This window comes from Macaca mulatta, chromosome X (assembly GCF_049350105.2).
Source record: "Macaca mulatta isolate MMU2019108-1 chromosome X, T2T-MMU8v2.0, whole genome shotgun sequence".
NCBI classification, from domain to species: domain Eukaryota; kingdom Metazoa; phylum Chordata; class Mammalia; order Primates; family Cercopithecidae; genus Macaca; species Macaca mulatta.
Genome location: NC_133426.1, coordinates 33983802 through 34055890, shown reverse-complemented (window position 1 = coordinate 34055890; position 72089 = coordinate 33983802).

Genomic DNA, 72089 nt, shown 5'->3' with positions numbered 1-72089 from the left:
GGTGCACATCTTTGGCAGCTTTTAACTGGATGTTTTTCTACCCTAGAACTGAGTTTTTCAGGTGCACATATTCCTGTACCACAATATACATCACTTTTAGGATTAGTGTAAAGAATAGAAGGGCATAGTTGATCAGACAGAAGGACTGATTCACCTGATCTACTATTGAATATAACCCATTCTTCTTCACAAGTTGAAGTAAACTTAGATTCCTTATTTCCATGCAGTGATATTAAAGACACTGCTCTTCTTCCTCAGGGACACTTTCTCCCATCGAACCCTTTCCCTTGTTAGAAGATACATTGTGTGATTATTCACATCTTTATGACTCTCCTTTTAGAGAATCCTTGAGGGTCCTTGGACTCTTGCTAATTCCACATTCTGGAGCTCTACCTAGATTTCTCCTCCTTTCCCTTCAGGAGCTTTCAAACATTTGAGAGAAAAGTTAACTTTTATTTCTCCTCTTCTTTTAATTCCTGTTTCAGTCTCCAGATTTTCTTTCACTGAGCTTGCAAGATGGTAATAGAGTCTTCAACATAATTAGTAATATTTGCCTGACAACTCAATGTCATGACATACAAAACAGCATTGCTGATTTACATTTACATTGCATAAAGAAAGTATTTATTAAAAGATTTATTTTTATGTCTTTAACAAAATTATGGAATAGTTGAGGACTGGGCGCAGTGCCTTATACCTGTAATCCCAACATGTTGGGAGGCTGATGCAGAAGGATTGCTTGAGTCCAGCAGTTTGAAACCAGCCTGGGCAACTTAGTGAGAACTTGTCTCTACAAAAACATCAACAATTAGCTGGTGGTGCTGCATGGTGGTGCATGTCTGTTGTCCCAGCTACTCAGGAGGCTAAGCCAGGAGAATTGCTTGAGCCTGGGAGGTTGAGGCTGCAATGAGCTATGAGCTATGATCATGCCACTGCACTGAGCTTGGGCAACAGAGTGAGATCCCATCTCAAAAAAAAAAAAAAAAAAAAAAGGAATAGTTGAACTTCAATCTCTAAAAACATATAAGAAATATGGTAGTTTTTAAATCAACACGTACTTTTGTCATTTCCCCCCAAATATTACCATCTGAAATACATATACAATTTATATAAACATATACATAAATATATATAAGATTAATTAAAATACACATTTCCTTTATTGAAACTAGTGCAATTCTTTATATAGACAATTATTGTTTTGTGTTTGCTTTTGCCTTTTTTTCTGTAAAATGCCCTACACCCTTATCTTCTCTGACATTTTAAATCATACTCATTTAACAAGGTCTAAGTCTAGCTCAAGCATATTTTTCATTCCCCAAATTGAAAATGCTCTTTCCCTAACCTATAGTTTACAACATTATTGGGAATTTTAAACTAGATAACCCTTATTGGCATTACTTCTCAATTATAATTTGAAATATTCAATAAATACAATAATTTCCATATTAGCAAGAGGCTTGACTCTAGCACAGACTCCAAAGACAAGAGTGTAAGAGTAATAATTTTCTTCCACAGTAATAAAGTATAAGCTAGAAAAATTATTAAATCTTTCATAATAATTCCACTGGACATGTATATCACTTTTGCTTGATCCTATCCACTCTGTATTTGTCCTAAGTTATCATTTATCTTCATGGTCTAACATCTATTTTAAATGTTCTGAAATTTGGTGGCTAATATCCATTTTGTTATTCTGGCCACAACTCTGATGATTTTCTAAATCAAATCATTCTCAGATTTTAGCATTCTAGAGTTGCTTTTTGCCTTTTCTCATTCGAAAAATCTCTCCATTCAATCTGTAAGTTTAGTCACCCTACCTGAACAATGTCAAACTGTTGTGACTTATAAGATCACCAACTATAATTATGCAAGTTGGATCCTAAAAAAGTATCTGGAAGATATCATTCTACGAACAATCAAGTGATTAGTAACACATGGAGCTGTGCAACACACAAGTTACTCAACCCTAAATGTTGTCCTTGAGGTTTTGAACTAGAACTACGTGCTGCCTTACTGTAGTGTGTGAATAAAACTATCATGAGTTAAAATGTATCTTTGTTACCAGTCTTTCACAGACTTGGTCTCTAAATTCAGTTTTTGTTTTTTTTTTGAGACGGAGTCTCACTGTGTCGCCCAGGCTGGAGTGCAGTGGACGGATCTCGGCTCACTGCAAGCTCCGCCTTCCGGGTTTACACGATTCTCCTGCCTTAGCCTCCCGAGTAGCTGTGACTTACAGGCGCCCGCCACCTCGCCCAGCTAGTTTGTTTTTTTTTTTTTTTTTTTTTGTATTTTTTAGTAGAGACGGGGTTTCACCGTGTTAGCCAGGATGGTCTCGATCTCCTGACCTCGTGATCCGCCCGTCTTGGCCTCCCAAAGTGCTGGGATTACAGGCGTGAGCCACCGTGCCCAGCCTAAATTCAATATGTTAACCAATATCGCCATTAAATGTATTTCTAATTTGTAGGACGTTTTCCTTTTCAGCTAACAGCCAGGTCCTTGTCACATGGCCATGAGAGATTAGGCTCGCAGACACTTTGAAGGGTGAAAAAAATGGAATTATTTGGGCAAAAGGGGCAAAAAGGAAAAACAGGAATGTTCCACAAAGCCAGTCCTGCTAGTGTGCTTCCTGCCTCGCAGATTGAATCCCAGGTTCCATCCAGGAAGAGGAGGGGCCAGGCTCCTCCCCACTGCAAATTTCTGTGGTTCCACCTGAGTGTACATTCCTCACAGTGTGCAAGTCAGTCAGAGGTTCTGCCAGGGAGCCATTCCCACTTGACTGTCTCATTCCCCCTCTAAAGAAGTACCTCTAACTCCTGTTAGAATAAGGATAGGAATAAGGGTGAAGACTGATCTTAACTGCTTCCTGCTGGCAGGGGGTGCTGTTTTGGAGGAAAATGGCAGTCAGATCTCCCTCAGAGGCCTATCTAAGGGTCCCTAGCAGAAAGGGCCATACTCCAAGGCTCCAGTTGCATGACTGTTTGAAGTTTGAGGGCATGAAGGCAAGAAGAGACAAATGGGGTTATTAGAAAACATTTATCAAAATGAAATAAGGGGAGGGGTAAGGAAAGCTCAAAAATCCAAGGCCTTTTATGACTTTGCAGAGAGAAAGGTAGGCCAAAAGTCCAACTGGTAATAAACTTTACCCTTTTGCTGGCATGTTGGGCTTCTGAGTTCCTTTCCCCTGAGCCCAATCCTAAGCCAACCAATTTAAAGTTTGGGAAACAAACTTTTCTCAGTTTGGAGGATGCATCTCAGGTGAGTGTCCCGTAGTATGAAGCCATAATTACCTATCAGTGAAGAGAGGACAGAGGAGGAGAAAGGAAAAAGAAGGCATTTTTTCAAAGGAGTCCCAGGGATTCAGGATGCATTTGAAAGGGGAACAGACTGAAGATGAATGGCTACCCATCTAGAAAGAGGGGAGCAGGCATCCCTGGTTCCCTTCTCTTCCTAGCAGATACCTAGAGTACGTAGGGGAGAGAAGGAAGAGCATCCTGTTTCCCTCTTTCGTCCTTATAACTCTGAGTCCTGGCGACCTTGGCAGGTGCCACCATGGATGCCAAAGTGGTTTGCACCTATGAAGCAGGGAGGGCCTGGAAAATAGAAATTATCCGCTCTCACCTATGTCTCTATCCCACCTACTGTCAGTAGCCTTGGTGTTCCCCAGACCTCATTTATGCCATGGATACTAGCATAACCTTTATCCATGAAAGAGGAGGCTTGGCTTAATAGGCAGGAATTAGCCATGTTCATTTGCACTGTGCCTTTTTTCATCTGTTATTGTTTGCCTCTGGATCCCTTAGATCGAGTTTTCCTTCCTAGGGCTTTGACCTGAAGCTTAGAATTGAGTTTGGGACAAAAATGTGTCTCGGCAGGGGTTGCCTGGACTCCTTATCATAAGACAAATGCTAAGGCGAAGTTGTGGAACTGAGTCATCCTCCAAGAAGGGAGAGAAAAGGGTGCCATGTGACACACCCAGATAACTGGTGGCTATAGTTATGCTTGCTAGGATTTGGGTGCATGGTACTTGGCTTTGGTTAACTCCCTTGGTCTTACTTTCCCAAAAAGGAAACCTCCGAGTGATGGGCACCCTATTTATTGCCATCACCTGGCAACATTTGCAGGATAATTGCTCAAAACTAGAATATTGATCCAGATTTTTACATTACCCATCTCCCTTGTTCTTTCTGAGCTGCAGCCAGAGATTGCTGGTTGCTTCACAGGAACAAGCAGGGCTAGTCTAAAAATGTAGGCAAAAACTGAAAAACAACTAATGAGTCTAGAATTTAATGAAAAATGTATGAAAACTTTTGAAACATCATTTCACTCTCCCCAGCCCTTGTTTTTGTCAAAAGAAAACAAATCATCATAAGACTGAGTGGTTTGTATAATAGACTTTAGTCTTATACTTGACCTGATTATTTGCATAAATTGCAGCAAGAATAATTATTTCTACATAGGCCTTTTGGATTGGCTTTGAAGGAACTCTGTTCCACAAGGATTCTCAGATAAGACCTTTTAAGGCTGAGCCCAGTCATGGGTATAAACTCAGATACCTGTGAGTTGGGTGACCCTCTCCTCTTAAGGTCCCAAGATAAAGTTGGAGCTCCTGGATCTGTGAGAAAGTGACATTCTTTACTAACCACAAGTCAGGAACCCTATACAGGGACTGCATAGGTAAGGGTATGAGGCCAGTCTCCCCAAGGGGCTTTTGTCAGCTGTGCAAGTCAAGACTGACCCCTTAAAGGGAAGCATACCCTTCCAGTCAAAGCCTTGGCAAAGTAACCAGTTTCTCCAATTGCATCCTGTTGCAAAAGAAAAATGAATTCTTATTGCACTGATGCAAACAACTATATTGCCATAAGTTATGAATACTCAGATAGTTTTCAAATTCTAAAGGAACCAGGCAGAGAGAAACAAACATGCACCAAATTTTGTTCACAGGAGTATACCTTACTCAATTATTAAAGGTCATAAATAGTTCAAAATAAGTTTTCTTGACTCTGAAAAAAAGACAAGGATCAGCAATATTCCAAGCAAAAGTCAAAAAGATTTGCTTTAGTTTCCTGAATTCAGTCCTCTTAGTTAACTCTTGTTTTGCTTGATATTTGTGAATATTTCAGCTCTTCATGAGTCCTGTACATTTTTCTTTATTCCAATGTCACAATCTCCAAAGTTATCAGAAGCCTATAGTTGACAGCACCTGTCAAAGTTCTCTAGCTGATTATAAACCTTCCTTTTAAAAGGATTTAAACAAGACAATTGTCTGTGTATAGCAAAATGTCCAGGGTAGTTACAGTCACAAACACAATTGACAAAGAAGTTTGATTACCTCCGTGGTTTACAATAACTTAAACTAAAGACCTTAATTATGATTGATAGCATATACTCAGACATTCAAATTTTAGAAGTCCCATAAAATTTTGGAACATATATTACAATTTTTCACAAAAATATAACCCCAAGAAGATTGAACATCATTTTGGCAATCCCATGTACCTAAACATGAGCAGATTAGTGCCTTAAGAAAACTTTGGGCCGGGCGCGGTGGCTCAAGCCTGTAATCCCAGCACTTTGGGAGGCCGAGGCGGGTGGATCACGAGGTCAGGAGATCGAGACTATCCTGGCTAACATGGTGAAACCCCGTCTCTACTAAAAATACAAAAAACTAGCAGGGCGTGGTGGCGGGCGCCTGTAGTCCCAGCTACTTGGGAGGCTGAGGCGGGAGAATGGCGTGAACCCAGGAGACGGAGCTTGCAGTGAGCCGAGATCAGGCCACTGCACTCCAGCCTGGGAGACACAGCAAGACTCCGTCTCAAAAAAAAAAAAAAAAAAAAAAAAAAGAAAAGAAAACTTTGTTGTGCTTTTACTTCGATGTTCAATTTACAGAAAAACCATATAATACTCTCTTTAATCTAGTCAATGTTCACACACAGAATTTCTTTTGCAAGATTAATTCTTACAATCTTTCCACCAGTTGTTTGAATTTTTAGCTTTATCTTATCTAATTTAAAACAGTCCTTTAATAATAGGCAAGAATTTGTATCTTTAGGCCTTTTTATAATCTTTTACTAAAAACACACATTTTACTCTTCTTACACACCTCACATGTAAATCTATTTCCAGTAGTTTCGATTACATGTTATAATGGTAATTCCTACCAATTTTTAACGTTAATGTAAAACCTGGTAAGTTGTGTTAATTGTATGCTAACTGCGACCAAGGTTTGACTCCTTTCTGCATAATTAAGGGTGTGGTTAATTCTGTATGTCCCCATATGTACCAACTGTGAAACCAGCAAGTCAAATAGTTCTCAAAACCCAAAAAGCAGTTTACAACCTTAAAACGCTTAACAAACCGTGTATCTGACCTGCACAATTTAGTTGACCTGTTTACATTTTGATGGCATCTGCATTTTACCAATAATCTTTAAGGCTGTTTTTATTTCTGAAAGATTAAAGTCATGTGAACTGAAAGGTACTACAGCTTTTATACTCCCTTTAAAAAAATATGTGATCCAAGTGCTTGTCTTCCTTTAGGCCAAATTAATTAAAGCTCTTTTTATAGATGTTACACACTCAACACATACACAACTACACAGACAGGCTGGAGAAAACCCAGTCCCCACAAGATCCTTTACCACAACCAAAACTTTACAGAGAATATAAACAGTGATCCTTATCATTCCTAGCTTAGTAACACATCTTTCAAAAGGAAAACAAACCCATTTAAAAGTTAACTGCTGATGGGGCGAAGAAGAAAAATGGATGCCTGGGGGGGAAGAACCTCTTATTCTTATGCAAATGGTCCCTACACCAGGGAGAAAAACCTAATTACTGTCCCAAAGAGTTGAACCCCTTGTCCAGGGAAGGGGAAGATGCCATGGACGCATGATGTTCACCAGTCCCTGCCAAGAGGAGAGGGGGAGCGAGGAGCTGCCACTCATCTGTCTGTCCCAAAAAAGGAACGAAAAGGCCATGGAAAGGCCACCAACCCCTGGGAGCGACAGGGGTGGGGACATGGTTTCCCCTACCCTCAGAAGTCTGAGGATGAAAAGGCTTAGAAGTGACAGTGAGAGGTTTTGATTCCCCATTTCACTCACCCCTTCTCAAGCTTTATCTTCTGGGCACCAAAGCTGTTGCAGGACTTTTTCCTTTGTTCAGCTAAGAGCGGGGTTCTTGTCACACAGCCATGAGAGATTAGGCTCACAGACACTTTGAAGGGTGAGAAAAATTGAATCTATTTGGCAAAAAGGGGGGAAAGGGGAAACAGGGAACTTCTGCAAAGCCAGAGTCCTGCTAGTGTACTTCCCACCTTGCACACTGAATCCCAGGTTCCACCCAGGAAGAGGAGGCCCTGGTTCCTTCTCGCTGCAAGCTTCTGTGGCTCCACCTGAGTGCACATTCCTTCCAGCATGCAGGATGGTTGGAGGTTCTGCCAGAGAGCACTTCCCACCTGGCTGTCTCATAATCAAATCAAACTTAACCATTGTTTGAGTTGTTAGGTGTTACCTACAAAGAAGCTAATTTTACTACTCAAAAGAGGTCTGCAAGATGGAAATATTCTTTTCTTTTATCTTCTTTTTAAATTATTTTATGTTTTTACTTTTGAAGAGTTCTTTTATCCTCATTACTGCCTTGAATATGCTCATATCTATTTTGCCAGGTGTTCTGTGAAATATGTTATGTCCTTAATTTACAACACAATATTTTGCATAACTTTCTGAGTGCCCGATATATGTAAGAAATAAAAATGAATTTTAAAAAGTAGACAAAACAATGTATTGTCTTCTGAGTAAACACAAGGATGTGTTTAATTCTCTCTACAGATCAACAGTTTAGCACAGGAATAAAGGCCTACAAATTATTTATTATGTGATAATTCAGAGCTTGTGTTTGGTAGACAATTGGCTAATTAGCATAATTCTAGCACTCAGACCTAGAGATGCAACAGGGCTGAAGGGAAATATATACTCATATTTACAACTTAAAGTTTCTAAAAGTTGTTTATTCTTGATTGTATGACTTGTGGATAATTTGATGAAAGATTCAATGAGCAATTGCTCTTACCATTCTAAAACAAAATAACACCCCAACCGAGACATCATCTTTCTTTGAAGAAAGGCCATTTCTTTTACTACCTTTGGCCTGATCTTCAGTGAGAGAAACAACTAGCTGACAGTACATTGTTATATAGTCAATGATCTGAAAAAGCCAATAGGCTTGTTATTGAAAGAGAGTCTTTGAAAGCTCTTAGAGTATATTCAAGAGTGAATTACACAGAATATGTGTAGTTTGAATGTCTGGTTGTTAAAAAAATATCTTATATATAAATCACATGGGACGAATTGTTCAAATATGCGAACATAAGGATGATGAATTACAAGACATTTATGTGAATTTAATAGTAAATGATCTTTCTAGGTTTTTTTCTTATCTGTAAAATTATGGGGTAGGTTTATATGACTTTAAGGTCCCTTGAAGCTCTAAAATTTAATGTTTCTTTAAAAATAGTTAAAAGCAAAGAAAAATGATCCAAATTAACAAGGAAATGTAATCACTTACATATGATGCTTTAAACTTAATAATGTGACCAAAGAGTCATCAAATTTATAGTTTTATTATAAATCATTTAAAATATCTTTGGTTATCCTGTCTAATGATTAATATTTATAAAGTAATAATAGTGCCCCCAATGCACATTGAATAAAACATGCATCCCTTTTTCTGCACTAATTAAACAGAACTTAATTTCCTAGACTCACAATTCTGCCATTCCAATTCTTGCCCTGACTTTTTCAATCAGATTAAAAAATTCTTTATACTTTTGTTGAGGATATTACCTAATGGACTTGTTTCAACTTGCATTTTTCTACAGCTAAAAAGAAAGCAGTTTTTATGTCATATTTGCATTTGCTGTGTTTCTTTTTACATTCTTTCAGTGGTATGTCAAATTCATTTACTAATTCATTCATGTGTTTTGCCAAAATAAACAAACCAAGAAGCAAAAATATTAAATGCCTATCAGGCTCTTAGTTTGCATTCCTCAGAAACATAGGCTGAGGCAGGGTCTCAGATGTATGTGTTTTACTGAAGGTGTGCTCTTGAGGAAAGACTTGTAAGAGAAGTTAAACAAGCAGGATAATGAAAAAGAAACAACCCATCAAGGATACAGTATTGCCTAGAAATCTTGGCTCAGCCAGATCTGCTGAAGTGGAGTGATGAGATATCTCTGGGACATAAATCATACCAAATGGGTGGCCTGCCTTGAAGCAAGGAGGCCAGCTTTATGTATCTTTATATAGTTAATCGTTGGCTATTTACAAAGGGGAGAGGGTAATGGAGAGGCATAACCTTTTCAAAGGAAAGATGAGCTCCCACCAGCCCAGAACAATTCTCAAGCAAAGCTTGCAGGTGTAAGACATTAATTGGGAGCCAATATTCACAGCAGCTGAGGTGTACTAATCTAGGAAATTGGCTCTGGTAGGGCACCAAATGGCATCTACTAGAATCTACCCTTTGACAGTGGTACTGCACAGATCCATTTGTTTTTCAACTCAAATGGACTCCTTCTAGTGGAGCTGTGTATATAGTCACTATTCCTGGATAAATTTATAAGAGGATGATTAGTGGGCTAACCTACATCCTTCACTGTTATTGTTGGTCCTGAAGCCATAACTAATATATGTCTTCCCCTTCCACTATTTGTTCTACATTTTCCTCACCCTCACAAGAAATTCCGCTGGATGAGAAGGCTTGCCTGATTTGATCACCTAGACACCTATCTACTGGTGGTGGGGACTGGGGACAGGGTTTGAACCATTCATTATTATGCCATTCTCAGACCATCTTTACTATACTTTTATAGTTAAAATTAGGCATGGAAACACAAGAGATCTCCAGTGAATCACCTAAGCACTCAACTTATTATTTCCTACGAGTATTGTTGCAGCAGCAACCTGTCTCCTCCTAATTTCAGGGTAATTACGCTTGCCAGTATGGTGGCTATCTTCTTTGCCCACTGCTCTTTTAGCAGAAGGAGCCAAAAACCTTCAAACAGGAGCCATAGCAAAAAGTTCAATGAAACTCTTATTATGTCTTATGTTGGAAACACCCTCTGGGAACTAGGACCTTCACAACAACTATGGTTTTACTTTATCTACCTGCAGGACTTAAACTATCACTACCATGAGGATTTATAAGGTATATTATTTCCAGGTATGATATATCAAATAACTTAACCTTTAACCAAGGAATCCATGGTACAGCAAATTAGGTACACCCTCGTCACATAGCCATGGAACCCAGTGTTCCTATCATGGATATCACCAACCAGAAACTACTATCATAACAAAAGGTAGTGGAATGATGTAGTCGTGATGAATCTGTGGAACCTGGGGGCAAATAATACCTAATATATTAGATTAATGCAATGATTTGCACAATGTTCAAATGTTCCAAGTTACTTCAGTTTAAGTATCATTACTTAGGGAAGCCTGTTTAACCTAACCTCTGGGGCAAGATTGTTAATATATATATTCATTCCAGCCCCAACTGAATATGAACTGTTTCTGATTTGCCTTTGTGATAGGAATGGTAAAAATGCATTTTTGAAAGCAGGAACTCCATAACACATTAGAATCCATGCTAATTTTCTCTAGCAAAAATGCCACATCCGGTCCAAGAGCTGTAACTTAATTTCCTACTTGCTTAAATTCATGAATCATTCCTTGTTGTATGTGCTGTGTTAATTAAATTGTATTTGAATGTGCCACTAATTTCTGCCATTTTTTTCTGGGATGAGGTATTATTTTTGATTGGTTGTATTGGCTGATAGGTTGATTATATCAAAGGTACCTACTTGGCACCCTCTCAATAAAACAGATGTTTACTTCACAAATCATGGAACTAATATGAGGGGTGTCCCTACTACAAAGTAAGTTCATTTCAGTTATATATTTTGAGACCAGGAAAATGACCACCAATTGAGTCTATAGACTCCATTTATTACCTAGCTCTCACCATGCCCCATACTAAAAGGGCTGTGGCAGTTTTTAAATATGTCCATATATTATTTGACATTCTTCCCTTCAAAAAGTACAGCCTAATTCCCCTCTTTTGAATAGGGGCTCGATTTAGTGAATTGCTTCTAACAGATAAAATATGGTGGAAGTGACGATGCGTGACTTCTGAGGTTGAATCACAAAAGACATTGCCACTTCCACCTTGGCAACTTGGATCCCCCTCTCTGAGTAAAGTCAGCCAGTATGTTTTAAGGTCATTCAAGCAGTCCTGGAATAGGTCCACCAGGGGAATGTGTGAGGCCTCCCACCAACACTTAGCACTGACTTACTAGTCATGTGAGTTAGTCACTCTATGGACTCAATGTTTGGGTATGCCCTTCCTAAAATTAATATGTTGAAACCATAACTCTCAATAGTGTAATATTCGGAGGTGGGGCCTTTGGGAAGCAATTAGGTCATGAGGGTTAAGACCCCATGATGAGATGAGTGCCCTTAAAAGAAGAGGCACACAAGAGAGCTTCTTCATGCTCTCTCTCTCTGTCTCTGTCTCTCTCTGTCTCTGTCTCTCTGCTATGTAAGGACACAGCAAAAAGGTGGCTCTCTACATGCCAGAAAGCCAGACCTCAACAGACTGGATCTGCTGGTGACTTGATCTTAGACTTCCTGGCTTCTAGGACTGGGAAGAAAAAAAAAAATTGGGTATTTAAGCCATCTAGTCTATGGAATTTTTGTTATAACAGACAGAATGGACTAATACAGTCACCACTAAAAAGTGAATTCTCCAAATCCAGTAATGTCTTGAATTAACAATGACCCCCAGCTAACCTGTTAACTGCAACCTCAGAGGAAACCCTGAGCCAAACCACCTACCTAAGCTATTTGTGAATACCTAACCCACAGAAACCATAAGATAAATTAATATTACTGTTTTAAGTCATTGAGTTTTTGTTGATTTTGTTGGCAGCAATAGATAACTAATACAGATTAGTCCAATCTTGGCACTTTGGGTCCCTGTCTACAATCCTATATCCAATCATCCTTAAAAGATTTTGGCATCCCCTTTCCCCAATGTATAATTATCTTACTACATGATAACAGCATTAGGGAAAGACTGGGGAAATCACTAATGGATACACTTATTAGGGTGCTTCAGGACAGACTACTTCACATATGGACACGGTATCGCCCTCAGCAGTGAGTATCAATTTTGAGAATTGGTTCAGCTCCAGAAAAGTCATGAAGGACTGTGAATTTTTGGATGGACAACTGCCCTCATACTCCTAACAATCCATTTTGGATTTCTCTCTTTTTTTGAGACGGAGTCTCACTCTGTCATCCAGGCTGAGTGCAGTGGCGCGATCTCGGCTCACTGCAAGCTCCGCCTTCAGGGTTCAGGCCATTCTCCTGCCTCAGCCTCCCGAGTAGCTGGGACTACAGGCGCCCGCCACCACGCCCGGCTAATTTTTTGTATTTTTTAGCAGAGAGGGGGTTTCACCGTGTTAGCCAGGATGGTCTCGATCTCCTGAACTGGTGATCCACCTGCCTCAGCCTCCCAAAGTCCTGGGATTACAGGTGTAAGCCACCGCGCCCGGCCCCATTTTGGATTTCTTTTGATTGCATATATTTACCAATAATCTCATGGGCTATCTATATATCTTCAGACTAGGACTATCAAATTTTATTAAACATCTCCTTAGCTCTCTTGGAAGCCACTCTGATGTTGACATTTATTGCAGTAATTGTGCCCACATGTAACAGGTGAGGACTTCAAACTGGCCTCTGATGTTTTGTATTCCTATCTTCATCATTGCTATCAGAGAACTGAGTTCTGTAACAGAATCTTCTACCATTAGCCCTGCCCAAAGAATATGGCAAATACTGAATTTCTCAGCGATATCCTTGTTTATTTTACCAGTACATTCTTTATCACTTTAGTCAGTTGAATATACTTCAGGTTTCCTTTTAAATCATGGTCATCTTATAAGTTTTCCAACATTAAAGATATTCATCTAGCATGTACACTTCTCTGAGCTTTTTAATCATCTTCCTCACTGTCTCTCACAGCATTACAGGTATCTCTACTTTGTTTAATGTGGTCCTTCACTTTTTCCAAGATTCCAAGAGCCATCTCCAAAGCAAGTTAATGCTTTCACTTGGAGTCCTTGCTAGGGTGTTAAAATCCTGTATCATGAAAAAGAACTTACATATCTATACATTGTCCATTAACCGACTCTATTTTCTGCTCCTTTAATCTAGAACCCATCCAGTTCCATACACATTCTCCTCGCTCTTTCCAGTACATACTAGCCACCTCCTTCCACATATAGTTCTTCTCTGCTCCTATTAAGCTTAGCACGTCTCCAGACAAGTTACATTGGAATTTCATCCTTGTTCTTGTATGCTTTCTGGGAAGAGAGGTGACAAGGGAGGTTGATGAGAGAGGCAGATTTCCTTTTTCATGCCCTTAAATTAAAAGTTGACAAGGTGTGCAGTAATTCCTAACATAGGGGAGTGGAACTATATTCAAGTTCATCTGGAACCCACATAATTTCTACGAGGGCCCTGACTTTGACATAAGACACTTGTTGAGGCTGGGGATTCTACCCTCTCAGAAGCTCCATGCCTCACAGAATTCAGTGGAGAGCCTGTTCCTCTGCTTTGTCTACTTTTGGGGGGCAGCAGATTAAGGTCTCATTAAATACTTCCAGGGATATCCTCTGACTTTCATGTTTTGCCTTGAAGTGCTGATTAATCTCTCTCAGACTGATATTATCTCTCTTCCAGGAATAGTTGGTGCATAGCAGCAGCCATTCTATTCTATATTTATGGAATTTTTTCTTTACACTTCTTAAACATCAGAGATATTTCATCTGCCAGAGTGTTCTTTTATACCAGTATCACATTTATGTCCATCATTGGTGAATATTTTAACAAATGTACCACTCCAGCATATGTCAGGAAGTAACCATATTCCACTTATTATCAGTGTCTGGATCTTTTCTCCTGTTGGCCAGCAAGTAATATATTCCTCAAGTTCCTATTTAACATTTGCTTCCAAGGACCACACCTGGTACAAATTGTCTTTGAGATAGTTCCTAGGAAACACACTCTTACAAGGTTAATTATGAGCAGATTTATTAAGGCATACTTGAAGGAGATGCTCTTAGGAAGATTTTCCTGTGAGGCAATTGTGGAAGGAAGGACTAGGTAGAAAGATAAAGTGACCCATAATCCCATGGCAACTGAAGCCTCAGTCAATTTTATAAGGAGCTCTAAAGCTAGATGATACTTCAGCATTGTCATAAATTGGAGGAAGAAGACCAGAACATTTTTTATCACTACATTAACCAGTCATTGGCCAAGGGGTGTTTCCTGAGCAGGGATCTAATTTTGCACAAGTCATTTCCCTAAAGTTGAGTACATTTTCCAGTGAGTTACGTAGCTGTGTGAGTTGGCAGCTGATATTCTTAGCAGATGGTGGAAGACAGCCTTGGCCCAGAAGACATTGCAGTATCTACTGCATATACTATTATTACTATAGCACAAAACAACAACATCAAAAATAATAATGGTAATTATTACTATTATTGCTAACCATTTAAGAGTAAATTGCAAATATGCAGATTCTTTATTCCTGAAATCTTCATTATGAATCTCCTAATATCTAAGAGATTATATTGCATTACAACACCACAATGATCAATGTCAGGAAATTTGAAATTGATACAATATTATTATAAAATGTAGAGTCCACGTTCAAATTTTACAAATTGCCTCAACATTATAATTTTTAGTTTTTTTTTTCCCCAATTCAGGACTGAATTCAAGATCATGCATTGCATTCAATTATCATATTTTAACCACTTTAGCTTGCTAAATATCCTCTCAACTTTTCTGAAGGTAAATGCCAAAATTGCCTGGATTTAGGTATTATGAATCTCTCTGTAACTTTGATATGGGATATAGAAGTGGAAATATGTTACATGATTTAGTACAACAATTCTGAATTTGAAACCCAAGAGATTATTCCAGATTTGTACATATCTCCTGTGTTACTTTAAATCTGATATAAGAACACACATGCTTCACAATGACCAATGAGGAATTTAGGACATGATAACAGATTCATGTATGTGTCTGTATGTGTGTGTGTATGTATGCTCCCTGTGAATTGAGAGGCTTTATTATTTGAACTACATTATGTGTCTCTCACAATAGAAAAAAAGGAACAAAACTAGAATTATGGTCCAGTAGATGTCAACATACATATATGAAATCATTAAAGATTTCAAATAAATTTAGTGTGCAACTGGGGAACTCGCTATTATAATATGTGCATTTGCAATTAGCAGGGAATGTTTATATGTCTGAGTAAGCTAATCTTAAAATTCTAGGAAGGTAATTTTCATCTCATAAGAATGTCTAAGCAATTTTCCAATTTCTATATTGCTGTTCCCGTATTTATTTTTAAACTTGACTAACTTTATTTTTTTATAGCTGAACAGCATATGAATATTTTCATAACCCCAGAAAAAGGCTGCTGTCTTTTTCCTTCTTTCCTCTCTGCTCTTTGGAAGGCTTGTGTGAGGCTGGCCTCCCCCATAAATCCCAGTTGGTAGAAATAAATTTGGTTTTGCTTAGCACTAAGAAGGACACTTTAGCCTGGATATTTAAAATTTGGGAAAATGCATTATTTTATGTAGTTTTTTACTTTATTTATACTTGATGAATAATAATTCTGTATGTTTATGGGTTAAAATGTGATGTTTTGATTTATGTATATACATTACAGAAAGAAGCTACTTAACATCATATCCATCACCCTATAAAATTCATCATTTTTTTTTTCTGGTGGGAAGGTTAAAAATGTACTCTTTTTGGCAGTTTTGAAGTATACAGTTTACTATTATTAACTGTGATCACAATGCAGTGAAAAAGGTCACTAAAATTAATGCCTCAAGTCTAACTGAAATATTGCATACTTTCATCAACACCTTCCTTTTCCCCATCCCTCTTCCTAACCCAAGCCTCTGGTAATCACCTTTCTATTATCTGTTTCTATGAGATGGACAATTTTACATTCTGTATAGAAGTGAGATCATGCAGTACTTGTCTTTTTGTGCCTGTCACATTTCACTTAGCATAATGTCTTCCAGTTCCATCCATATTGTTGCAGATGACAGAATTACTTTATTTTTAAAGGCTATACAGTATTCCATTGTTTATATTTACCATATTTTTTATTCCTCCATTCATCCACTGATGGACATTTAGGTTGCTTCCATAACTTGACTTCTCTGAATAATACTCCAATGAACATGGGAATACAGACATCTTTTTGACATTTGGACTGCAATTACATTGGATACATACACAGAAGTAGGATTGCTAGCACATATGGTAATTCTATTTTTAGTTTTTCAAGAAACCTCCATACTATTTTTCAAAATGATTGTGGTTACTTGACATTTCCACTAAAAGAGCACAAGAATTTCCTTTTATCCACATCCTCACCAACATGTGCTATCAGTAATCTTTTGATAATAGCCATTTTAACAAGTATGAGGCCATATTGTGGTTTTAATTTTCATTTCCTCGACAATTAGAGATGTTGAGCACTTTTTCATGTATCTGTAACCTATTCTTATCTCTTCTTTTGATAAATATCTGTTCAGATAGTTATCCAATTTTAAGTTTTGTTATTTGTTTTCTTGATATATTACATTGGTTGAGTTCCTTATATATTTGGATATTAGCCCCTTATCAGACATATGGTTTGCAAATATTTTCTCCTAACTTGTGGGTGGTCTCTTCATTATGTTTACTTTTCTGGACAGAAGCTTATTAGTTTGAGGTCATCGAACTATTTGTTTATTGTTAACTGTGCTTTTCAAGTCCTAGCCAAGAAATCATTGCCAGAACAATGTTGTGCAGTATTGCCCTATGTTTTCTTCTACAAGCTTTAGAATTTCACGTCTTACATTTAAGTCTTATGTCCATTTTGAGTTGGGCTTTGTATAGATAAGGATCCAATTTCATTCTTCTTCATGTGGACTTCTAGTATTCCCAACACTCTTTATTGAAGAGACTGTTCTTTCCCCCTTGTGTGTTACTAGTGCCTTTGTGGAAAATCAACTGGCTATAAATACTTGGGCTTATTTTTGGGCTTTCTCTTATTTTGGATAACTAATAACCTATTACTTGTATAAATTTAAGGCGTACAAGTGCAATTTTTTAGTTTTTAATTTTTTAATTTTTAATTTTTGTGGGTACGTAGAGTTAGATGGGTATATTGCATAGTAGTGAAGTCTGGGCTTTTAGTGTACCCATCACCTCCCTTGCAAGTCTGCAATATCTATTATTGCATCCTCTATGTCCACGTGTAAACATTATTTAGCTTCCACTTTAAGTGAGCACCTGCAGGATTTGACTTACTATTTCTGAATTGTTTCAAATGGGATAATAACCTCCAGTTCCATCCAGTTGCTGCAAAATATATGATTTCATTATTTTTTATGGCTGAGTAGTATTCTGGCACGTGTGTGTGTGTGTGCGTGCACACATACACATATGTACAACACATTCTCTTTATCTGTTCATCTGTTGATGGACACTTGGGTTGATTTCATGTCTTTTTTATTGTAAATAGTGCTGCAATAAACATATGAATACAATTTTTTTCGACATAATAATTTCTTTTCCTTTGGCGTTATATCCAGTAGTGGGATTGTTAGATGAAATGGTAGTTAAATTTTTAGTTATTTGAGAACACTCCATAGAAGTTTTCCATAGAGGTTATACTAATTTGTATTTCCACCAACAATGTCTAAGCATTTCTTTTTCTCTGCAGTCTCACCCTCATCTGTTAAATTTGGACCTTTTTAATAACAGCCATTCTGACTGAGGTAAGATGATTTCTCATTGTGGTTTTAGTTTTCATTTATCTGATGAGTAGTAATGTTTATCACTTTTTCATATGTTTGATGGCTATTTGCATATCTTCTTTTGAAAACTGTCTATTTATGTCATTTGCTTGCTTTATAATGAGGTTATTTGTTTGTTGTTGGTGGTGTTGTTATTGAGTTGAGTTCCCTGTAAATTAGGGATTATGAGTCCCCTGTGGGATATATAGTTTGCAAATATTTTCTCCCATTCTGTAGGTTGTCTGTTCACTCTGTTGATTATTTATTTTGTTGTTAGGGAGCTTTTCCATTTAAGTCCCATTTGTCTATTTTTTGTTATTGCTTGTGCTTTTGAGATCTTAGTCACGAATTATTTGCCTAAACCAATGTCCACAAGAATTTTCCCTAGATTTTCTTCTAGTATTTGTATAGTTTCAGGGCTTACATTTAAGTCTTAAATCCATCTTGAGTAATTTTTTGTATGTGGTGAGAGATTGGTATCCAGCTTCATTCTTCTGCATATAGATAGCCAATTTACCCAGCATCATTTATTGAAAAGGATGTCCTTCCCCCATGTTGGGGGGCTTTTGTTGGCTTTGTCAAAGATTATTTGGCTATACATATGTAGCTTTATTTCTGGGTTCCTTCTTCTGTCTAGTTTCATCCCAGTACCATGTTGTTTTGGTCACTGTAGCTTTGTAGTATAATTTGAGGTAAGGTGGCTGGGTGTGGTGGTTCACGCCTATAATCCCAGCACTTTGGGAGGCTGAGGCGGGTGGGTCACGAGGTCAGGAGATGGAGACCATCCTGGCTAACATGGTGAAACCCCATCTCTACTAAAAATGCAAAAAATTAGCCGGGTGTGGTGGCGGGTGCCTGTAGTCCCAGCTACTCAGGAGGCTGAGGCAGGAGAATGGTTGGCATGAACCCAGGAGGGGGAGCTTGCAGTGCACTGATATTGCACCACTGCACTCCAGCCTGGGTGACAAAGCAAGCCTCCATCTCAAAAAAAATAAAAATAAAAAAATAAGTTAAGGTAATGTGATGCCTCCAGCTTGTTGTTATGCTTAGGACTGCTTTGGCTATTCAAGTTCTATTTTAGTTCCATATGAACTGTAGAATTCTTAAATTTAAATGTAATCAGAAGAGGGTGCCAAATCTTTCTTTTAAAGTCTTTTAGCATTGTTATTGCCAATGAAAAACTTAGAATATTGGCATTATTTTCAAATCCTCTCATAGGCACTTGGTTAGAAATTTAAATAATTTCTCCTGCTCAACATTTTCTAAATATTTATGTCTTTATTTCTATCTCGTGCTAAGCCTTATTTTCTTTTTTAACATGGCTTAGTATAATTTCCTATTTATTAACTTCCTTATAGCCCTAGCATAATTTATAAACATTTTGTGATTTCTTATCTCTCACTGTACATTAAAAAATAAATTAAGTCCATAGAAATAACTAGAAACTTTACAACTCTATAACATATTTTATCTTGTCTTTTTATTTAGCTTCCTCAGGGCTAGTTACTTTAAATAGTATAAAAGGGGAAAAAAACAGCTTTTCAACTACATTATGTATAAGCTTGTGTCAAATTTTTTTCAAGCCAGCACTAAGGGAAGAGGTCTCAGAGGGAACCATTTCAAAAATTCCCTTTTTGGATGAACATATTACTGAAAAAGAGACTGTCTAAAGTAGAAATTTTAGCCTTGGCATTTTGACATTTTGTACTGGATAATTTTGTACTAGATAATTATTTGTTTTGTGTGTGGTGGGGTGGGCATCTGGTGCATTATAGTATCAGGTCAGTGTACAAGTAATGGAGGTTTTTGCCATTAAACGTAATGACATTAAAAGTAATGGCAAAAACTGCAATTACCTGTGCACCAACCTAATATACTAACAGATTCCCTAGCATCTACCCATGAAATGCCAGTAGCATCCCACAGTTGTGACAACCAAAACTATTTCCAGCTATGGTCAACTTTCCCTTGGGAGACAAAATCATCCCTTGTATTAGTCTGTTCTCACCCTGCTAATAAAGACATACCTGAGACTGGATAATTTACAAAGGAAAGAGGTTTAATTGACTCACAGCTCCACAGGACTGGGAGGCCTCGGGAAACTTACAATCATGGTGGAACAGGAAGTAAACATGTCCTTCTTCATGTGGCAGCAGCAAGGAGAAGTGCAGAGCAAAGGTGGAAGAAGCCCCTTCTAAAACCATCAGATCTCATGACAACTCACTAACTATCATGAGAACAGTATGGAGGTAACTGTCTCCATGATTCAATTACCTCCCACTGGGTCCCTCCCATGACACATGGGGGTTATGGAAAATACAGTTTGACATGAGATTTGGGTGGGGACACAGCCACACCATATCACCCTTGATTGAGGCAATTTAAGCATTTTGTTAAATATAAGAAAAATCAATCTTTAGACTATTCAGGCAGTAAGTTGGGTAATCTTGGGCCTCATAAATTCTTAATCTCATTTAGAGGCAACAGAAAGATGCTCAAGCAATGTATCAGGAATCAAAATTCCTTTCTAGCAGGAAGTTTTGAAATTCATCTTACAAAAAAGTTCTGGCCTAGAATGGTCTAAGATAATTCTTTCTCCATGTTTCTTATCTGTGTCACACCTAATATAATCTTTTTCATGAAAACATTTTGTAATATTTCCTTTACAATCCTTAATTTAAAAAAAAGAGAAGTTAAAAAGCTTTAACTATAATATTAATGATAAGTAAGAGGAAAGTAACTTACAATATTAATGATACGTATTTCAGCATGTTGATGCTCAGGCCTGATTACACCAGAAGACCTAATGAAGCATTTACAGGCTTTCACCTATACATGGAATCACCATAAATGCAACAGCTACAAATGCAGCCTGAGAGAGGAGTGCTGTATTGACAAATCAAATATGTGGGCAGCATTACCACAACTGATGCAGTTTTCAAAAATAGCAGACAACTTGATAAAATTCTAAACCAAACAATATGCAGCCTTCTTTAAATTTACACAGTAGTGATTCTAAAATAAAAACCTAGTATATTAGAATCTTGCAAAAAAGTTTTGTTTATATCAAACACAGAAGCAGTCTCTGTTATCAGATGATTATAAATATGATTGTATTAGTCAGGGTTCTCCAGAGTGACAGAACTAATACGATATATGTATACATAAAAGGGAGTTTAGTAGGGAGAATGGGCTCACATGATCACAAGGCGAAGCCCCAGGATACACCGTCTGCGAGCTGGGGAAGAAGCCAGTAGTGGCTCAATCTGAGTCTAAAATCCTTAAAAGCAGGGAAGCCAGCAGTGCAGCCTTCAGTCTGTGGCTGAAGGCCCAAGAGCACCTGGAAACCACTGGTGTGAATCCAAGAATCCAAAGGCTGAAGAACCTGGAGTCTGAAAATACGTACACTTGAAAATATGTAAACCTCCTTTGTGAAAAGCATCCAGCACAGGAGAAAAATGAAAGCCAGAAGACCACGTTATCTCACTTTCTTCCATCTGCTTTGTTTTTGCTGCACTAGAAGCTGATTGGATGGTGCCCACCCACACGGAAGTTGGGTCTTGCTTTCCCAGTCCACTGACTCAAATGTCAATCTCCTCTGGCAACACCCTCACAGACACACCTAGAAACATTACTTTACCAGGTCTCTAGGCATCCTTCAATGCAATCAAGTAGACACCTAATATTAACCATCACAACAGTTTTCACTTTTATGAATGCCAAGTACAATAATCAAAAGTTGGGAGGATATGGGATGGTTATGAACAGTGCAGGACTGTCCTGCTCTGTCCATCTCAGTGCCAGTCATAGTGTACCCCAATCATTATGACAACCAAAATTTTCCTGAAAATTTCCAAAACTCTCTCTATGTGGCAGAACTCTGTTCTAAAGGAATCAACTCAGGGTTTGGATTCTGCTCTGGTGTGAAATGAATGTTTCTTAGATTCCTATGAATATAATTAACCACAGAAGATGGTTATAATTAGAGATCTTATATTCTAACCTTCACAGAGTCTGACTTAGTAGGACTCAAGTGGGGTTTAAAACTCTGTTTTTCAACAAGAGTTGAAGATGAATCTGATGCAGATCCTTTGTGGAGACACTTTGAGGAAACACTTAAAAATGTGTAAACCTCCTTTGTGAAAAGTCAAAACTTCCATGGGAGTATTAATTAACTATGTCATGCATTTGGCAAACGACAGTGGTCTTCATTTTCTCCTTATTTATCTTATAGTCTTACCATCTTTAAGTTGTCTTTAAGTTATTCATCAAATTCTGTGAAATTGTCTCCTAATGAAGGTCTTTTCATTAATTGTCAAGTTAAAAGAATGAAGCACAGTGATGCTATTTTTTTAAAATCTCAGAATCTAGCAGATTTATTTACTGCCTATCACGTACAACTGTTTTGAATTAATTTTGTTATGATCCTGACAACTCAAAAAGATTTATCAAAAGTTTTTACACCTGGTACAGGATATAGTGATATTTAAATGAATGACAAATTTATAATTTACAAATGTCTTTCGTATTATCGTTTTCTTCTTGCACACCATGCATTAAAAAGTAGACAAACTTCACAGGGAACCTCCTGCAAAGAAAAAATATGGATTATGGCAAGCGTAAAGACTTGAGGAAGACTGATAAGAATCCATGCTTATAAGCTTAAAGGTTTGCATGACAAAGAGTTAAAATGATCAGCTACTTTAAAGAAAACTTACTATATAAATAATCTTATTGTATTGATATTTGTGACTGTAAAGTCATTTAAATCAATATCATTATATCTTGTTTGGGAGGCGTATAACATATTTTGAATATCTTTGTGTGTTTTTGTTCATTCTACAGAAACTGGTATCCATTCTTTTTAAAGCCATATTCACCTAAATGTAAAATGTATCATTAAATTTCAACTTCTAAGTCCACTTCTACTTTCTTATTACCATAAGTCAGTTCAGGAATGAACAGAATTTGTTTCACTTTCGACACATATTCTTGAATTTGAGCGAGATAAATACAGACTATTTAAAATACATCTAAAATATACTTATTGAAATAATTTTATATAGCGAATTAATCATCTCTTATTTTTCAAATATGCCACATGAGTTCTATGAGACTCAAAATATAAAGGTCGTTAACGTGGAAATTTGCTACCGATTTTGGAAGTTCATTGGTTATATTTGCCTGTAGTATATACAATAAAGATTCTTTTCAAACATCCATCTACTTTAAAAGTGGGTGAATGCTGTGAACTCCTGTCTAGACTACCTTAAAATTGGGATATTATAATAAAAAATTAAGATATGTGCAAAATACTTCAACAAATTAAAATGAAAACAGACTAGGTAAAAGAACATATGTAGAAAATTGTTTTGTAATAAAATATATAAGTATTAACAGTTTTCTTTGGGTTAAATCATAACTTTATATTAAGATAAAAATTGAATTTGTACTTTTCTTGTCTAAATAATATTTTACATTTGTATAGTATTTAACACTTTTCTTATCATTTATCCTTTATATCAGTTCTGTAATTTAGGTCCTCCTTTTATGTAGTCAATCTTATTTCCAATCTTGGTCCTATCAAGTTTTAATTTCAGCATTGGCAAGTTATATAAATTATGTTAAATGTGTATCTTTTTGTTATTGTGAAAATTAAATGATTTATTCTACTAAAGGGTTTACCAAAGTAGGCACATACACATTGTTTGTTGTTATTTTTATTTATATTATATAGATAAGAGATCTGAAGCTCCATGAGAGAAAATAAATAGTTCATATCAGTGTTTCTCACACTTTTAACTTTTTTAAAAAAAAATGATGTATAATATGTATACATATTTATGGGTTAAATGTGATATTTTGATATATGCATATAATATATAGTGATCATGTCAGGGTATTTGGGATAGCTATCACCTCAAACATTTATTATTTCTTTGTATTGGGAACATTTCAAATATTATTTTCTAGCTATTTTGAAATACACAATATATTGTTGTTAACTATAGTTACTTTACTGTGCTGTTAAACACTAGAACTTATTCCTCCTTGTTGACTGTATGTTTGCGTCCATTAACCAAACTCTCTTCATCATCCCAGAACCCCTACCCTTCTCAGCCTCGGGTAACCATCATTCTACTCTCTACCTCCATGAGATCGACTTTTCTAGCCCCAACATATGAGTGAGAACATGCAGTATCTGTCTTTCTGTGCCTAGCTTATTTCATTTAAATTAATGAGCTCCAGTTCCACTAATGTTGCTGCAAATTACAGAATTATATTCTTTTTAAGCCCTAATAGTATTTCTTTGTGTATATATACCACATTTCCTTTATCCATTTATCCATTGATGGACACTTCGATTGATTACGACACTGAGGTTGACATGTAGGTTGATGTGATTGCAATTAAAAGTATAAAATACATTTTATTTCACTATCCAATATGTATATTCATATACTTTATATATGAGACAAATGTTTCACAAAGCAAATTTACTTTCCCTGCATGCAATGAACTCAGATTTTTTTTCTATTATATCATACTCTATCTGCTTATGTCCTGGTATTTTTTAAGTTGATCATGACCCACTAAATTGACTTGCCAAAGTATAATTGACTCATAACAAATAGTTTGAAGAACACAACTGTATTCAGATAGGAAATTGCAGAGCTGGCACTTGAACCACTAGTGACTGTAGACTATGAGCACCTTGAGGGCAACAGAAGCCCTGATTCTTCACAACACCAAGAATAGTGCTTTGAAGAGTTGAAAAGGCCTGCTGAGTCATTTATAATTCTAAACCTTTCTGACGAGAACTTTTCTGTGGGTGAATATAGCCATTTTTGCACATAAATGTTAATTTTGTATTAGGCATAGAGGACAGGGAGTTACATGAAAAGAAGTAAAAAGGACTACACTTGAGAACCATTAATAAAACATAAAAAGTTTTGGTTAGGAGGAAACATCTACAAAAAATAATTCTGCAAGAAAGTGAGGAATGGTTTTGAATCACAGACTAGACATGAATCAGCAATGTAACGTGGCAACAGATCAATACCCTTTTCTGCTTCAACACTTCGTAAAACAAGGATGTTCCATTTGCTTTCTAACACTCCAAAGCTGATCAGTAAATGAGTGGTGATCATGAACAATAAGAAGGACCATGGTGATAAAGAGCATATTTGTGATAATCAACGTTTAGCTGAGTTTACTAGGATGGGACTGTGAATCAATAAATTACTCAGCAATCCTAAAATAGCATTTCTATCCATATTTCCCTCTAATAAACTTTAATTGATATTGATATAAAAGTTTATATGAACCCTCTATAAGGTTGACTCCAATTATCTTCCTATCCTTCAGCAAAACTTTTTATTCTCCTTAAAACAAAAGAAAGAAATAAAATGAAAGGTATAAAAATCTAGAAAGTAATTGAAATAGCTTGGTATTATTATAAGAAAAGAGTGCTTCAAATTCACATTGCTTCTTACAAGAAGTAAAATATCATAATCAAATACTGTATACATTATAATCACACACACACGCACACACACACACACACAAGAAGCAAGAAGTCTGGACGATATAGAAATTTTGCAAGAGGTTTTACTATTACAATTTGTTTAAAATGTCTAACAATTTGAAGTACTTGAAATACACTTCTTAAAGATTGAAATTCTCTGTTGTAAATGAAAAAGGGGGTTAACCGATATAGATAGATAGATAGATGATAGATAGATAGATAGATAGATAGATAGATAGATAGATAGACAGATAATATAGTAATCCATAAGAGTTGCATGTGCAGAGGAAATATAAAAACTCTTTTTAACAATTCCACTCAATTTATGACCTCTTCTGAAATACTAAGTATAGTAGTTTTCCTATAACTTTTCACCCAGGCTGGGTGCAGTGGCTTGCACCTTTTAGGAGGCCTAGGCAGGAGGATCACTTGAGTTCAGGAGTTCTAGACCAGCCTGGGCAAAATGGTGAAATCATGTCTCTACAAAAAATACAAAAATTAGCTGGGCCTGGTGGAGTGTGGGTGAGCCTGGCGGGGGGTGGAGTTTGCAGTGAGTCAAGATTGCTTCACTGCACTCCAGCCTGGGTGATGAGAGTGAAACCCTGTCTCGAAAAAACAAGCAAACAAACAAAAACTTTTGACCCAGACACTAACTCACAAGTAATTACTCCTAGAAACAGGGTCCCATAATCTCATAGAAAGTAGCTGAAAATAGTCAGACATTTAAAACTCACCAACCAACTTGTTTTAACACAATTTTCCAAGTGACATTAGATAGCACAAACACAGTTGTAATGGAAGTCCTCAGTATCTACTTCCTTTATTTTCAAACCACTGAGAAATTAAGTCAGTTTCAATGAAAGTAAGTATTTTGGGCCATATTTCATAGCAATTGGTGAAACAATGAATTAAGAAGGTGCAATTTTATCAATGAATTAGTGAGAATATGAAGAATTTCCTCCATAGAAGACAAAGAAAATATTTATCTTCATAAATTTCATTCTCTAGTTTATTTAATCTAGCCTATTTTCAACAGTATTTTTTAAATGAGCTTTTCAACTGCAAGACCCATTAAAAGAGTGGAGTAGAAGACAATATCAAAGTTCTTGGCCAAGTAAGGGAATCATTTATAATTTTTTTCCATTTAAAGAAATAAATATATGCGTTTGAAAATCATTACGTATGAAGTATTTCTTACTATAGATCATGCTCAAAATCTGTAAAATAATTCTGCATAGATAAAGAATGGCTGACAGTGATATCCTGAAATTTGAAACTTGAAATATTTGTATATTAAAAACACAAGAGGTTTACGTTTCAGAATGCATATGTTTTGGAATTCAATGTGTTGGAAGGAGAATCCAGTGTAAGTTATAGTCTTTCTTTTTAAAATTGTTTTTATTGAATTCTAAAATGGATGTCCTAGTTTCACCCAATGTTTTATTAAAAAGAATAAAAAGAAAGCTTAAAGTTTAAAGTTAGATTTCATACTGGTTCACATTTAAAGCTCTGAGCTTATTAGAACTTAGATTGACATATAATGACATACAAATAGGATGTAATGAATAATCAATATTCAACAAAGTATAATGAAGAATGTAATTCATTCATAAAAATGTAGAACTGCAATGAAATTTCAACTATCCAATATTTTTCACTAGCAGTGAGATATGTACTTCACTATCCTTTAATATATTACTATATTTGAATACCGTTAAATTAAGTTTAACTTAAAGCTACCTCCTTATAAGTTTGGCATAAAGGTTTCTCCACACATAGTGAACTGTAACCTAACTGGACGTGAATACAGACTGTAACCTACTCTTTTGCCAATCATCATGTTTCAGCCAGCCAAAGGTGGCCAACTCTTCACACCATGTTCAAATAAGGCAAATGCCATGCAGAAACCAGTCCAGCTATTTTTGTACCTCACTTCAGTTTTCTGTAAGTAACTTTCCTTTTTCTGTCCATAAATTCTCTCGAAACACGTCGTAGTGCTGGAGTCTCTCTGAACCTATTTTGGTTCAGGGGAGTGCCCTACTTGTGAATCATTCTTTGCTTAATTACACTCTGTTAAATTTAATTTGTCTAAAGTTTTCCTTTTAATAATATCAATGTCTTAATATAATTGAGAAAACCTGAGTTAACATTAGAGCATTTTTATTTTCATTCAACTTGTGTCTCAGATGCCAATTTCCACCCCATCTAAGCTTGGAGCTATATAATTTATTGGCAGAGATTAATATTTCAAAGTTTTAACGTGCTTATAAGCATAATTTAAAAACAGTTAATGAGATGATGATTATTATTATTTTTGCTTGATGATTTGTTGAAGTTCCTTATAGATTCTAGATAGTAGGCCTGTGTCAGATGCATGGTTTGATAATATATTCTCCTATTCTGTAGGTTGTCTGTTTGCTCTGTTGATAGTTTATCTTGCTGTGCAGAAGCTCTTTAGTTTAATTAGGTCACATTTGCCTATTTTTGTTTTCCTTGCAATTGCTTTTGGGGACTTACCCAAAAATTCTTTACCAAGGTCAAAGTCAAGAAGAATATTTCCTAGATCATGTTCTAGGCTTTTCATAGTTTGAGGTGTTATATTTAATTATTTGACTCATTTTGAGTTAATTTTTGTGCACAATGAAAGGGAGGGTCCAGTTTCAATCTTCTGAATATGAGTAGCAGGTTAGCCCAGCACCATTTATTGAAATAGGGAGCCCTTTCACCATTGCTTGTTTTTCTCGACCTTGTTGAACATCAGATGGTTGCAGGTGTGAAGCTTTGTTTCTTTTTCTTTTTTATTTTTTAAGCTTTGTTTCTGGGCTCTCTATTCTGTTCCATTGATCTACATGTCTGTTTTTGTACCAGTACCATGCTATTTTGGTTACTGTAGCCTTATATTATAGTTTGAAGTCAGACAGTGTGATTCCTCCAGCTTTGTTCTTTTTCCTTAAGATTATTTTGGCTATTCGGGCTCATTTTCAGCTCCATAGCAATTTTAGAATAGCTTTTTTTTTCTCTAATTCTGTGAAGAATGGCATTGGTAGTTTGATAGGAATAACGTTGAATCTGTAAATTGCTTTGTGTAGTATGGCCATTTTGATACTGATTCTTCCAATCCAAGAGCATGGCATGTTTTTTCATCTATTTTTACTGTTCCTTATTTATTTCAGCAGTGTTTTATAGTTCTCCTTGAATCCCATTAAAAATGAGCAAAAGACTTGAACAAACACTTCTCAAAAGAAGACATACAAGCAGCCAAAAAACATATGGAAACATGCTCTGTATCACTAATCATTAGAGAAATGCAATCAAAATCACAATTAGATACCATCTTACATTATTCAGAGTGGCAATTATTAAAATGTCAAGAAACAAAAGATGTTGGTGAGGCCGTGGAGAAAAGAGAACATTTATACACTGTTGGTGGGAATGTAAATTGACCCAGTCACTGTGGAAAGTAGTTGGGGGACTTCTCAAAGAACTTAAAATAGAGCTACCATTTGATGTAGCCATCCTGTTACTGGTTATACACCAAAAGGAAAATAAATCATTCTACCAAAAAGACACTTATATGTTTATCACTGCACTATTCACAATAGCAAAGATACGGAGTCAACCCAGGTGCCTACCAGTGGTAGATTGGATAAAGAACATGTGGTACATATACACCATGGAACTCTATACAGCCATAAAAAAGAATGAAATTATGTCCATTGAAGCAACATGGATGCAACTGGAGGCCTTCATCTTAAGCCAGTCAATGCAGGAACAGAAAACCAAATCCTGCACACTTTCACTTATAAGTGCGAGCTAAATAAACATTGAACACATATGCTCATAAACATGGGAACAACAGCCATTACAGATTACTAGAGGGGAGAAGGGAGGAGGGGGAATGGGTTGAAAAACTACTTATGGAGTATCATGCTCATTACCTGGGTGACAGGCTCCATACCTCAAACCTCAGTATCATGCAATATTCTCATGCAACAAACCTACACATGTACCCCCTGTATCTAAAAGTTGAAATAAAAAAAAAATCCAATAAATAAATAAATGAAAGCAATTAAATGAAATGATGGATATTCAAATTATCCTGATTTGATCATTATACACTCTCTACAGGCATTAAAATATCACATACACCCCCTAAATATATAATACTCCTATTAATATATATCAATAAAAAAGCAATGAAAACCATTTTATAATGCTGTCCATTTCACCAGTTTTCATGGTAACTATAGTACAACTAGTCTGTAAGATACTTCCTAATCTGAGAACTCTAGCTCAATCTGAGAACTCTAGCTCAACCTCTAAATAGGTACTTACTATAGATATACTTTATTATCAGCAGAAAACAAAAGCTTTTATAGTCAAACACATAGAAAATAAATGAAGGATCTCAGAAACTAATTATTTGTCCTTTGTTAAATCTGTCAAGGCTAACTTAGAAAACAGAATCAACAGATGGTATTAATCTTTTGAGAATAACATTTATGTAGACATTTAAGCATATGTTTAGTACGTGTGTCTTATTAATTTTGAGGCTAAACTGTAGTTTAATAGAGGAGATGGGTCAAACCAACCAACAAAAAAGCACAGAAATAAATTGTCGGGCACAGGTAAAAAATGGCATTCTAATTTGACACACCAGCATGTATTTTTTTAATTTAAATGCATTGTTGTGCCTTCAGGCCTATAATGGAAATCTTTTGCATAGTGCTGTAAAGTGCAATTAAAGGGTATAATGAAATAATACTATTTTACATTTCTTATTCTGCCATTCCAGTGTCAGTAACATCCAGCATGTGTTGTAAAAATGGGAGATTAGAAGTGGAGTACCAATAACCTTGTAAAGAATAATATTAGCTGTTCTGCATCCCCCTGGTATCACCCAGACCATTCCGGCACTAAAGAATCGTCACTCTGAAAAAAAGGCAAAAGCTCCTCCAGGCATATCACATGTGAATCCACTGTTTTAATGGATGGAATGGGTTACTGCTTTTCCTCCTTTTCTTTCTAAACATTGTACGTTGAAATTGGCTTTTGTGTGGACGGATTTTTCTGCATAGCTTGATTAATCACGGACATCAGGAAACAGTTGTTCAGAGCCCCCCACCGCCACCCCCATTAAGCTAGGGACAAAAGAAAACACAGTATAATTTCTATTGAGTGCCTAGACAGATGAGTGACAACCTGGAAATTGTAGGTTACTATTATTCAGAGGAAAAAAAAAAGTGGCATAACAGGAGATAGGGTGGCTCCAAAACTAGCACTAGCCCTAATACAGTGGAAATAAAACTGGAAGAACAGGGTTGGTACTCAAATATCGGTTTAAGTGAACAATTTATGATTTATTATCTTTAACTTATCACAGTCTATATTAATGTAATAATAGATATTTCACATATAGCGTCTTTTCTCCCAGTATTTGTCTTTTCACTTTCTCGATAGTGTCCTTTAATGCAAAAAACATTATTTTTTAAATTTCATTGATGTTCAATTTATTTACTTTTTAAAGTTTGTTGTCGTTGCTTGAACTTTTGGTATGACATCTAACAATCTATCACCCAATTTAAAATAATGAATTTTACCCATATGTTTTCTTCCAAGAGTTTTATAGTTTTACAACTTACATTTAGATTTTTCCTGTGTTTTAAATAAACTTTTATATATCGTGTGAGGAGACAGATGGTCTCACTTCAAATTTCTATATGTAGATACATAGTTGTCCCAGAAATATTTTTTGAGAGGACTATTTTCCCCATTAAATGATTTTGGCACCCTTGCCAAATATCAGATGACTATAGATCTAACTTAATTTCTGGACTTTCAACTCTATTTCATTAAGCTAAGTGTCTATCCTTATTATAGTTACTAAACTGTTTTGATTACTATAGCTTTGTAGTAAGTTTTGAAATTTGGAATTGTAAGTCCTCTAATTTTGTTATTTTTCATGATGAATTTGGCTACCTGTGTCCCTTGGAATGCCATATAAATTTTAGGACAAGCTTGACAATTTTTTTCAAAAAAGGCCACTGCGATTTTGATAGTGATTGCATTGAATCTATTAATCACTTTGGAAAGTATTGTCATGTAAACAATATTAAGTCTTCTAATACATAAACATGAAATGTCTTTTCATTTTTCAAATCTTCTTAGATTTCTTGTAGCTAAATTTTATAGTTTCCAGTATGCAAGTTTTGTATATCATTGGTTAATTCTAACTATTTTATTCATTTTGATGTCATTGGCATTCAAATTATTTTCTTAGTTTCTTTTCAGATTGTTCCTTGCTAATATACAGAAATATAACTGTTGTTTGCATATTAATTTTGTGTCTTGTGCTACTCGCTGAATTTACATATTAGCTCTAATAATTCTTTGTGAATTATTTAGGGTTTTCTATGAAAATCAGGTGTTAATCTGAGGATAGCCTTAAACAGGACAAACCACTTCTCTTTTTCTGCTATCAAGATCCTCTCCGTCTTTGGCTTTTAACAGTCTGATTATAATGTGTCTTGGTGTGTATTTCTTTGTGTTTATCTTACTTGGAGACCATTGAATGTCTTGGATGTGTTTATTTGTGTTTTTAAAACCAAATTTGGTGAGTTTGGGGCCATTATTTCTTTAAAAATTCTAGCTTCCCTTTTCTCTCCCTCTTCTTTCATCTCAGACTCCTACTATCCCCATTTCTTTTATTCCTTAGTTCATGGTTTCGTTTTTCTTTTTAAGGATATGAAGACAGTTAATTTAAAGTATTTGTCTACGGAGTCCAATGTGTGAGCTTCCTTAGGGACAGTTTGCATTAATTTATTTTTTTCCCATGTTTGGGCCATACTTTCGTGTGTGTGTGTGTGTGTGTGTGTGTGTGTGTGTGTGTGTGTGTTTAGTTTTTTTTTTTTTTTTGCATGTCCCATAATTTTGTTGTTGTTGTTGTTGAAAACTGTAAATTTTGAATGTTATAACATAGTAATTATGGAGATCAGATTCTCTCGCTTTCCGGTGTTTGTTGTTGCTGCTCTTTGTGGTTGTTAGGTTGTGTTGTTGTTGTTGTTGTTGTTGTTCACTGACTTTTCCAAATGACTTTTGCTAAAAATACATTCGGTGTTGCCTGTGATCTCTGAAATCTCTCTTCTTTTAACTTAGTGATAAGCTAGTGGTCTGATAAATTTCCTTGAACACCTGGAGCAAAGCAAATAAATAAAATACTTTCCTGGACTGTGCTAATTGGTTCTAGTTGAATAGCTTCTTTTATGCTTAGCTAGTCTGTTTACAACACTGCCTTATCTTTTGCTTCCTATTTTCCATGAGCCTAAAGATGAGCCAGATGGAAAAGCTTAGGATCTTATCAGGTCTTTTCTGAGCATACATCACTTGATGAGTATGTGTGGCTTCCTAGATTCAATGGCATAGGCAGAATATTTAAAAATTCTTATCTCCCAAATTATCTCACTGCCCAGCTTATTTTCCCCAGGCTTTCAGTGTGTCTATTATTTGACAGAACCCTTATCTTTTGCCCAGATGACAGTGACTTGTTTATTTGCCTTTTAATGTTTTCTAGGCATGCCCTCTGTATAGGTGCTTTTCAACTCTGAGAAATGTCCTGGGTAGGTGAAACAAAGGCAAGCCTCTTACCATCAATACTTCAGGAGGGAGCCTCCGGACAGATCCAGACAGACAGACATAATTCCTTGAGAACAATTATATACTACATCTTCTAGATTTAGGGACCCATTTAAGAATGTGGGCTTCCATCTTCAAAATTGCCACCAAGCAAGGGAGAAGAATGGGAAAAGGGATAATTAAAAAATCATAAAGTTCTTTATCAAGTTTCAATCACCTATGTTTTAATTGAGCATTTGGTTGGTTGTTGTAAGCACTTGACAATTTTCCAGAGTTCCAAATTGATTTAGATTTTACTCCATTTTTTTGGTGTTTCTGTAAAGGGCTGGAACCTTGGCATTCCCTACTCTACTGTTTTCACTGATGTCACTCATTAATGGATAGGTTTTGATTGATTTATCTCTTTATCATGAGTTATGCTTTCCTGTTTCTTTGCATGTCTGATGAATTTTTATTGGATACCAAACATTATTAATTTTATCTTACTGGGTACTGGATTTTTTGTATCTTTAGAAATATTCTTGAATTTTATTTTAAGACTCAATTATGTTACTTGAAAATATTTTGATTCCTCCAGGCTTTGCTTTTAAGAAGTCTATGTAACTATAAATATGTAAAATTACCTCGTTTCAACTAAAAAATAAAAAAGCAAATTTCTTGAAATAAAAAACTCAAATTTAAAAAAATAAAAGTAAATACATAGCTAAATAAGTAAAAAGATGCTATTATTAAAAGGAAAAGAAGTTCAAATGAGTCCAAATCACTGCACAGTTTAGGGTTAAATATTCCCCACTGTTATGGGCTGAATTGTGTCACCTCCCCACCCCCTTTCATAAGTTGAAGTCTGTTTTAGCTTGGTCAGGCTGATATAACAAAATGTCATAAGCCAAGTGGCTTGTAAACAGCAGAAATTTAGTTCCTAAAGTTCTGAAAGCTGAGAAGTCCAAGACTAAGGTGGCACCAATCTACCATCTGGTGAAGGCCCACTTCCTGGCTCATAAATGAAAGTCTTCTTACTGTGTCTACACATGGTAGATGGGGTAAGAGAGCTCTTCGGGACCCCTTTTATAAGGGAATTAATTTCATTCATTAGGGCTCCACCTTCATGACCTAGTCACCTCCCAAAGGGTACATTTCCAAACACTATCACACTGGGGGTTAAATTTCAACATACGAATTTGATGGGGCTCAAAAATATTCAGTCTATAGAAAAGCTCTAACCGTCAATGGCCCTATAGTTGAAGATAGGGCCTTTAGGGAGGTAGTGAAGGTAAAATGAGGACCTAAAGGTGGAGAGATCATCCAATAAAATTAGTGGAAAAGACAGAAGAAAAAGAAAAAGAAAAGAAGAAGAAAAAGGAGGAGGAGGAGGAAGAGAAGGAGGAGGAGGGAAGAAGGAAGAGGAGGAGGAGGAGAAGGAGAAGGAAAAGGAGAAGGAAAAGGAGAAGGAGAAGGAGAAGGAGAAGATAAGAAGAAGGAGAAGAGTCACCAGAGAACTCTCTCTCTTTGTGCAAATAAGGAGGCAAGGCTAGGTGAGGACACAGTGAGAAGGTGGCCATCTACCAGCCAGGAAGAAAGCCCTCAGCAATAACCAAGTTTGCTGGCACCTTGATCATAGAATTGTATCCTCCAGACTGTGAGAAATTAAATGCCTGTTGTTTAAGCCACCCAGTCTGAATTTGTTTATGGTTGCCCTAGCATATACTCACATTGATATAAGACACCTTTGGGTACTCTCCCAATATCCCATGAGTCACAGTGTTTTTCTATGTTGCTTATAGGAAAATGCAGTATTAAATAACTACGGGATACTAGGTTTAATACCTGGGTGATGGAATAATCTGTACAACAAACCCCCATGACGTTTACCTATGTAATGAACCTGCACATCTTGCACATGCACACCTGAACTTAAAACAAAAGTTAAAAAGAAAATGGAAAAGGCAGTATTCCAAGCCCTATTTGAGAAACAGATTCTGTTTCTGTCAATACTGTTGGTTGTTTTTTTTTTTTTTTTTGGAATCTCCAATTGTTTCCTCACACATGTATGCTAATCAGTACTCAGCTGAATACTTGAGTGCTCACTTGAGAATTCTTGTCTCAAATGAAGACTGCACATCTCTGGAGTTGTCTCTTATGAAGCTCCTCTCTTCTCTCTTACTCTGCACTGTGAACTAGAACTGCATTAGTCTTCCCACTTATCTGTTCACCTCAGCCAGTCTGCTGAGCTCAGCCTGCATCCTGCCTCCATACACTGTGTTCATGAAACTCTTTTAAGGTAATAATCTGGGGTAATTGCGGCTCACTGTGTTTGATTCCCACTTCAATGGGATCAATGTCTTTTTTTGCCTGATAATCAGTGTTGTGAAAATTGTCAGTTTCTATATTTTTCCATTTTGTATGTGCCTCAGAGAAGAAAGCAAAGCTGATCCCTGATAGTCCTTGGTTAAAAGTGGAAGTTTCTGCTATTTATTATCAACTTGATTTTAAGCAGTGATTCTCTGTTTCCACATATATTAAATAGAAGTAATGACTTCGCAGGAGTAAACATTAAATATTATATTATACTTGTCAGTAGATGACCACAGTGAGAGAAAAATAAAATTTGACTCTGGAAAACATAGGTAAAATCACCAGAGATTCTAAATATTGAGATAAACAGGAAACTAGAGATTAACTTAGTTATGGAAAATAATTTCAAATATACTAGACCATTCTTGAAATATCTGTGACTACCTATGGTTTTGTAAAGAAAAAATAGATTGTCAATATATATTTTTCAGTAGAGAACATACATTTTTCTTTTATTACAGTAAAAAAAAAGGAGTCTCAGTTTTGTTGTGGAGTGACTGTTCCTTGTCAAGACTGTTAGTGATGCTGTAAACACATTCGTTGCCAGGTCTCTTTAGGAAGGGAGTAGTTCGGTGTTACACTGATTATTTAAGTGACATTGGTTGTTCCAAGTTGATTCCTCCCAGTTATTTTTCAGGTCTATTTCTACTTGTGATTAGGGAGTGACAGCTTATGTAATGTTGATTTGAGGCAGAGGTGAGGTTCCTTTCTTGTTCATGTCCCCAGGTGAAGTCCTTCTTTCTGACAAATAAGGACCTGGAACAAGAATCTGATTGTTTCCACTGTTCAATCTTACTTCAAACTTTAGTTCTCTGTTAGAATTTATTTTCTGTATAAGAGAGAAAGCACTATTCAAACAGACCCAAAAGAATAATTCTCATGTAAGAAAGTACTCTCTACTGGCTTCACTACCATTGTTCCAGTATTGCCTTAAGCTTCATTTTCCATCATGGGCTTGGAAAACTTGCTGCTGACAAAGAATGAAAAAGTAACGCTAGTCTCGGAAAAGTTACCTAATTTTCGTTACCTTTATGACAGTTGCATTTCTATCCTTGTCACACGACACTATTTCTCTTCCAACATGTCCCATATTTTAAACTCAGTCTAGGATTAACTTGATGAAGCTATTAGTGTCCAGGATTTGGAACCCAAGTTTCTGTCCAGATTTTACCCATGGGTTATTCCCACCTATGTTGACTCATAAAACCTCACAGTTACATGGGACTGTAGAAGCTGCCTCCTGCCATTGTCTTTTCCTTGTAGGAATCTCTTACACAAATTATTTCATTCATTGTAACTCAGTCATTACGTTAGTCATATATTTTTTTATTAAGAAATATTTTTCACCCTTACTAAGTGATAGGCCATATGCAAAGTGATGGAGATAAATCAGTGAGCAAAAACCGGGAGTGTTTCAACTTCGGCGTCAAAATGCCCAGTGATGCCTATTCACCATGCCAAACAGCACTATCTTTCATTTTTCAATTCAAATTTTGAAATAAGTTTTATATAAGTATAGCTAAAATCTCTCTTCCTATAATTTCAGCCATCATCTTCCACCACCATGCCTAGTGCTAGCCTCTGGAGAATAATTCTCCTTATTTTCTCAGTAGGCAATACTTTTATTTAACTATAATTATACCTCTCAGTATCATGACACTTGGATTCTCTAAAAGTGGCCCAAGAGGCAAAGCTGGAACCATGCAGCAGGACAGTCAGAAATTTGGGGGAAGATATAAATAAAACTGTACTAGCATCGTTTTCTAATGTACGGAAAGAGTTTGTTAGTACAGCTGTTAAATAAAATGAGATGGCTTGGGTTTAAAGTTATACTGCTCTATTTGTCTCCAGGAATTACAATCTCCATGAATCGAATTCCTATGCTTTTGAAAACAAACAAAAACAAAAACGTTTTTTCAACTTATTATCACCCAGCCTACTTTTACAAATATTTTATTTTGAAATAATTATAGATGCATTGGAAGTTTTAAAGAATTATACTCTAATGTTAATATCTTGCATAAATATAGTATAATACAAAATCCCCAAAATTTACAATTTACAGAACTGATTTAGATTTCCTCAGTTTTATTACATATACACTTACAATTACTTGACATACTTTTATCTTCATAATGATTCTGTAAGGTAGATTTTTATAGTACCATTATATATGTGAGAGAACTTAAGTCAGAGGCTTACTAACTTTGATTATAAGTTATTGGTGGCTAACACGGTGAAACCCCGTCTCTATTAAGAAATACAAAAAACTAGCCGGGCGAGGCGGCGGGCGCCTGTAGTCCCAGCTACTCGGGAGGCTGAGGCTGGAGAATGGCGTGAACCCGGGAGGCGGAGCTTGCAGTGAGCTGAGATCCGGCCACTGCACTCCAGCCTGGGTGACAGAGCGAGACTCCGTCTCAAAAAAAAAAAAAAAAAAAAAAAAAAAAGTTATTGGTATGATCAATTAAGCCTATGAATGATTTGCCCGCATCAAAAGTATGTCTTCTTTCCTCTAAGGGATTAGTTTTACATTGAGAGATTCAAACTTTTGTTCTTAGGTTTCTATCTCTATTTCTTGACCCTTATGTCTTTTTTTTTCTTTTCATGTGTCTAACTCTGTGCCTCACTCTCTTAAATCTGTTTTATTATTCCTTTCTTCAAATCCCTAGATCCTCACTTCTTTCTCGACCTTTGTAAAATAGCAATAGAAACGTGAACTTCTTCATTGTCTCTAAGGAAATCATTGGCACATCCCTTAAATCACTTCCCTTTCCTCCTTCTCTAGGTATTACTTATCTTTCCTCCTTCTCTAGGTGTTACTTCCCTTTCCTCCTGCTCTAGATTCTTTCTTATTCTCACAGGAACTTGCTCCAGATTATCATAACTTTCCCTCTTCCTATTTGTCTCTGAGCAACAACTCTTTACCATGTTGCAAGATAAAATCTTGTCATTATGTGAAATTCTCTTTAACACTTAACCCTAGAATAATTTTCTCTTCCATTTAATATAATTCAAAATACTCTTTTAGGCAACCTTTAATATTATATGAGTTTATGTATTTTTGTTAACCCAATATTTTGATTAATATATGCAACTTTGTTTTTAAAACACTTACGCATTTGTGAGTTTTCATTTTATATAAAAATTAAACTACTTAACATGAAAAAGGAAAGTGTGAATTCAGCCAGTGACTGTTTCATGTAATCCACTGTGGCTTTTCTAAAATACCAGTTAGAGGACATAAAACTATCCTACAGAGTTTTATAATTTCTACTCTTAGAAATGAAATAGATACTTTACATTTAATTTTTTCATGTCAATATTTGTGGCCAGGTCACTTTAGAATGATGCAACATTAAGATAACTCTAGGAAGTGGCTTTATTCATTTTATTTACTTATATTTTTATGTTTTGAGACACGGTATCACTCGTACTCCAGGATGAAGTGCAGTGGCTTGATCTTGGCTCACTGCAGCCTCAACCTTCGAGGCTCAAGCAATCCTTGCACCTCAGCATCCCAAGTAGCTGAGACTATCAGCATGCCACCACACCCAGCTAATTTTTGGATTTTTTGTAGAGATAGGGTTTTGCCATGTTGCCCAGGCTGATCTCAAATTCCTCATCACAAAGGATCCACCTACTTCAGCCTCACAAAGTGCTGGAATTACAGGCACATGCCATCATGGCAGGACAGGAAGTGGCTTTAGGAAGTATCTTTATAGTGATTCATGAGCTTAGGAGATATTTTACCATAGTCAGTGGCAGACTAGGAATATTAAAAATCGAAATGCCAATATATGCCAATTTTTGCAGACAATAAACACTCAGATAGATCATTGACAAAATGTGCAAGCCAGATGCTTCAGAGAGAATTAAGTCACAAAATGTCCAAAAGATACTTTTTCATCATCCATTGACGTTATCTAAGCATATGAGAATTGGAAGAACTGCAGAACAATTAGCATATCAGGGCATTCCTCCCACCATATATATGGGGCATTGTTTTACATATGTGTGCTGGAAATTTACCTTTTCATATCCAATGGTAGTTTCTGTTTCTTTTATCTGTTGTTTCAACATCTATTTTTAAATTTGTCTATACATGTAACCGTATCATTAAAGACCTTTTTTAAAAAATGAGGCAAAAAGTTTTGGAATATTTTAAGAATCAGTTGATTTTGTGACTTCAGGGATGATCAAACACTTAAAGATGTAACGTTTCACTCTATTTCTTTAAAAATAAGAAACATATTGGTAATAAAACAATTAACAATTTAAAATTTAGCATAGAGATACTACATGCCCTGCATTCGGGTTCAGAAACCCAAAGTTTACAAGCAAACATATTTTAAGAATTAACTTATCAGCTATTAACTTGAAAGAGATCCAGTGGTTTTATTTGTATGAAAACAGAACTGTGAGATGTTTGCCAAAAAAGTGATATAAACTGCATAAATATTAATAGCATCAAAAACAAGGTTTGTAAGTACTACATAGTCTGCTAGATCATATGTTCTATAATACAGTCATGGTTTCCTGAGCTTTAGATATAAATCTCCCTTTTCATCTAACTAATGTTCATATAGAGATTTATTTGGTCCATCAAACATTACTGTATATCACCTTTTAAATCTCTGATATCTTTCTACATTGACATCAATATTCATCTATTCATATTACCTTGAAAATCACAATTATTTTTTAAAGGTTTTCCTCTCTCAGAAGGCCCTAACTTCTTTCTCATAACCTTTCAATAAGCAAACATGTTGATTTTACTCTTCTGGTATCTATTGCATCTGACCCATCAACTTCCATCCACAAATTTCATAGTATGGTATAAAGAACACTAAATTAGAAATTGGAGGAGTGGAATTTACTATGATTCTTTAAGTGTATCTCCAAACCTACCCACTATTTTTAGGATATTTTGGAGACATGCATTATGCTATGATTTGAATGTTGTTCCCCTTCAAAACTCATCCTGAAACTTAACTGCCATTGTAACAGTATTAAGAGGTTGTACCTTTGAGAAATTATTAGAACATGAGGGCACTACCCTGATAAATTAGTTTAATATATTAATAAAAGGGCTTTCATGAGTGGGCTCTCCCTCTTGCCCTTCTGCCTTCTACCATGGAATGACACAGCAAGAAGACCTTTCCCAGATGCTAGCTTCTAAATCTTGGATTTTTCAGCCTTCAGAACTGTGAAAAATAAATTTCTGTTCATTATAAACTACCCAGTCTGTGGTATTCTGTAAGAGCAGCACAAACCAGACTAAGATACATTATATCCCTAGCACTCAGCAAAACATATTGCCCACAGGTTTCAGTGATTATGGGATTACATTGAGTTTCAATTTGAAAGGGTTATTGGAAAATCAGAAATGGGGTGTTAGAATGCCTTATTAACTTGTCTTTTTATCTCTACATTCACTTTTCAGAAGAGTCTGTTAACTTCAAATTCAACAAGATCAAAATCCAAGACTTTACCTTCCCTGAAAAAGACTATTTTTCCTACTAATTTTTTTGTCTTGAAAAACTGTCTCACCATGTACTCAATATTTCAAGCTTAGGATCATGTCATATGCATAAGGTAAGGACTGACATAAAACCTCATCTCTTTTCCAATTATCAGTTAATTCCTTATAAAGACAACTAAAAACATGTCCCTATTGCCTTATCTCTGTTTCAAATGCTCTAATTCATACTCATCACCTTTTTTGCAATAACTTACTCTCTGATACGCTTACTCCAGTTTACCTGTAGTGCAATCAATCTTCCACCAGGATCATCCCTTGAAACTACAGATTTAATCAGTTTTTGTTTTCTGGCTGCAAACACCACAGCCTACATTTGTGATAGGACTGTACAATTAATTCATACTACAGTTACATGTGCCAAGTATACAAAGATGGATTATTTCTTCAAAAATTGATCTGAGAACAATCGTGAAAGAGGTTTTTCATATTAACCACAAAACTGATAGCTACTAGAAAATTTTAGACAGTTTCCTTTTAATTTTGAAGAGAGTAGAAAGCTAGTAAAGTATAAGAATCTTCAGATCATTGTTCACATGACAAAGAAACCAAGACAAGTGAGCATAGTATATGGTGTCAGTTTTCTTCTCAAGGCATTTTCTTTTTATTTTTCAATTGTACTGCTTATATTGACTTAATATTTGTGTTAATTTGACTTTAATTATTTAGATATTGAGAATATATAACTAGCAAATATATTTCAACTTTAATGGATAAATTTGTTTTTAGTTTTAATGGACAAATAGCAATTTTGTTTATAGTATATAATGTGATTTTTTTTATTTCAATTTTTAGATACAGGAGGTACATGTGCAGATTTGTTACACAGGAATATTGCATGATGCTCAGGTTTGGAATACAGATTCCTATCCCACAGGTAGTGAGGAGAGTACCTGATAGGTAATTTTTTAGCTAACACCTCCTCCACTCTCTAGTAATCCACAGTTGTCTACTGTTCCCATGTTTATGTCCATGTGTACTTGATATTTAGCTCCCACTTATACGTGACAAAATGCATTATTTGATCTTTTGTTTCTACATTAATTTGCTTAAGATTATAGCCTCCAGTTGCATCCATGTTGCTCCAAAAGATATGATTTCACTTTTAATAGTTGCATTGTATTCCATCGTATACATGTACCACATGTTCTTTATTCAGTCTATCATTAATGAACACCTGGGTTGATATCATGTCTTTGCTATTGTGAATAGTGTAGTGATGAACATATGAGTTTATGTGGGTTTCTTTTGGAGAATAATTTATTATCTTTTGCGTATATACCCAGTACTTGGATTGCTGGATCAAATGGTAGCTCTGTTTTAAGTTCTTCGAGAAATGTCCAGACTATTTTCCACAGTGGCTGAACTAATTTACATCCCCATCAACAGTACATAAGTGTTCCCTTTTCTCCACAGCCTTGCCAGTATTTGCTGTTTTTTGGCTTTTTAATAATCACCTTTCTTTTTCTGACTGAACATTTAAGATAGCTATGCCTTACGTGGTCAGGAATTTAAAAGACAAGGAAGAAAATGACTATACAGTATAAGATCAGAAGGATGTTATGAACTACAAAATAATAATTGAAATCAAGACCTTCAATATGGTTTAACAGCAGATTAGGAAATGTTGAATAGAGGATTAATAAACTGGAAGACAGAGCAGAGGAAAGTATCTATAGAGGAATAGAGAGAAAGGGGTTGGAAATATTTTTAAAAGGTACAGGGAGCAATGAAATTTTCTATTTTATAATTAATTGGATTCCAAGAGGAGATGAGAAAGAAGATATAACAGAAGGAGTAATTGAAGAGATACAGTAGAACTCCCCTTATCAGTGGTTTTGCCTTCTGTACTTTGTTACCCACCCTCCACCCCAATGTGACAATATTAAATTCAAAATTCAAAAAATAAACAACTTCTAATATTTGAATCACATGTCATTCTGAGGAACATGATAAAATCTCTTGCCATCCCACCTAGGATATGAATAATATATTTGTCCATTGTATGTACATTATATAAGCTACCTGCGTGTTAGTCACTTAGTAGCCTTATCAGTTATCAGATCAAAAAATATATAGGCTTTGATATTATCTGCAGTTTCAGGCAGCCACTCAGGGGCTTGAAATGTATCTTCCATAGATAAAGGAGAACTACTGTACTTGGTAACAGAAAATACATAAACTGGAAGGTAGAGCAGAAAAATATCTATAAGAGGAACACAACATTGCAAAACTGAAAATGCCATCAAATCCATTGATTCAACAAGTACTGTTACACCTACGCAGGAATAATGAAAAGGTCATATTAAGCCATATGAGAGTTGAACTGCTGGAATCCAAAGACAGAGAAAAGTTTAAGAACTCATAGAGTACATAGGACCCCTTATGTTAATAGAGACATCAATTACTCTTTTAAGTAAAGCTCATATTTTCTGTTGATTTCTATTCTAGCCTCTGCTTCTTTCCAAGGGGTTGTGTAAATAAGTATATGGGACAGGATGGGCTTCATGCGGCTCATTTATACACAGATTAACTGGCCCTCACATCCTCGTAATATCTTCTGGCTTCTCTGGATTTAGTGGCATCTTATGTCTTTGTGAACGTTGTTTACTCAAGTCGGAGGATGATAAAAGTTGTGGTGGTATACGTTTTAAGTTAACTATAGCTCAGTTGTACTATATACCTACCTTGTTTTCATTTTGGACTTCTGAATTTCTCCTATGGCCTCCATCTGGGCTCATGTACAATTTTTTAAATCTCTATTTCTATTCTAAATATTCTAAACTCTTCCATGCTCAAACCCACTTATAAAATCAAGTCAATGCCTCTGACCTAGGAAAAACATCAAGCATGAAGTCATGCATTCTTCAAAATAAAATTTATTTTGCACAGGATGGACTAAAAAAAATCCTACATGTTCTTTCAAAACTTGATTGCAGATTGTATTGGTAGTCACCACCTCAATTATACCCCATATGTTAAATACATTGAACTATTCCCTCCTTCCTGAAAAGTAGAACTAATTTTATGGCTCCAGGCTTGGTTTGTACTGTATCCTCTTCCTATAATGTCATTCTCCAGTTTTCTTTCTGAAAACCTTACTTCAATAGCATGATCTATCTATAGTTAACACTGATAATTTTAGACAGAAAATTCTTTCCTACATGTTTTTCTAGTTTTTTGAATATAATACTAATTGAGTAACTGTCACATGGTATTAAACTTTTCTCGTGGATTCTCTAAACTGTCTTTGGGAGAAAGTGTGCTTTATTTTTTATATCTTCGTTATATAAAACACTATTAGACCCAAATTAATGCTTAATGAATGTCTATCAAGTTTCAAACAGTGATAAGAAACCTCTGCTGTTTGGTTTCCCATCGTTTTTGTATTGTACTATAATTGAATTTAGCCAAATTTAAACATTTATGCATTGCAACAAATTTCAATGTGTTTAAAAATTGAAATTGTTAAATTTGCAGTGTATTTATCTGAATTTGTTTATATAGGGATGAATTTAAGAAATTCAGTAATGTTGGTAGCAATCAGATATGATAAGAAAATGCAACTGTTTAAATTAATGGAAAATGTGGACATTTCTTCAAAAGAATCAGTTAACACTAATGTTTATTAATGAGGTAATGCATAAGTTATTATAGAAATGAAATAATAGGAAATTGATTCTTATTTTTCAGTAATGTCTTATTATTAGGTTTCTGTCTTTCATAGGATCAGAAAATTCTAGGTAATTATGCTGCTTTTTCATTTTTCTAACTTTTTTTTCTGAAATGTGAATTACTTAGCTGTTGTCATGGGAATGTGGCTAAGAGGAAATGAACTACATAGTAACATTATTGTTATTTGCTGCCACTAACACGTTCATAAAAATAGGGAAACACATGAAGTCTCTCAAGGACAAGGCTCTCACTAGAAACTTTTCAGTTTATGCTTTTGAAAAAATCTATCCCCAACAAAGTTGAAAATGATAACAATAACAAAGAGTCAAGTAAAACAACAGCTTTACCAGTATGCACCACAATATCATATTAGAACTACAAATGGGAATTGGAAGCACATTATATATGCAAGAAAAGTATGCATGCACTTATCAAGATTTCTGTAAAATATTGCGGCACATAAAGACATTGTTAATTTATCTTTACATAGTCAGTCATACATTATTTCAGAATTATTTTTATGTGCTTCCAACTTAATAAAATATGCCACTTTTTTCTATTCTTCTTCACTGTTACTTAACTTCTTTATGACATTAACAAAAAAAAATTGAATTACATACTTAATTAGCCATTAACGATTTCAGGAATTTGAGAGAACATTTCTGGAGAAGTAGAACTGCAAATGATGATTTAGAAAGGCAAGCAAGAATGGTAAGATAAATTTTAGTGCTGCATGCACACATTCTTATATACGTACCCTCATATGTATCTTTTATTGGGTACCTATCTCTGTATACATGAGAAATTTAAAACGGAATATTAACTTGTATAGTATATATGTATACTAAGGATTTAAAGGGCACATATTAGATTGGCCCAGGAGTGCCTTTTAGTCCAAAGACTAATGGGGCCCCATTTTGGCCTCTTGGATGTCTGCCACAGCCCCTTTTCAGTTTCAGGAATATTTGAATATCCACAATTCTGACAATGCAACAACTCTAATAACTTCTAAGCCATGGAACGTTTGTATTTAGGGATTTTGCATAAACACCTCTGCAGACATTCACTTAGTTTGCTAAAACAAAGAAACAACTACAGAAAGCAAGGTACCATTTTAAAAATGCTAGCTTGTCTCCATTTAGACCTTTGAGTTCATCTTTCTCTACTCTACTATATTCCCTTTGAAGCTGAGTTGTATGAATTCTATTATCTAGGTTCCTTTGCCATTTCATTTCTTTTTAAGATTGCAGTGGCAAAAGATCAGAAGATGGAAGAGAGAGAGCTTAAGGTATTCAGTCCCCTTTGTTACTTTCCTACAAGGCCTTGGTGAATGTGCTCTCGAGGCCTTGTACTCCTTTATCTATGCTTCCAGCTCTTAGCAAGCAGTCAGTTACCCACAATTACAAATGCTACAGGTAAAAGTAAATTTATATTGTCCCTTCTGGCTGACAGGCCATATAAAAATTGAGATAACCTTTTCCTTCCACAAAATATCACACTAGTCATTTACACTGATGACAGTATGCTGACTGGAAGTAATGAGAACTAAGTAGCAGTCACTCTTGACTGATTGGGAAGATATATTTGTGTGTCAGAAGGTAGGAAGCAAATCTGACAAAATTCTGGGGTCTTTTACCTCAGTGTAATTTCTAGGGGTCCAGTGGTGTAAGGCATGTAGAGATACCCCTTCTAAGGCGAAGGATAAGTTGTTGTATCTAGCCCTTTCTACCACCAAAAAAGAGCCATGAAGTCCATTGAACCTCTTTGCATTCTGGAGGCATGATATTCCTCATTTGGGTGTGTTACTGTGTCCCATTTACTGACTCAAAAAGCTGTTAGTTTTGAAGGAATCTCAGAATGACAGAAGGCTCTATGACAGGTCCAGGTTTCTCTGCAAGCTGCTCTGCCAATTGTGCCCTATGATTCAGCAGATCCAATGGTGTTTGAATTGTTAGCAGCCCATAGGAATGCTATTTGTACCTTTAGGCAGGCCTGTATAGGTGAATCAGAGTTCAGACCCTTAGTGGTTTGAAGGAAGGCCCTGAAATCCTCTGTATGTAACTAATCTCCTTTTAAAAATCAGCTTTTTGCTTGCTACTGGGCTTTAGTAGAGACTGAACACGTAGCCATGGTTGACCAAGTTACCTTGTGACCTGAGGTAAACAACATGAACTTATTATTATCTGATCTACCAAACCATGAAGTTGAGTGTGCACAGCAATTCTCTATCATGAACTGAATGTGGTATGTAGAAGACTGAGCCCAAGCGGGTCCTGAAAGCACAGGTTACATGAAGTGGTACAAATGCCCATGGTTTCCACTCATAATACACTGCCTCCTATTTCCCAGCCTGCATCTATGGCCTCATGGGGAGTTTCCTATGATCAGTTGACAGAAGAAGCAAAGGCTTGGACCTGGTTTACAGGTGATTCTGCATGATATGCAGGTACCACTCAAAAGTGGATAGCAGCAGCACTACAGTCTCTTTCGGGGACATCCCTGAAGGGCAGTGGTGAAAAAATTTCTCCCAGTGGGCAAAACTTTGAGCATCGCACTGGTTGTTCACTTTGCTTGGAAGGAGAAATGTGATTATGTACCAATTCATGGGTTGTGGCCAATGGCTTGCTGGACAGTCAGGAACTTGAAAGGAACTTGATTGGAAAACTGGTGACAGGGAAATTTGGGGAAGAGGTATGCAGATAGAACTTTCTGAAGGAGCAAAAACCATAAAGATATTTGTGTCCCATAGGAATGCTGACCAAAGAACAACCTCAGCAGAAGAAGATATCAATAATTAAGTGGATAGAATAACATATTTGTGGATACCAGTCAGCCTCCTCCTCAGGTCACCCCTGTCATCACCCAATGGGCATATGAACTAAATGTCCATGATCTCAGGGACAGAGGTTATTCATGGACTTTGAAAATGTGGATTTCTACTCGTCAAGGCTGAAATGGCTACAGCCACTGCTCGGTGCCCAATCTGCTACCAACAGAGATCAACACTGATTCTCCATTAGTGAACCATTCCTTGGGTTAGTCAGCCAGACAATGTGGCAGGATAATTACATTGGACCACTTCCATTATGGAAGAGTTTCAGAATGGAAAATTTATTACATCAACATAGTCATCCTCATACCACCAATAAGAGAGTCTTCTGCACTCATGTCTTGGAATCCATTTGACAGTTGCCTCCTAAACTAAAGTACTGGTTTTACTCTCTCATTCATCCTCTATTTTTTTTCCTTCTATTTATTATTATGGGAATTTCCTTGACCAAATTCTTCATCAACAGAATCTCTGAATAACTATCAATCAAACTGCATGTCCAACAGAGGATACAACTGCTCCTTCAGGAATAATATCACCAAGAAAAATCTGACTGTGATGAATATTTCACTCAGTCATTCCCTACTTAGGATATCCCTAATCCCTGAGTTTTTCAAAAACAATGTCTCTGAGCCTTTCTTAAATACGAAAAGGAATTTACAAGGCTGATCAAATACTGTGTTTCACATAAATTCAGGCTGGCTTGACAAAGGCAACTGACCTCAAACTTTTTACATGAACTTTTTGCACCGTATCTTAGTTGCTCCATTTCAGGCCCAAACTCCCTCCCATGTACCTCAACCTTCCCCTTATTATAATATTTGATACAGTTTGTTAAATTTCAAGACATCCTCCTAGCAGTTTTGGTAGCACTCCCTTCTTCTTTCCACACTCATGGTCTCTGTATATAAAATCTGTGCTCATGCACCCCTTACTGGAGACTTTTATGGGCTAGGCTTTGAACATCTCTCTATTGCAATAGTCTTCCTGAGTAAAGTATTTTATTATTAACATCTGGACTCATATGTTGATTTTGACAACAGATAATCTGCCTTAATCTGTAAAGACATTTTTAGCTCTCCAATTTAAATGCATTCTGAAATACCTACTAATAATACAGTATGCATTTTTTCCATCCAACTAAACTTTGTCCAGCTTTCAACCAGTTCCAAATCCAATACATGATTGTTGCTTTCTAGACTATCTTAGACCCAAGTGTGTCATAAAATCTAATAAGGCAGTGCCTGATACTTTCCTAGTATCTTGGAATATAAATGCAAATTGTAAGCAGCTTACAATTATGACTTCTATCCAGAAAAGCAAGAATAATTTATTCAATCTAGGTGTGATAATGAGAGCCAGCTAGAACTTGTGCTATGAGGGAATATTTATCACACTTTACATTAAAACTACTCAAAGTGAAAATTAAAACAAAAATAATTCTATTTTGAAAACTAAATGTACCTGTCAAAGAAACCTATAAAAATATAACTTACTCCTAAATAATTAGTTTTTATTAATAAAGGTATACAACTATACTTGTATGAATCTTAAAATTTTATTAGATTATTTGTATTTTCTGATTTTTTTTTCTCCTGGGTTTTTTCTTTGCACATTTTCTATGTTACTGATAATTAACTTAGGCATCAATGTAGCTACGAGTTTCCAGGGAGATAGTCGTCATGTAATAAGACAGAAATAAATGTTGATTAGTCATACAAAAATTATTTATTTCTTTATATAATAAGTGCTAAGGATCCTTGATTTCATTAGACACACTATTATGAAAGAAAGAGATAATTATAATCTTATGGGCAATAAAAAAATAAAGATGTAAACTTTTATTACTCCTTTTATTAAAGTGACAAGTAATGGTTTTTTGAGAAATCTACTAGGCCTTTGTTTAAAAAAGGGAATACAGCTCTTGAAAATAAAGTAGCTCTGGAGATTCTTAAACATGTCTTTTTCTGTACATGTTCTTTCATTTCTCTTGCCTAAATATATAGGAGCAGAATTGCTTGATCATATACCAGGTGTATGTTTAACCTTATGACGAACGGTGAAACTGATTTTCAAATTTTATACTCCAACCAACAATATATAAGAGTTCAGTTTGCACTAAATCCTTGACAATATTTGGTGGTGTCAGTCATATTTCAGTCATTTTATTAAAGCCATTCTGGTGTGTACTTAGTAGAAAATTCTGTTGAACATGTTAGACGGTGTTTGTCTACAAGCTAGCTTTTCTAATGCCAGGTTCTATAGGTTAAAAATTAGCTATAAGTTTGAGATTTTTTAAAAATGTAGATATAGGAGGGATGTGGAACAAGATGGTAGAATAGAAGGCTCCACCAGTTCCACCTAGCAAGGACACCAGCTTAACAACTAACTACACACAGAAAAATATCTCCTTCATAATAATAAAAAGTCAAGTGAGCACTCATAGTACCTGCTTCTAACTTTGTATCATAAGAAATGCACTGAAGAGACAGGAAACACAGTCTTGAATTGTGGACACCACCCTTCACCCACTGCCCTGCAGCTGTGGCATGGTACAGAGAGGGCTTCCGTGTGCTGGCGGAAGAAGAATACAATTGTAAGGTGTACCTAGGCTTAGGAAAAAATTGAATAATCCCATCAAAAAATGGGAAAAATATTTGAGCAAACATTTCCCAAAAGAAGACATACAAATGGCAAACGGGCATATGAAAAAGTACTCAACATCACTGATCATCAGAGAAATGCAAATCAAAACTACAATGAGATATCTTCTCATCCCAGTTAAATTGATTTTCTTTTCCCCAAAAGACAGGCAATAACAAATTCTGGCACCAATGTGGAGAAAGGGAACCTTCCTAAACTGTTGGTGGGAATGTAAATTAGTACAACCACTATAGAGAACAGTTTGGAGCTTACACAAATATCTAAAAATAGAGCCACCAAATGATCTAGCAATCCCATGGCTGGATATATACCCAAAAGAAAGGAAATCAATATATCAAAGAGCTATCTGCACTCCCTTGTTTCTTATAGCACTGTTCAAAACAGTGAAGAAACCTAAGTGTGCATCAACAGATGAATGGATAAAGAAAATGTTTTACATATACATGATGCAGTACTATTCAGCCATAAAAAAAAAAAAAAAAAAAAGAGAGATCCAGTAATTTGCAACAACATGGATGGAACTGGAGATGATTATGTTAAGTGAAATAAGCCAGACACAGAAAGACAAACATCTCATGTTCTCACTTATTTTGGGGATCTAAAAATCAAAACAGTTTAACTCATGGGCATAGAGGATAGGATGCTTACCAGAGGCTAGGAAGGGTAGTCGGGGGCTGTAGAGAGGGGAGAGATGGGGATGGTTAATAGATACAAAAAATAGCATGAATGAATAAGACCTATTATTTGATATACAACAGGGTGAATATAGCCAATTATAACTTAATTGTACATTTTAAAATAACTAAGAGTATACCTGGGTTGTGCGTAACACAACAAGTGAATGCTTAAGGGGATAGATCCCCATTCTCCATGATGTGAGTCTCATACATTGCATGCCTGTATCAAAACATCTCATACCCTATAATATATAAACCTACTATGTACCCACACAAACTAAAACTTTAAAAACTTTTTAAAAAGTAGATATATTTGTTCTACAGCTAAAATTTAAGGAAACCCTTAAATAACAACAAATAAAGATAGTACACCTTAAAAATAATCTAATGCATGTCATATTTATATGTATGTGTGTATATATATCCATTCGTAATTGCCATGCGTGTATGTGTATGTGCGTATACATATGCTTTCATTATATATATAATATATATCCATTTTTGTATGTGTATATATGCATATACAGTTGTAATTGCCTAGACAAAACTTATTACAGTTTCCTCAAACATTTTAGATAGTAGTTGTCTTTAATCATGTTCTCTGTGGGTCACTATCCCTGACTAAAATAGGAATCTCTGAAGATATTCTTGAGTTTTTCTTTCAGGAAGAATGTTCCGTGACTTTTTTTTCTTTCTGTTCCAGACCTTCTATGATACCTCAAATGTCTTTTCATTTCTGGCCATTCTCAATCTAGATTACCTTTTACCCTCTTAGACCTATTTGTGGGCAAACAATTTTATATATTGATAAACAATCTTACAGATTAAGACAGCCATGGAATTTAAAAACTGAAGAAAATATATATGTTAATACAAAATCTCTGCAGACAAAATGAAACAGATTCAAAATATCGAAAAGAGAAATTACACAACCTGTATAGCAGCAGATTTTATTTTGGTAAGCATCAGCAGCTAATACAATCACTTTGTTTTAAAATCTCCAAATTGATCTACCTAAATAGATTGTTTTTAGGAGCCTATTTATGTTAATAAGAAGAATGTGCTTTACTTCAGGATTATAAATACTGTCATTTTTATCAAATTAAATTTGCCAATCATTGTAAATGATTTTTACCTTAATTAAAATGCAATATTATATTTAAATATGATACTAAATTTGATGACACATTACAGTTCCATTTCCACTTTGTAGTTGTACCATTTCATTTGCAATGTGTCAGAATTCTTTCATATCAACAAATAAGCCTTGCAAAATGCTTATAAAAATTATAATTTTTCATATATATATATTTTTTTTGAGGCAGAGTCTCACTCTGTTGCCCAGGATGAAGTGCAGTGGTGCGATCTCGGCTCACTGCAACCTCTGCCTCCTGGGTTCAAGCAATTCTGTGCCTCAGCCCTCCAAGTAGCTGGGATTACAGGCACCCACCACCATGTCCTGCTAATTTTTGTATTTTTAGTAGAGATGGGGTTTCATCAACTTGGCCACGCTGGTCTTGAACTCCTGACCTCGTGATCCACCTGCCTTGGCCTCCCATGACTTTTTTAAAGCATGATTTTTTAAAATCTGCAACTGGCTATCCTTTGGTTTTCCCAGTAATTCAACAAATCAAACACCTAATTTCAAATCTTATTTTAATTATTTTACTTTATTTAAAAATAATAAGTATTTTCTTTTTCCATCAAAATTTTGTTTAGCTAAATATGAAGCAGATATGATATGGCTATAATATTATTAGGTACATTATATTCTGTATTAGGACAAACTGAACACACAAAAGTTGATTATTTCTTCTCATCAACCCAGTCATTCCCAGAGCTGAAATTGTGTGTAATAATTTTAGAAGTAAATGCAGAACCTGGGCACATGTCAAAGTGAGCCACCTATGAAAGGACTTGAAACAGAACAATGTCTATAAAAGTTGAAATTGAAAACACTGAGCAGAAACTGTTAGTGGACTGATTTTGTTTTAGTGTAAGAAAGAACTTTCTATTGGCAATACCCGACACTGAAGTTGAATGATCTAGCAGAATTTGTCACATCTGTCCTTCAAGTTGTTCATACACAGTTTATAGCATTCTGTGGTTTGTGGAGGGCTTTTGCAGAAAAAAAAATTAAATATTCAAAATGTTCTTGGATTTGATAGATTCTCCTTCCTTTACTAATAACTTCCTTGGTTTAAAATACAATTTTCAGATATTTTTACTCTTTTACCCCTTCCATACAATATTTTTAAAATTAACTGATTGTAATATCTTATAGGTTACATACAGACACATTTTTTATTCTTTTGGCATAATTATAAAATCTAATATTTGTTGCTTTCAAAGGCTGCAACCACCTTTATAGATCTACACTACTTGTTAACAGGTGATAAACATACATCAGACTATTTTTCTTGAATTTTAAATGTTGTAACACTCTTCTTAAAAAAAAAAAAAAAGTGGTGAGAATATTTTGTCCTGAAAGAAAACTTTTAAAATTATGATTTAGTTCATAACAAAATTCCACATTCACAAAAGCTGCTTTGTCATTATAAGACAAAATCCCACATTCACAAAAGCTGCTTTGTCATTATAAGAATTTGGAGTGGCTTTATTATCAGAAATATTGGAGAAAATTTCAAGTAACTATTTTCACACACCAATCTCTCTAGGTACTATCTAACATTTCTCTAAATTAGGAAATCTCCCACAGATATACATTAAATAGTAAGTATATGTGAAATGTTTAAGAGGGAAATTAAAAAGCAATGAAAAGAAAGTTATTAGCTTACATACTGGTTCATCATACTTATGTCTATGGCATGCAAGTTTAATTTATAAGTATATTGAATGTAACACATACTACACATTATATATAGTCTATATTAACACACAATTATGTTCAATGTATATATATATGTAGGAATACACATGATTGCGAATAAAATATCACACATTATCCAGTTACAAAATGTGATTACATATATTTTACATTCCTATCATAAACTCATACAGAATTCCTTAATGCTGAATTTTAAAATGGTTCTTTTGTTATTTCACTGATAAAAAACATGAGTTTCATAGAGCCAGGCTACTGTGGTTTGGATGAAAGTTTTCCTCTTTAATACTTCTGTGGTATTGGCTGAGCTAATATTCTACTTAAATATTCTTATCTGAAAAAGTATATTAAATGCAACCTCACAGAATTTTAGCAATAATTATGTGAATTAAGTGAATTAGTAACTGTATAATTCTTATGAAAATAAGAAATTGGAATTTTTTGTTTGTATTTGGACATCAAGTACTGCAGAATATGTTTCCACGTTAAATGTATTTACTTGTCCTGATTGTAGTGCTGCAGTGTGATCTAGCAGATTAAGCATTATTTTCAGGTTTTCACATATATTATTTGGTAGTACTGGTACATAGGATAATAACAAATCAATCCAAGATTACTCTAAAAAAAAAAAGAAAATATGAGTTTCATTACTATGAAATGAGAAGCTCTCAAAACAAATGGCGATTCAAATTTCTGAGTTTGACATGCACACGTATGTTTATTGCGGCACTATTCACAATAGCAAAGACTTAGAACCAACCCAAATGTCCATCAGTGACAGACTGGATTAAGAAAATGTGGCACATATACACCATGGAATACTATGCAGCCATAAAAAAAGATGAGTTTGTGTTCTTTGTAGGGACATGGATGAAGCTGGAAACCATCATCCTCAGCACACTATCTCAAGGACAAAAAACCAAACACCACATGTTTTCACTCACAGGTGAGAACTGAACAATGAAAACACTTGGACACAGGAAGGGGAACATCACACACCAGGGCCTGTCGTGGGGTAGGGGGAGTGGGGGAGAGATAGCTTTAGGAGATATACCTAATGTAAATGACGAGTTAATGGATGCAGCACACCAACATGGCACATGTATACATATGTAACCAACATGCACGCTGTGCACATGTACCCTAGAACTTAAAGTATAATAAAAAAAAAAAAATTCTGAGTTTGGCTGAGAAAGTTCTAACCATAGAGATCCACATTAGGTAAATGAAAGCACTCCACTCAGATACTCCCCGAGCAGGCTCATTTCTAAGGCCAAGAGTCCCTGTACAGAAACTGTAATACCTGTCTTGTCCTGTGAAGTACTCTAAACTAAAATCAATTTACCAAGTGATTATTGTTTGTTACAAGTTTTTCTGTAGCTTTGGACTCTAGAAACTTGGCCTTGGGTAACAAATATTCTTTGTGTGGTTATTTTACAGAAAATGAAATATGAAAGTCCTTTGGATCAATGTTGCTGTCCTAGATGCATCTTTTAATTAAGCAATTAGTTGGTGTAATATACTGTACTATAAATGACGCCTAATTGAAATCCTTGTAGGTTTACTTCCCCAGTTCCCCAGAGCTAATTCTCAAAGAATAACATGGCTATTTCCTCCCTTCTTCATTCAACTATCATTTCAAAAAAAAAAAAAACAAATTTTCTAAATAATGTATCAATCTGTAATATTGGCGAATATTATATGACAAGCATCCCCTGCCTCCCCCAGACACACCAGTGACATGTCGATACTTTATTTCTATTGCTTTCAATTGATTTACAGTAAGCAAAAGTTTCAACTGATAGATTCTAGCTTTAGAATGGATATTAATGTTACTATCCCAATGAATTTAAATAAACAAAATAACTTGAATGTCTAGTCGGCTCTTCATTATAGGATTTTAGCTTGAGTTTTCATGTAAGGGTTCAGGAATTTAAAATAAAATAGCAGACGTAGCATAAGTACAATGTTATAGCTATCATAAAGCTCAAAGTTATTACAACTATGTTGTAAATGTAAGGTTTCTTTGCCTAATTCTTGACCTAGCTTTAAAAACATTATTTCCCTGTGGTCTACAAGGTAGATAATTCCCTCTTGTTATTTTCATAGACACTTTCTGGTTGGCTAATTCCTTGATAGTCTCCCCTCTGACTAAAAGAAAAATCACATGCCTTATGAAATGTAGAATTTACAAAAAGCAAAGACTAGAGGGAATAAAATGCCAATTCTTACTTTGCTGACCATTTTGTTTTGCTTTCATTTCATTGTTCTATTTAATGTATTTGAATGGAATCTACTCCAAATACCATAATAAAGGAATTAAAAATGACATTCGTCTTCTCTCAAGATGTACAAAAACATGAAGTATTTACATTACTTATTAAAAGCAAGGATCACAGGCATCCAGAGGTCTGTATTTTAAAATAATTATAGCTGGTAGTATCATTATATTGTCATAAACTATGGAGTGTTAGTTTTTCAATGTTCCAAAGCTTTCACAAATGAAGTAACATGGCTAGATTCAAATTTTACTAAAAAAATAAGGATTTTATTTTTTTTTGAAGAGCCATTGTATTAAATCATTTCCTCTTATTGCTTTTGATGTTTCGTACAGTAGAAATAGAAACAGAGAAAGTATTATTAATTCTTTTATTACACATCTAACAGGAAAATGTTTATGGTTTTCCTGTTTCCTCCAGGAGGAAAAGTGGTTTATTTCTTTGTTGACCCAAATACTTCAATTCCTTGTTTAATCTATGATTATTTTGAAATAAACATCAACTCCATAATTCTGTAGGGCAGAAACACAAAGAGATAGTTGAGTTTAATTTTGTTTTCCTTCAGTATGTACGGAGCACACACCACTGTTAATCCATCATAAGTGAATGTTTAGGATTACTTCTAAAGGATATGGGACATTTTCTACCAGGTTATAGTTTTGAAGTTGAATCTATTTGATGTCAATGTGCTGAAAAGTCTTTAAAATTCTAAAAAGAAATTGTGTCCCTTGCAGAAACATGGATGCAGCTGGAGGCCATTATCCTAAGCAAATTAACACAGAAACAGAAAACCAAATACTGCATGTTCTCACTTATAAGTGGGAGTTAAAGAAGAGTACACATGGACGTAAAGAAGGGTACAACAGACACTGGACACTACTAGTTGGGAGATAGTGGGAGTGGGGCAAGGATTGAAAATATACCTATTGGGTACTATGCTCATTAGCTGGGTGACAGAATTATTCGGACACCAAACCTCAAACCTGTACATATAACCCCTGAATCTAAAATAAAAGGTGAAGAATAAAAAATAAAAAATAATGAATTTCCATGGTCACAAAAATCATGACTTTTATTCTCTACAGGGAAAATTACTAGAAAATGGGCCTCATGGATTCAATATGTCTTTTATTCTAAAAAAAAAAAAACCACTTTACTAAGGAGTAGCATTGCTATTTCAGTCTGTATTCACATGCTAAGAGACACATGGGTTAGCTACAATTTATTTTAAAATCAGGCATCAATCGTCTACAATGTTTTAGGATGTTTGAAATAATTGATAGGGAAAATATGAATAATGTCCTTTAAGAAGTTACATAGGTTGTGGGAAGGTAGAAACATGAGGGGATAAAAGAGGAAATACATGCAAATTTAACCATAATGCCAATTCAAATTCAATTACAATTCCAAGAAACAAACACAGATAAAGTGCCGTATGAGAAAGTCATTGAATAATCTATCATTTGCCACTGACAGAAAATCAACCAAAATGGATTAAGCAAAAGGCACAACTTAATGATGTACAAACCCGAACATTTAGAGATACTGCTGACTTTAGAAACGACTAAAGCCCAGATTATGTCATCACTACTTGTTCTCATGTTCTCTAGCCCCAGGATCTGCTTTCCTCTGTGCTGGTTCTCTTCGCTTACATCTCAGACTTTTTACTTTCACAGGGTGACAACATGACTGCTAGCAGGATCAGGCTAATATTTCATCCTCTCAGAAACCTGAACAGAAAGATTGAATATCTTTTCTAATCCTTGTCCCCAAATTTAATCTTATTAACATAAATTCACTCACGTACCCAAATGAAACATAATTGCTATGATCAGGATTATATCATGCTCTGATTTATCAGGTTGGGAATCAGTCATCAAGCTGTGTAGAATCAGAGGGAGAAAAATGGCTTCCCGTGATAAGTGGGAGTTCTCTCAGTAGGAGAAGGAAACATGGAGAAGGAAAGCAGTAGGCATCGACTAGAGGGGACCTGAAGAAGAGACTATGTCCAAGTTTAGGAAAAAAAGGGAATATTTCAGAGAGTCCGTATCATTTAACATATGACTTCAAAGTATATCAGGCATAATATCATGAGGTAGGTCAGAAAGAATTGAATCCCAATCAGAAATATACAGCAGGGTATCCCATGGTGTATATCTACCACATTTTCTTTATCGAGTCTACCATTGATGGGAACCTAGGATGATTCAATATCCTTGCTGTTTTGAATAGCATGGCAATGAATATGTGAATGCATGTGTCTTTTTGATAGAACGACATTCATTTGGATATATGTCCAGCAATAGGATTACTGTGTCAAATTGTAGTTCTGTTTTAGCTCTTTGAGAAACTGCCACACTGTCTTCCACAATGTCTGCTCACTACCTGGGTGACAGAATCTATACTCCAAACCTCAGCATCACACAATAAATGGGTGAAATAATTTATTCTCCCACCAACAGTGGATAATCGCTCCTTTTTCTCCATAGCCTCGCCAGCATCTATTATTTTTTGACTTTTTAATAATAGTCATTCTAAATGGTGTGATATGGTATTTCATTTTGGTTTTGTTTTGCATATTCTGATTATTAGTGACACTGAGCATTTATTCTTTTTTTTTTTTTTTGCCATTTGTATGCCTTTTTTTGAGAAGTGTCTGTTCATATAAATAACAACAAATGAAGTCGTCCTTTGCAGCAACACGGATACAGCTGGAGACCATAATCTTAAGTGAATTAATATAAAAACAGAAAATCAGATACTGAATGCTTTCACTTATAACTGGAAGCTAAATATTGAACACATATGAACAGAAACTTGAGAACAATAGACATTGAGAACTACTAGAGCAGTGAGGGAGAGAGGGGGTGTGGGTTGAAAAACTATCCATTGGGTTGTATGCTCACTACCTGGGTGACAGTATACTGCAAAGCATCACACAATATGCCCATGTAACAAATATGAACATGTATCCTCTGTATCTGAAAGAAAATTATAATAAAAAAGAAGGTATAGGCAGGAACAAAAATATGGACAAAGAGAAATGCAGGGAGACTTTCACCAAACAAAGGGAGTCAACCTGACTGAGAATTTGGAAGTTTACTTTTTGAAAGCCTTGGATGAGATATTGAGGATTTTGTATTCAAGTTTATAGATGATATGGAGCCATTGAAGGATTAGGTAAACGGGCCACGAACCATCCCTTGGGAAGTTTAGTCTCTTAGACTACAAGGTAGATGCAAAAGTGAGGAACTGACAATAGGGAGGACAGTTAAAATTCTATTATGAAATGAAAATGTTAAAAAATACTTTGAATTGAATACAGTTATCTAAATTGAAATACAGTATTTAAATGATTTTGAGTAAGAAGGGGGAAAAAAGTTAATAAGTAAGGTTGGCATAGCCAATGCCTGACCTTCCCCCATCCCAAATTATAACAGGGAATGGCTTCTTTTGTTATCTGCATTACATATAAAAATTTTACATACAATTGTATTTGAAAATATATTTTCTATTGCTCTTTAACAAATCACTGATAGGCTAATTAATTCCTAATACTGTATGTACTAAGTCATCCTCCTGGCAGACCTCAATTTTTCATTGCCTGTTATGCAGATGTTTACTAAGGAATAAAAAGATACCTGTGGGTGGGTTTCTGTGATGACAGCACCTTAGTATCACTAAAATATTGTTGAAAATGTAAGAATATGGAGAATATTTAATTAATCTGATGACAAAGATTATTTGCTTGATCAAACTTTTGTCAGGCTTCTAAACCTTCTCCTAGGCCTATCTGTGCATTTCATTGTAAAATCTAGTTTTTGCAAGAACCTTGCTAACTTAGTTTAGCAAGAATCTTCATCCTCAATATCTGATTAGGTCTCTCCTCCTGTACCATTCCCCAGGACATATCTGATCACCCTGGACTGTCTTCAGCAAGAATCCTGTTAGATTCCTTTAGCCAGAATACAGTCTCACTCCTGATGTTTCCTCCTGGTAATTTTCCATCCATCAACTTCTAATCTGCTCCTTGGCTATAAATTCTCAGTTGCCCATGCTGTATTTGGAATTGAGTCCAGTTCTATACTGTGGTCTCTTTTCTCTTATTGCAATAGGCCTGAAAACAGTCTGTTTTTACCACATTAACTACTGTCCAGCTTTAGTTTTCTTTGACACTGGCCATCCGTCAGGCTGAATATATTGACAGGACATTTAGGATAGAGGTTGAAAAAAAGTAAACACTCTTCAAGCTGTAAGTGCAAGGAAAAATTGTCAGTTAATAAATTGATTTTAGGGAAAACTGATTTCACTTGATTATTGGGCTTTTGGTTAGATGAGTGAACCACGAAAATTTGGAGATTGCAAAGAATTACAAAGGACAATAGTGAAGAGGCTGAATTATGCTTCCAAGGGCCTACGTCTCTCATTTTTTCTACAATGACCAGACTTGTGTCTGTATAAATACATGCTAAGAATATATTTATATTGAGTATATATGATAATATATTTATATGTAGAAGGCATATAAATATGGTGCCATATATCTTCATTATATCCTTAGCACATTAAGAGTACAGCAGTCATATTATAGGAGGAATAACAATATTCAAGAGAAGTCTAGCAAAGCATGACCAAAACATGGCCTTCCTGTCAGAAAGTAGGTTACTTAGAAAAAGGAATACATGTGAACTTGTGTGTGCGTGTCTGTGTAAATACAAAAAACAAGCAGAGGAACAAGTATTCATAATCATGCATTGTACCCTAGGAGAAACAGTTCCCATAAGTAAAACCTTGGAGACAAGAGGAAATGTAGAAATTTCTGATTAAAATACATCCAATAAATGTTAATTTGTGCATATACTATGTCTCAAATAGTTAGTGAATTAATTATCTGGAAGAAGAAACAAGCCCATCATAATCTATCAGAACAGCTTTAGTTGCAAATCCACTCAATATTGGAAACTCAGTGCTTGGTTTTGGCCTGGAAGTAAGATTCTATAAGCAAACTATAAGTCAGATCTGTGTATCTGTATTAATCCTACCTTATACAAGGATGAGCAATGTAAGAGGAAAAATTAACAAAATATATAGAAAAGAGAGATTTTTCTATAGGGACTTAGATGAAGAGTAAATATCTAAAAATAGTTTTCTAAAGTGAATGGACTGAATTTAAAAAAATATATCTGGCTTGCATTCTCCTCAAGAAGAAATTCTCTATAAAATAATCATTGTAAGTATAAAGACAGAAATAGGGAAAATAAAAGACTACAGAAATAGAAATGCAAAACTTTCACAAACCTACTTGAATATAACTTGTAGTCAGAAAAATGAAAAGTTAAAAAACAAAGCTATGACAATTTTATGCAATAGATTCACACACTTAAAAGATTAAACATGTGTGGTGTTTGCAAAGATATAGAGAAGCATATGCTCTTTATATTTTGGATAGAAATGAAAATGGATAAAGTGTTTGAGGAAGGTGAACTGACAGAGTCTGTAAGTTTGAAATGTGAAAATCACTTGTAGCATTTTTACTTCAAGCAATCAATTTTACAAAAATACTCTGTTGTTCAAGTATGCTGGACTTCTGTCTATTAACAACTCAATCTTGGTGAAAGCTCTTCTCCAGTCCACGTGTTTCTGGTAGGTATATTGGTGATGGTAAGCTACACCTTTGGAAAACAAGTAGCATATATCCAAGTGTAAACAACATAAAGCCCTTCTACGAAATTCCATATATTTTTATTTCTAGTTGTATTGTGATAGTGGACATTTCTATTTTGATGTACATATTTCCATATTCTTTAAGCAATAAATACATTTGTGAATTAATTCTATAATAATAATTAAAGAAAATGTCTTCAGAAATACTGAGATAAATGACAAAAATTATGTAAAGTCAAGAAATAAAAAGACAAACCGTAAAGCTCACTAAAATATATCATAACAAACGGAAATGATAATTAAAAATGTGTAATGGGGCCAGGCAGGGTGGCTCAGGCCTGTAATCCTGCACTTTGATTTATCCCACGGATGCTGGGATGGTTGAACATATGCAAATCAATAATCATGACACCTAACATTAACAGAAGAAAGGACAATAACCATATGATTACCACAATAGACACAGAAAAGCATTTGATAAAATTCAACATCCTTTCATAATAAAAACTCTCAACAAACTGGGCAAAAAAGAAACACACCTCAACATAATAAGGTCATGTATGACAAACCCACAAATAACATCATACTGAATGGGGGAAACCTGAAAGCTTTTCTCCAAGACAAAGATGCCCACTTTCACCACTCTTATTCAGCAGAGTACTGGAAGTCCTAGCCAGAGCAATCAAGTAAGAGAAGAAAATAAAAAGCTTTCAAACTGAAAAAAAGGAAGTCAAATTGTACCTCTTTGCAGATAATAGAATCTTATATTTAGCAAAAGCTACAGACTCCAAAAAATTCTTAGATTTGATGAATAGATTTAGTAATGAATAAAAAATGAATAAAAATTTAGTAATTGATAAAAAATCAACATACAAAAATTAGTAGTATTCCTATACATGAATAATGAACTAACTGAAAAATAAATGAAAAGGTAATCCTATTTATAACAGGTAGAAAATATAAAATACCTATAAATAAATTTAACCAAGGAAGTGAAAAACCACTACAAGGAAAACTACAAAACACTGATGACAAAAACTGAAGACAACATGAACAAATGGAAAGACAACTCATGCTCATGAATTGAAAAAGCTCATAAAATTAAAATGACCATACTATCCAAAACAATCTACAGATTCAATGCAATCCCCATCAAAATATCAATGGCATTCTTCACAGATGTTTAAAAAACATGTAAATATTGTGTGGAACCAACAGAGTCCAAATAGCCAAAGCAGCCCTAAGCAAAAAGAACAAAGCTAGAGTCAACACACTACCTGACTTGAAAATATGTACGAGGCTATAGTAACCAAAACAGTATAGTATTGGTATAAAACAGACATACAGTCCAATGGAAGAGCATGGAGAATCTGCAAATAAATCGATGTATTTATTAGGAACTGATTTTCTTTATTATTATTATTTATTTCATTAGTTTTGGGGGAACAGGTGATTTTTGGTAACATAGATAAGTTTTTCATTGGTATTTATTGAGATTTTGGTGAACTCATCACTCGAACAGTGTACACTGTACCCAATGTGTAGTCTTTTATTGTCACCTCCCCTTCCTCTTGTGTCTCTAAAGGCCATTATATCAATCTTATGCCTTTGTGTCCTCGTAGCTTAGTTCCCACTTATAAGTTGAGAACATATATTTGGATTTCCCTTGTTACTACACTTAGAATAATGTTCTGCAACTCCCACTCAGGTTGCTGTGAATGCCATTATTTCGTTTCATTTTATGGGTGACTAGTATTCTATGGTGTATATATATATAGACCACATTTTCTTTATCCACTCATTAGTTGATGGACATTTAGGCTGGTTCCATATTTTTGCAGTTGTGAATTGTGCTGCTATAAACATGTGTGTGCAAGATTATTTATCATATAATAACTTCTTTTCCTCTGGGCAGATACCCAGTAGTGGGACTGCTGCGTCAAATGGTAGTTCTAATTTTAGTTAAAGAATCTCCATACTGTTGTTCATAGTGGTTATACTAGTTTACATTCCCACCTGCAGTGTAAAAGTGTTCCCTTTTCACCACGTCCACATCAACATCTAGTTTTTTTTTTTTTTAATTTATTTTTTAATTATAGCCATTCTTGCTGGAGTAAGGTGGTATCTCATTTTGGTTTTAATTTGCATTTCCCTGATGATTAGGGATGCTAAGCATTTTTTCATATGTTTGTTGACCATTTGTATATCTTCTTTTGAGAATGGTCTATTCATGTCCTTTGCCCACTTTTTGATAGGATTATTTGTTCTTTTTCTTGCTGACTTGAGTTATAGATTCTGGATATTAGTCCCTTGTCAGATGAATAGTTTGTGAATATTTCCTTCCATCCTGTGGGTTGTCTGTTTACTCTGCTGATTATTCCTTGTGCTGTGCAGAATCTTTTCAGTTTAAATAGGTACCATGAATTTATTTTTGTTCTTGTTGCATTTGTTTTTGGGTTCTTGTTCATAAAATATCTGCCTAAGCCAACATCTAGAAAATTTTTACTGATGGTATCTTCTAGAATTTGTATGGTTTCAGGTCTTAGATTTAAGTCTTTGATCCATCTTGGGTTGATTTTTGTATAAGGTGAGAGATGAGGATCCAGTTGCCAATTGTCCCAGAACCATTTGTTGAATAGTGTTATTTCCCCACTTTATGTTTTTTGTTTGTGTGATGGTTAATATTGAGTGTCAACTTGATTGGATTGAGGGATACAAACTATTAATCCTGGGTATGTCTGTATGGGTGTCACCAAAAGAGATTAACAGTTGAGTCAGTGGACTGGGGAAGGCAGATCCACTGTTAATCTGGTGGGCACAATCTAATCAGCTTCCAGCAAATATAAAGCAGGTGGAAAAACATGAAAAGGATAGACAGGCCTAGCCTCCAGGCCTACATCTTTATCATGTGCTGGATGCTTCCTGCTCTCAAACATCAGACTCCAGGTTCTTTAGTTTTGGGACTTGGACTGGCTCTCCTTGCTCCTTAGCTTGCAGACAGCCTATTGTGGGACCTTTTGATTGTGTAAGTTAATACTTAATAAACTCCCCTGTGTGTGTGTGTGCGTGTGTGTGTCTGTATAACACTACATATATAAAATACACTACTATACCTTTATATATATAATGCACTACTATACACACACACACGTGCACACACACACACACATATATATGTATATATATAATACACTAATACTTGCAGTCAGCTGATATATCCTATTAGTTCTGTCCCTCCAAGAGAACTCCAATTAATACAGTTTGCTTTGTCAAAGATCAGCTGGCTTCAAGTATTTGGCTTCACTTCTGGGTTCTCTATTCTGTTCTGTTGGTCTAAGTGCCTATTTTTATTTTATACCAGTACCATGTTGTTTTGATAACTATAGCTTTATATTATACTTTGAAGTCAGGTAATATGATGCCTCCAGATTTGTTCTTTTTTCTTAGTCTTGCTTTGGCTATGAGAGTTTTTTTTTTTTTAATTCCATATAAATTTTAGGATTGTTTCTTTCTAGTTCTGTGAAGAATGACAGTGGTACTTTGATGGGAATTGAATTTAATCTGTAAATTTATTTTGGTAACATGGCCATTTTCACAAAATTTATTCTACCCATCCATGAGCATGGGATGTGTTTCCATTTGTTTGTGTCATCAATAATTTCTTTAAGCAGTGCTATGTCATTTTCTTTGTAGAGATCCTTCACCTCCTTGGTTAGGTATATTCCTAAGTATTTTATTTATTTATTTATTTATTTATTTATTTATTTATTTGCAGCTGTTATAAAAGGGATTGAGTTCTTGATTTGTTTCTTAGTGGTGTCACTCTTGGTGTATAGCAGCACTACCGATTTGCATACATTGACTTTGTATTCTGCAACTTTACTGAATTCATTTATCAGATCTGGGAGCTTTTTGGATTAGCTAGTTCTTTGAAAAGATAAAAAAAAAATTGATAGACAATTAGTGAAATTAACCAACAAAATAAGAGAGAAGATCCAAATAAGCTCAATTGGAAATGAAACAGGAGATATTACAATCAATACAGAAATACAAAAGAACAATTGAGTTACTATGAACACCTTTACTTCAAACAAACTAGAAAATCTAGAGGAGATGGATAAATTCTTGGAAATATACAACCCTCCCAGATTAAATCAGGAAGAAATATAAACTCTGAACAGACCAGTAACAAATAGTGAGACTGAAATAGTAGTTTAAAAATTGCCAACCAAAAAAGTCCATGACCAAATGGATTCACAGCTGAATTCTATCAGACATTCAAAGAAGAATTGGTACCAATCTTACTGAAAATATTCCAAAAGATAGAGAAAGAGGGAATCTTCCCTACATCATTCAATGAAGCAAATATCACCTTAATTCCAAAATCAGGAAAGGATATAACAAAAAAAACTACAAACCAATATTCCAGATTAACATAGATTCAAAAGTTATCAACAAAATACTAGCTAACAGAATCCAACAGCATATCAAAAGGATAATACACCATGATTAAGTAGATTTCATACCAGGGATGCAGGGATGGTTTAACATACATAAGTCAATAAATGTGATATACCACATAAACAGAATTTAAAGCAAAAATCATATGATCATCTCAATAGATGCAGAAAAAGCATTTGACAAAATCCATCATCACTTTATAATTAAAAACCTCAGCAAAATTGGTATAGAAGGAACATATCTCGAGGTGATATGGCCATCTATGACAAACCCACAGCTAACATTATACTGAACAGGGAAAAGTTGAAAGCTTTCTCCCTGAGAACTGGAACAAGACAAGGATGCCCACTTTCACCACTTCTATTCAATATACTACTGGAAGTCCTAGCCAGAGTAATCAGACAAGAGAAAGAAATAAAGTACATCCAAAACAGTAAAGAGGAAGTCAAACTATCACTATTCACTGAAGATATTATTATATACTTAGAAAACCCTAAAGACTCATTCAAAAGGCAACTGATTTTCTTTAAAAAGCACCAAGAAGGTAAATTGGGCAGAAGACACTCTCTTCAATAAATAGCGCTAGTCCAATTGGATATCCACATGCATTATACATATGTCACCATATATAAAATCAATTCAAGGTGAATTAAAGACAAATGTAAGACAGAAAGTATAACATTACTAGAAGATATCATTGGGCAAATACTTAAAGACATTGGACGAAGCCAAAGATTTTACAGCTAAGACTTCAAAAGTACAAGCAACAAAAAACAAAATAGACAAATGGGACTATTTTAAACATAAAGCTCTGCATAGCAAAGGAAACAATCAACAGAATGAAAAGGCAACCTGTTGAATGGGATAAAATATTTGTAGACTATTTATCCGACAAGGGACTAATACCCAGAATATACAAGGAACTCAAACAACTCTACAGTAAAAAACAATCCTATTAAAAAGTGGACAAAAGACATAAATGGATATTTCCTGAAAGAAGATATACAAATGGCCAACAGGTATGTGAAAAATGATCAACATCACTAATCATCAGGACAATACAAAATTGAAACAACAATTAGGTATCATCTTACCCTAGTTAGAATGGCTATCATGAAAAAGACAAAAATAACAGATGATGGCAAGGATGGGGAGAAAAAGAAACCCTCATACATTGTTAGTGAGAATGTAAATTAATACAATCACTATGGAAAGCATTATGAAGATTTCTCAGAAAAATAAAACTAGAACTCCCATGTGATCCGGCATTCCCACTACTGGGTATTTATCCAAAGAAAAGGAACTCACTATATCAAAGGGATGCCTACACTTTTATGCTTATTGCAGCTCTATTCACAGTAGCAAAAATATAGAATCAACCTGTGTCCCTCGATGGATGAATGGATAATGAAAACGCAGTATACACAATGAAATACTATGTGGTCCTTAAAAAGAAGAAAATCATGTCGTTTACAGAAGCATAAATGGACATGGAGGTCATTGAGTTAAGTGAAATAAGCTAGGCACAGAAAAAATAAATATTGTATGTTCTCACTGATGTTTGGGAATTAAAAATGTTGATCTCATGGAGGTAGTGTATAGAGAGATAGATACTAGAGTCTGAGAAGGGTATGTGTACAGAGGAGCATGAAGAGAGGTTGGTTAATGAGTAGAAACATATACTTAGATAAAATTAATAAATTCTAGTAGTCAATAGCAAAGCTGGGCAACTATAGTTAAGGTAAAGGTATTGTATATCTCACAATACTTAGAAGAGAGGACTTGAGAAGTTCCCAACCATAGAAATGCTAATTCAAAACGATGGACATGCAAAATACCCTAACTTCATCATAATACATTCTATGCACATAACAAAATATCACAGGTATCCCATAAATCTGTACAAATTTATGTAATTTTAAAAACTTTAGCTTGACTCACTTCTAAAGCTCTATTCCCAATTCAGGCTAACTTGGAAAGACCACCTACTAAACTAACGCTTCAAATACTGTTGTGAGGCTCTGAGTCAGGACCCAGAAAGTTAAGCCCAAATATTTACACATGCAGGCTCAGATCCCACACCACTTCAAGCAATTTAATATAATATCTCTGGACTTCAATTTCCTCATGTGTAAATGGTCTCCTCAGTTACTAATAATCTATTATTTTTCACTACAATTTACCAAACAATTCAATCTTTTGTAATTATTTTTCTTTTTGTTTCTCACCCCAGTCTTAGGTCAGAACTGTTTCTGCAAGTTGCTTTGTGAACCAAAAACTAACTCTGCATTGGTACCCAGTAGAACTGATTCAGCAGTATTTCTGAATTTTTCCCATGCAAGTTCCTACCCCAACCTCTCTCTTTTACAAGCATCCTGGTCAGTCCTCAAGGTCTAATCAAGTTCCTTCATACAATGCCATCACAGGAATTAATCATTATACTTATTTAAGCTATATGCAGCAATGGTGGCTTTCTAAACTCTAAACTTCCAATCAATTCTATTTTTTTTCTTTTCAGTTCACCTAGTGACATGGACCTATATATGCATTCCAAAATTGCATTATTAGGAAACCAGTATAAGATAAATGTTATCTGAGTGATACAATGCCATGCAGTAATGGAGGGGTTCTATGGAGGATTTGGAAAATGCTTGGTCCAGTTCCCTAATGCTTAATAATAAGTTATTAATATTTTATAACTTAATGATTTAAACAAATAATGATCAGGAATTCAAGGGAAGCTGAACTAAGTGGTTCTTGTTCAGAATTTCTCAAGAGGTTGAAGTCAGTCATTACTGGAGTCATTTTGAAGGCTCTTCATTCTTGTGTTTAGTGCCTAGGTTGACATGACTGGAACAGCTATAGTTTGAAACACTTTGGGCTTCTCAGATGTCTCAATTTCTATGTGATTTCTCCTGGGGATCTGAGCAACACAGTGGTTTCAGAACAGCTGAAATTGTTACATATTGCTTCAGGGGTCTCAAGGCATGAGGGAGATATGTGGGGAGAGACAGAGAGACAGAGAGAGAGAGAGAGAGAGAGGTCATCAGTTTGCCAAATTCCATTGATCAAAGCAGTAACAACACTCAGCCTAGGTTCATGGGGAGAAGCATAAACTCTATCTATCGATGATGAGAAAAACATGTGGATAAGATTTTTACAATCTATTGCAAATATCTTTAAACAATACAATTTACCACTAAAATGGCATTTTAGTTAGGTATTATAAAATGATGTAAAGATGGTTTCTTAAAGTTCTTTCTGGACTTAGGTTACATTTTGAATAAAGCAGGGTGGTGCCTTGTGGAATCTCCAACAGGCAGGATGTTGATGACAGGTAAAATAGCAGTCAAAGTAAATATGTTTACACATATTGAGTATATAGTGTTGAAATAGATACCTTTTGAAAGAATATCTTCATGTACATGAATTCTAAGGTCAGTTTACATGGGTAAAAATCTCAACTGCCATTCTCCTTAACTGTACACATTTTGTAAACTCTTCATGTTGGTTTCTTCAGTGTATAGGATGGTTTTAAGGATCCAATAAGACATTACAGCAAAATTCTTCATGACTAGCTAATATAAGTAAATCAGTAAATATTAGCTATTATTATGGTTATTATTTAATTGCAATTTGCCTGAAGTAAATCAAATGACATGTCTTAGAATCCAGGAACTTTCCATACATAAATTTATAACCATAAAGCTATGAGTCAATGAACCCACAAAATAAGAACTTCACAATCATGGAAAAAAGTTAAACAAAAGATTTACATACTAGTGTAATTGCTTTGAAAATAATAAGCTGTAATGATAAAATACTTTCATATTTTTCTAAGTTCACACTTTTTGAGAAGTATAAATTCACTGTGATAAATGTAATACATATTTCCATTCTTACTCCTTAACTTTAGAGTACTTTATATATCTACTCTATTTTTCTCTAAGAAATGAGTTCATGAAATATAGAGAGTTGGATAAGAATAAACCCATGGTCAGGTTTTGGTCAGAGGTAGATACATGTATTTGAGGCTGTAAGCACTTAAATGTTATCATTTATTAGCCTCTCCTGCCCTTCACTGCCAACATGGCGCTGTAAAATTTTAAAAATTAAAACATTTTGTATAGGCCTTCCCACCTTCAAACAGAGTATTATAGTTATAGTTCTTACAATTACATCATTGATCCATTTTAAGTTTTGTATATGGTGTGACGTATGGGATTCAATTTCATTTTTTTCATGTGGATATCAAGTAGTCCCAGCACAATTTGTTAAAGAGACTATTTGTTCCCTATGGAATAATCTTGCACCCTTGTCAAAAATCAATTGACCATTGATATATGGGTATTTTTTCTTAACTCTCAATTCTATTTCATTGATCGACGCATGCCTATCCTTATGCCAGTACCACATTGTCTTTATTACTATTGCTTTATAGTAAGTTTTGAAACAGAAAAGTGCAAGTCATCCCACTTTATTCTTTTTTTAAAGATTGTTTATGCTATTCTGGGTCTCTTGAATTTCTACATGAATTTTAGGATCAGTTTATTAATTTCAACAAAAAAAGCCAGATGGGATTCTATTAGCGATTGCATTGAATCTACAGATCAATTTGGGAAGTGTTAAAATCTATATACTATTAACTCTTCTGATCATAGGAACATGATATCTTTACATTTATTTAGATGTTACTTAATTTCTTTAAATGCTGATTTGTGGGTTTTAGTGAATATCTTGAACCTATTTTGTTATATTTATTCCTAAGTATTTTTATGCAACTGCAAATAGAATTATTTTTATACTACCATTTTTGGATTGTACATTGCAAGTGTATATAAATACAATTGATTTTCCTATGTTAATCATGTAAAAAAATTAAACCATAAAATAAACTTATAAGTGTCCCAAAATGTCCAATCTTTTCTACAGTGACTAAATTGAAACTTTAAAATATATGAAATACTAAATCATTTCCTAATATTTTGTTATTTTGGGGGCACCTGTGCTTTGAAGGTGTTCTCAAAACATGTTTAGTCTGTCTAATGATTACACAGCAAAAGTCCTTTTTATTGTAAATAGATAACACACTCAATTTCACTTGCAAGTCGTTTATTCTATACATTTTTCAAGAATACAGCTTCCTTAAGTTGCCTGATAAGCAAAGCTTTCCAATTTCATAGAGATTATAGTAAGTAGAATTTTCTTTCTTTCATCAGAGGTTTAAGGCAAATACATATATATATGTATATGTATATAACGTTTTTTACTTATTTATTTTATTTCTTAAATAGTAAGAATGTATGCATAGGATAATAAAGTGTTTTTTTTAAAAAAAAAAAAACTTTCTTTTTATTTAACAAAAGAGTAAAATAAATGAAATAAATGAATAACAGAAAGACAGGGGTTCTGAACTCTGAAGTCAATCAGACCAAAGGGAAAGCAACCTCTAAGAATAGTGAATAGACTTCTCTGTTAGATTTCCTATTTTTTTACTCTTAAGAAGTCACAAAGTTGAAACTCCCATAAGGAAAAGTTTAAAGTTTACTCTGGTGGTTGAAATTTAACTGGAGTGCCCAAGCAGTAACACAGCATTAAGAACCAAAACAAATTGAACTACACAAATAATTCTGTGGGGGAGAATAGTATAAACCAATGGTAAAAATCAGGCTGATGTCCTAAAGTACATTAGTAATAATAAAAAGGGAAGAAGATGCAGTGAGATAAAAGAGAAATGAATATTAGAGAATTGCCAAAGATCATCCTTTAGTTAATCCTAAAAAAAATCATTTCTCTGCAAGACGTTATTCTCTGTGATGGAGAACCAGTAATTTTGACAGAATATCTTTCATGAGGCTAAAGATCTAGTGGTAAGGACCCATCACGTTTTTTCTCTTTGCAGTTACATACAAATATAATTACCACATACACATTTTTCTCAATCTAATTTTTACAGTGTATGATGTGCTCTTTGTGCCTTATCCTTCTGTCCAAACA